The sequence below is a fragment of the Prionailurus bengalensis genome, chromosome A3 (genome assembly GCF_016509475.1).
Source record: "Prionailurus bengalensis isolate Pbe53 chromosome A3, Fcat_Pben_1.1_paternal_pri, whole genome shotgun sequence".
Taxonomy (NCBI): Eukaryota; Metazoa; Chordata; class Mammalia; order Carnivora; family Felidae; genus Prionailurus; species Prionailurus bengalensis.
The window spans coordinates 14,671,467-14,739,996 of NC_057354.1; the positions used below are offsets into that span (position 1 = coordinate 14,671,467).

General features: G+C 54.6%; 2 protein-coding genes across 7 annotated transcripts; both read left to right on the top strand.

Moving 5' to 3' along the window:
• The first annotated feature begins 2,007 nt into the window (after positions 1-2,007).
• On the top strand, positions 2,008-41,258 carry ELMO2 (engulfment and cell motility 2). Of its 4 annotated transcripts, none has more exons than XM_043553804.1 (22): positions 2,008-2,133; positions 13,616-13,743; positions 14,037-14,077; positions 14,475-14,547; positions 14,886-14,936; positions 18,415-18,596; positions 20,075-20,174; positions 21,238-21,389; positions 23,871-23,949; positions 25,116-25,151; positions 27,055-27,105; positions 31,389-31,511; positions 31,868-32,002; positions 32,588-32,692; positions 32,770-32,878; positions 33,316-33,452; positions 34,752-34,915; positions 35,002-35,114; positions 35,277-35,384; positions 36,142-36,224; positions 38,041-38,118; positions 38,894-39,073. In XM_043553804.1, the coding sequence occupies exons 2-22, from the start codon at positions 13,666-13,668 to the stop codon at positions 38,897-38,899; spliced, it is 2,004 nt and encodes a 667-aa protein (XP_043409739.1). In that variant the 5' UTR covers positions 2,008-2,133; positions 13,616-13,665; the 3' UTR covers positions 38,900-39,073. The 4 variants fall into 4 exon arrangements, with proteins under 4 accessions (XP_043409739.1, XP_043409736.1, XP_043409738.1 ...); XM_043553801.1 differs by lacking the exon at positions 38,894-39,073 and adding an exon at positions 39,679-41,258 and having other exon boundaries at positions 2,009-2,133; XM_043553802.1 differs by lacking the exons at positions 2,008-2,133; positions 38,894-39,073 and adding exons at positions 9,336-9,443; positions 39,679-41,258.
• A 1,952-nt stretch (positions 41,259-43,210) lies between these two features.
• SLC35C2 (solute carrier family 35 member C2) lies at positions 43,211-56,342 on the top strand. Of its 3 annotated transcripts, XM_043553806.1 has the most exons (10): positions 43,211-43,332; positions 48,238-48,610; positions 49,191-49,341; positions 50,153-50,216; positions 50,924-50,996; positions 51,486-51,654; positions 51,739-51,822; positions 53,984-54,159; positions 55,274-55,403; positions 55,768-56,342. In XM_043553806.1, the coding sequence occupies exons 2-10, from the start codon at positions 48,491-48,493 to the stop codon at positions 55,899-55,901; spliced, it is 1,101 nt and encodes a 366-aa protein (XP_043409741.1). In that variant the 5' UTR covers positions 43,211-43,332; positions 48,238-48,490; the 3' UTR covers positions 55,902-56,342. The 3 variants fall into 3 exon arrangements, with proteins under 3 accessions (XP_043409741.1, XP_043409742.1, XP_043409740.1); XM_043553807.1 differs by lacking the exon at positions 49,191-49,341; XM_043553805.1 differs by lacking the exon at positions 55,768-56,342 and having other exon boundaries at positions 53,984-55,391.
• Positions 56,343-68,530: the final 12,188 nt, after the last annotated feature.

The following is a 68,530-nucleotide window of genomic DNA, read 5'->3' on the forward strand; positions in this document are numbered from 1 at the left end:
GCTGTCATCCCCCAGCACATCATCATCATGACAAGGTCAAGGCTGGGTCCAGCTGGCGAGAAGGACAAAGTGTGGGGAGGAGGCAGGCCTACTGAGTAAAGGCCTTGCCTGAAGTTTCACCCGCCAATTCCTTAGACAAGAACTTAGTAACCCAGATGTCCTTAACTGCGAGTGGGGCTGAGCAGTGAAGTTTAGCTGGGCAGCCACATGACTGCAGAAGGCAGGGAGAAGGGTTTGGCAGATAGCTGGTCAGCCACGACAGCCACTGCCCACATGGAGACCATGTCTCTTTAGTAATCAAGGGTGCTGAGTGTAAGCCCCCTGGGGGCTGGGGGAGGGAGAGGTATTCAGGGGCTGGAATAAATGGGGAAGGCAGGGAGGAGTAGGAGAATGTTCCTCAGGAGGAGAACTACAGGCGTTACCTTTCCCCAGAGCCCAGGGAAGTAAAGGTAAACACGGCTTGCCACCTTGCCATGGGGCAGGAAGGAGGTCTGCTACCCACCTTGAACCCTCGTGGACTCTCACCATGGACTTGTCATCATCACAAGGTCAAGTAATGGAATCTGACAGTGCAGCGTGGTAGACAGCGGATGGGATTCGGAGTGAGGAAAGCTGGATCCGGCTTCCGGTTCCCGTGTTGACCTTGGGCAAATCCTTAACCATGCCAACCTTATATCCGCCTCTGTAAAATGATGGAGATGACGTCATCAACAACAGTAACAATAAATAATAACAGTAACACTAAGCAGTAACAGTATGAATAATAACAAAGTTGTGGTGAGGGATCCCACAAAGCAATGGTCCATAAAAGACTCTGATACCCAGCAAAGTGACACAGACCAGGGGTGAGCAAACTGTGGCCACAGGTCACCACCTAGAAAAGTTGACTAGTCGTCAGAGACCGTATGGCCCAGCATTTACTATCTGGACCTTTGTGGAAAGTTCCAAGAGGATCTCTGCGGGGACTGTATTGATGTCAGCTCGCACTAAGTTTCCACTTCCCTGAGCACCAGTTTATTCACCAGTAAAATAAAACTAACAAAGTTACCTTCAGTTCCAAGCTGTTTCTGCAATCAAAGGAAACAACTTATGTAAAACTGCTTTGCAGATTGTCAGGTGCCATATAAATGGTAGTCACTAATTTCATGCTTTCTGAGTAGTATCGATTTCATTATTTAGTCTCTGCTGCGCATCTGTGAAACGGACATCAAAATACCTGCTTCTCAGGATTGTTGCAAGGATCTGTGAGGCAAGATGGTTAAACCATAAGCTTTAGGATCAAACCAGCACAGTCTGGCGTCTTGCTTGTCCGGTCACTAGCTGTATGATCTCTGGCCCTCTGGCAACCTCAATTTTCTCATCTGAAAGGAAGGGAGCGGCATAATACCTTACATCAGGGTTGTATAAAGGGAGATAGCCCAGCGAGGTCTTGGCTGGGTGCCCGGCCTTGCTCTGATCCGCAGGTACGGTGACAAATGCCACCTCCCACGGGTCCCCACTGATCCTACAGCAGAGCTGTACCCCTCTGCCTCTGCTCAGCGCCCACGGTCAGCCCCGGGTACCGGTATAATTAGCTCCATCTCGGTGGTGAGCAGCCACGGCTTCTCACAGCCTCTGACACGACTGTCACCTCCCACTCAGTTATCTCCACCGTTGAGTGTGCATTACATGCCCGCTGGGCATGGGGCTGAGTGCCACCAGAGGACAGCTCAGCCCTCACAATCTCCGAGTTGTCACAAGGAACCAAAACCTTTTCCTTCGCTCTCAGGCTGTGCCAAAAGAAAAGTTTGGGGGAGAAAATGCCACCTCTTGGATCTGCTGAGGAATCGCGTTCCTCCTGACCCCACAGCCAGCGGGGTGGGCGATGAGGGTGGGGAGAAAGGAAGCCTGTTTCTTTAAGGGGCCTCTGCTAGTGGGGCGGGGACTTCCCCCGGCAGCTGGGCCCGCCCCCTCTTGAGTGACAGGCAAACAACCCAATTACAGAAAGAGACTTCAGCGTGACGGCGGAGCGGAGCAATAGGAGCCCGGGCTGGCTCTCGGGGGCGGGATCCCGGGAAGGCCGAGCGGGCGGAGGCTGGTGGAGCGGCGGAGGCGAGACCCCGGCGCGGGAGCTGGGCCTAGGTCGGCGCCCTGGTGAGTGCGGGGCGCGCCGGGCGCCGGGGCGCGGCGGGCCGCGGAGACGGGCCTGGCCCGAGGGACGCGGGGCGGAGAGGCTGGGCCGGGAAGGGGGCCGGAGGCTGCGGCCTGCATCTGCCTCGGGGACCGAGGGGCAGAGGGGCTGGAGGGCGGGCCCGGGCTGCAGCGCGCAGGTTCCGCAGGGGGTCGCGGCCCTGCGGGGGCCGCCGGGCCGCAGATTTGCGACCGACAGGGGCGTCGGGTGGGGAAGAAGGAGGGCCGGGCCTTGAGGAGCGTGGGGAGGAGGAGGGTGGGAGGATGGAGCCTGCGGGCGCGGCGAGCAGATGGGGGAGGGACGGGATGGGAGAACGCTCGCTGGGAGCCCGGGGAGTGTGTGGGGCTGGGTGGCCCTCGTCTGCAGTCCTGGAGTCTCTCTTGACATCGCCGCCTCCGAAGCACACGCTGTTCGTCCCCCCCCCCCCCCCCCCCGCCCCGTCGAGCCGGCCGGCTCTGCAGCCACCAGTCCACCTACTTCTCTCCGCCGCTCCCCCTCTGTTCAGGCGTCTGTCGCCTCCTACCTGAACTGTGGCATTGTCCTACCTGAGGTGCCCCCACGCGCTCTGGCTGCTCTGCTGTGGGCCTTGCACCGTGGCCAGTGGGATGTTTGAAGGTGCACATCAGATCAGGACACTGCTGCGGAAAACTGGCCAGTTGCCCACCTCCTGCAGGATCGGCCCCAGATCCTCGTCCAAGCCCCAGAGATCTGGCCCTTCCGACCTCTCCCTCCCGTTCAGTACTCTTCACACGGCCCTTTTCCTATTCCTTCTACATACCAGGCCCTGGAGGGGCGGGGTGGGGGGGGGTGGTCCTTGTCCTTAGTCTTTTTTCTGCCTGGGCTTCTCTTCTCGGCCTGGCTTAGTCCAGTAAACTCTCCTCCGTCCTCTAAACCTGGACTCAAGTATCACTTCCTCGGGTCGCATCCCTGGGCTCTGACTCCTCCTCCAGGCAAATTCCCCACTTTTGTCACCCTGTGCACTTCTTCATGACACTCGAACAGTTGAAGTTTTCCTTTTATTTGTGAAAGTATTAATGTCTGTCCCTCCCATCCAGATAGTAAGGTCCAGAAGGCTGTGTCTGGTTTTGCTCCTTGTGTCTCCCGCATCTTGCACAAGGACCAGGCACCGTAAATATTTATTAAATCAGGGAGTGGAGGACTTGGCTTTGACAGGAGGGAGGGGGCGTGAATCACGGTACCTGCCGGCCTGTCAGGGGGAGAAAGAAGCCAACGTTGGCATACTTCCTGTGTGGCGAGCTCTGTGCTAGAGTCATGTTCGACGTCCAACAGAAATATAAAGCCACCGAGTGGCTCAGTCGGTTAAGCTTCCGACTTCACCTCCGCTCATGATCTCGCGGTTCGTGAGTTTTTGTGAGTTCGAGCCCCGCGTCGGGCTTTGTGCTGACAGCTCAGAGCCTGGAGCCTGCTTCAGATTCTGGGTCTCCCTCTCTCTCTCTCTGCCCCTCCCCCGCTGGCATTCCGTCTCTCTCTCCCTCTCAGAAAGAAAGAAACATTAAGAAAAGAAGAAAAAAATACGATGTAGTGCATGTAATTTAATTTTTTTAGTAGCCACATTAAAAATGAGTAAAAAGAAACAGGCGAAATTAATTTTTAGAACACATTTTACTTAACATATTCCAAAATAATACTATTTTGACACATAACCAATATAAAAACACTATTAATGAAATAGTTCACATTTTTGCGGGTGTGCTAAGTCTTTGAAACCTGGTGTGTGTTTTCTGCCTGTGGCCAGTCCATTTCAGTTTGTGGAAACCACGTTTCCAGGGCTCAGGGTACACAGTACCTGAGCAGTACTGTGGTAGGAACTGCCATATTGGGCTGTGCAGTTCTAGAAGCTTCGCCTACCTGTGGCATTTAATCCCGTTTACTTTCTTCTAAGGTAATTCTTGTCTGCATTTTACTAATAAAAATCGTGCGGCTCCTAAAAGTTACGTTGCCTACTGGTGATCATGCTAGAGTTTGTGAGCGGAGGAGGAAAGATAAGGACCAGTACCCCGTCTGGAGTCTGGAGTCTGGTCTTTCTATACCCTGTGCTGCCTGTAGGAGGTGCCATGCAAATTTGGGGGTGCAGGGAGTGGGGACGAAACTTGAGAACAGTGGCACCTGTGGGTAGATTGCCTATTCTGTCTGGTTTCATGCACAGTAGTGTGCCGGCATGCATCGGTGCCCCCTGTCTGGGTGGCTCAGGGACAAGCATCTTTGATGCAGTTGGAGGAAAAGCGTGCAAGACAAGTCCTTCTTGGACCTAGTCACTGTACCTCAGCACAGTGGACACCAACTCGGCCCGGTCCCCGGAGCTGGGTAGAAAATGTTTGCACCCTGCAGCATTTCAGAGGTGCTGGGAGCACCACGCTCGGGTTAACAGCGTGGCTGTTCCGGTCCACAGTTGCTCACTGAGTGAGGTTTCCCTTCTTGTGAGGCCAGCGCTGTCCTAGGGCAGCAGAAGTCACCGCCTTCGTCTTCAGGATGCTTACTGTGGAAAGACGAGGCCAGATCACAGGGTGATTGATTAGATGATATGCACGACATATCATGATTGCACGATGATAGGCAGTGAAGAGCGAGGGAGAATCAGTGGTTGTGCAGGGCCCGAAAAGTTGCCGCCGAGGCCAAGCTGCGTCACGTGCTTAAAAGTGTTGAATTTGAGTTCCTTTAGGTGGGTGGGTGCTTTGCAGTCTGCCACAGTGCCTGCGTAGACGCTGCGTGGCTTATTTCCTCATCTGCCCGGCTGGTCAAGGCGTTTGAACCTGTCACCCCACTGGGCATCCTGGTTTAACGTGAGTCACCAGGAAAGGTTCGTTGAGCACCTGTTATGTGCCAGGCCTTGCACTGGCCCCTGCTTTGGAAGCGACTAAAAAACTCTCCAAGGTGCTTCTTCTAGAAGAAAGGAGTATGGAACACCTGCAGCAGTGGTGCTTTGCCTTTTGTATTGATTCTCCTCCCCGATTTGCCTTCACCTGTGTTGTCATTTTGTCATCAATGTCCTGCAGCCTGGCAGGTCGGGCTGCTTCGTGCTGGGGAACGCGGTTAACGCATTTTTGTAACTTCTTCAAGTTCACACAGTTGGGATTCTGCTTACTCCTATCGGGTATTATGCTCAAAATGATTCACGTAGATCATCCCACTTAATATTCACACCCACTTTGTAGAGTAGGGTTGATTTTAACCCCCATTTTACAGATACAGAAACTGTTGGAGGGGGATCCAAACCCAAGTCTGTCCCACTCCAGAACATAAGCTCCTAAGCACTACGTGACACCGCGTCACTAGCAGGTCACGGTGGAAAGAGGCCTCAAAAACATCTAGTCTGACCCCCTCACGTAGATCAGGACAAGAGGCCTAGAGAGGCCCGTGCTCGTCGCCAATCTGGGCAGTCAGGTCTCCTGCCCTGCAGGGGGTGGAACCTAACCCAGACATGGGGGGGCCAAGACCTTCTTTTGTCCCCAACTGGTGGTGCGGCCTTGCCAGCTTCTCCGGACCTCAGTTCTCCTATTTATAAAATGAGAGGGCTTGGCCTGATTTTACAAGACGAACAATGCTGTGTTGTTATGGTGGGTATTGAAGGAGTCGGGCCCATAGCCCGGGATTTCAGCCATAACCCAGGACTCTTCACAGCTCACCACACCCCCTCCCTGCACAAGCTCTGCCGCCCTGTTGCAACCACAGTGGTCTGTTGAGGGGAAACAGTTTCTTGAAGTTCGTCCATATTTTCCATCTCAGTGTCTTGTTTCCAAAAACCAAGGTAAGTGGTCTGCAAACGCTGACCCCCTTCTAAATCCGTCGACGATTATAGTTAGGGATTTATAAAGTTCTAGGCAATGAATAGTCCTCTGTCATTAGTGTTTTTATTCTCTTTTTAAAGGCAGTTAGGTGTCGGGGCATCCCGGAGGGTATTTTTAGTGTGGAATTCTGCAGGCCCAGCCGTGTGCTGGGCATTGTGCTGAAAACTTTGGGGAAGAGAAGGCGGGGGAGGGGGGGGTGGTGGACGCGGGCCGGATGAGTCCTGCTCTCGGGTGGCTAACGGTCTAGTTGGCCGTGGCTCCTGACCCTGACCGCCCTTGGGAACACTTGGGTGGGGAGGGGGAGTCGGTGGCGTGGGCTGGGCATTGATGGTGCACAGCCGGGGTTGAGAACCACTGGCCTGGAGTCTGCTTCTCAGACTTGAACGTGCATGCGAACCACCTGGGGGTCTTCTTGTTAGAAGGCAGATTCCGACCGAGTGGGTGACTGTCCGTTACCGCAGGCTCCCAGACGACTGTGCTGCTGCTGCTGGAGTGCAGCTCACACTTGAGTAGCAAGAGAAGAGGCTGCACATAGAGAATTGCAAGTCACTGGGATTGCGGAGGGTTGTGTAAGAGACTGGGAGCGCCGGTGAGGATGCGGTGAATTCTGCCTGAGGTGAGAAGACTAGGAAAGCCACGCAGAGGAGTCGTTGTGTGAGGCGGGCCTTGAAGGGTGAACGGAAGTTTGCCACTTGGACGAGGTGGAGGGAATATTAGCTCGAGTGAGAGCACAGGTTCAGGAGAACATGATGTTTGAGGGAGCAGGATGGTCTGGTGTGATATACTAGCATGGTGACAGGGCGATGACAGTTCTGGCCTGAAGAGCCACGTGGACCCAGAGTGAGCCAAGTGCTCTGCTAAGGAGTTTAAACTCCGCTCTGTAAGCATAGGAACGCTGCACAGTGATTCTCCGCGGGGTTAGAGGAGACCCAGGTGATTCTTAGGGGAGGTGTTAGGAAGAAGAAGCCCAGACAGGTACCCAGTTCCCATACCCTTACTCACTGCACTTTGGCTGCAGGTTAGTGGCTTTTGGGTGAGTCTGGTGTCCCGCAAATTTCTACAAAAAGAAAGGCCAGGGGTGCCTGGGTGGCCCAGTCGGTTTAGCATCCGGCCAGCTCTTGATTTCGGCTCAGGTCGTGATCTCAGGTTCGTGAGATCGAAGCCCCGCATCGGGCTCTGTGCTGACAGCGCTGAGCCTGCTTGGGCTTCTCTCTCTCTCCTTCTCTCTCTGCCCCTCCCCTGCCTGCCCTTCCCCACTTCGAATAAATAAACTTAAAAAAAAAAAAAACACAAAAAGTCAGCTGCTGTCGGCATGACGGTCCTTCTCAGTGTTTCTAGCAGTGAGCAGTGCATGGCAGAACTTGAATCTCTGCCAACCCAATTCCCCCTTCTGCACCTCAGAGCTCATCCTCATTCAGTGGCCCAAACTAAGGGAAGTTGAGTCACTTCTCAGATGAGAAGATTTCAGAAGGAGAAGCCTCTAGTGAGATTGTGGTTTTGATTAGAAAGAGGGTGTGACCTCCCGTTCCCTTCCTGGTGTGGCCGACTCTGTTGCAGGAAACGTAAACCAGACTCACCCATGTCGCCCCCACTGAATCAAAAGCAAAAGAAGAGAACAAAAAAGCACATGTCAGTCCTTATCCTTAAAAGAACTGGGGGCAGCAGGGGGCGGGGGGGGGGGCGTCACTGCCTGGGCCATCATTGACAACGCTCCACGGGGGCCCTTGGTAACAATGTTGATTTTGTAAACACACCTTCCAGAAGCCGCTTAGGGAATGCTCCATTGGAGACACCGAAGCTACGATTTTTCTCCTTTCCCCAGCTTTGCCTTTGAAACCCGGTGCTTTCATTCTCCTGTGTTAAACAGATTTCTCTTCCTCCGATCAGTGTGTGCGTCTCTCATCTCTCCCGTTCTGTGGCATTTTGAGTTTTTCCAAGCCGGCTTTACATCTGTAACACTTCAAAGGGGATGGGAGGTGAGGGCTGGCAGGGTTGTTTCATCCGGAAGAGGTGTTATCACTCCTTTGCCCCCCCCCCGGGCCTGGATGTGAACTGCAGCTCCCTTATCCTGGCTGTTTGGTGTTGAGCTCTGGAGCACTGCTGAGCGGCCGAGCAAGAGGCTATTTATAACCCCGAGAGTTTTGCAATGTTACTGAATCGCTTCGACCTAATTTCCACTTCCTTTCTAAAATGAAAATGAGAAGAGTAGGCAAGCCAGCACTGAGAGAGTTCCCCACAAGGAGACCCTTCGTCCGGGAATGTGCTCCGGACCATTTACTGCCCCTACTCTCCTGTCTCCTGGTGCCTCCAACAGAGAGGGAAGCCAGGGGGGTCATTCGCCCCTGTCTTGTCGGTAGCGTCAGGGGCGCCAAATCTGGTTTTCCGGTGAGACACGTTCTCACGTTAGAGGTGACGGCAAAACTCTCAACACTGAACTACTGTGCAGTTGGAAGGTGGTAGGATGCGGAGGGAATGCCAGACAAGCAGCACAGTTCTGGCCAGTCCCTCTCCGTTCAGAGGCAGGCCTGGTTCGTAGGAGCTGAGGAGGTCAGAGCCGACGGATCTGTGCAGACACTGGTCCTTTCTGAACCGTATCGGTATGCCGGGTGCCGTGCCAGCTTGAAGAGCTACAGGGTGTACCTGCCCTGGGGGAGGAGCTAGTGAGGAAGAGAGACACGTAAATACACAACTGTTGTAATAGTATGAACAAGAACCACAATAAGAATACCTGTAACGGAGCAGGACGAGAGCCTTCGTTGAGGTCTGGAGAGAATGCCGTGAGAACAGAGTGGCCCCCTCCAATCTCATTTTGCTAGGGAAAAGTGGGGAAATGGTAGAGAGGAAGTGACATGTGAGCTGGGCTTTGATGTTCGGATAGGAACTCTTTTGACCGTCCATGGAAGGGGGAGGACATGCAAGGGTACAGAAGAAACGAGGGGCACCTGGGCGGCTCAGTCGGTGGAGCGTCCGACTTCGGCTCGGGTCACGATCTCGCGGTTCGTGAGTTTGAGCCCCGGGTCAGGCTCTGGGCTGACGACTCAGAGCCCGGAGCCTGCTTCGGATTCTGTGTCTCCCTCTCTCTCTGCCCCTCCCCCGTTCATGCTCTGTCTCTCTCTGTCTCAAAAATAAATAAAACATTAAAAAAAAATTTTTTTTTAAAAGAAAACAAATGAAAGAACGTGGCCTGCCTCACAGAAATACCAAGTATGCTGGGAAGATCTGGCTAGATTATGAAGAACCGAATGCCACACGAGGAGGTGTCGATCTCCTTCTCCAGACAGTGGAGAACCGTTACCTGTTGGAATAGTGAGCTCTTGCTATACAAGTCTCTCAGCCTCGGTGTGCTTAGGCTACAGGTACAGCAAAACCAGAATTCTCCAGACACCTGCTGTGGGCCACGTACAACACTGCCTGCTTTTCACATGGCCTTCAAACAGCACCAGACTACCTGGGATCTAATTATTAAGGTTAGCTGTGTCACATTGAGCATGGTGCTTAATTTCACGGTGCCTCTATTGTCTCTTAAATGGGGATAATAATACGCCACACAGGGTGGCTTTGTGGATTAAATGAATTAATACAGGGAAAGCCCTCAGAATACTACCTTTGCACGTGCAGTTGTTAGCTAACGTCATCAGCATCAAAGAAGTACGATGTAGAGGGAAAAGAACTAACTTTGAAGTCCTAAGACTCAGCCGTGAGATCCAATTCTAATACGATTTCTCTCTTTTTGGGGAGGGCAGGGAGGCGTGGGAAGGAGCTGTGTGGAAGACAAGCTTCTCAACCGGTCGGAACTCCACTTGCCTCATCTGGGTAAAGTAGGGATGATTTACAGGGTTCTTTGAGCATCAGCTGTAGAAATGCCATAGGACTGAGTGATCGGCTATAAAGAGGCTGTCTACCTATTAACTGTTACATACAACTGTCACATACATGTCACCGTATCACTGGTCTTTTTTAAACACGCCAGACTTACCTAAGTGGGTTTCACTCTTCATTAATTCAGCCAGTGTTAATTGAGGGCCTGCTCAGTGCCATTATCTGTTTTTGGTTTTGTTTTTTTAAGTTTCTTGACTTATTTTGAGAGAGACAGAGAGTGAGTGGGGGAGGGCCGACAGAGATGGGGAGAAGGAGAACCCCAAGCAGGCTCTGGGCTGTCGGCATAGAGCCCAACGTAGGGCACAAAGTCAGGAACCGTGAGATCACGACCTGAGCCAAAGTCAGATGCTTAACCGACTGAGCCACCCAGGTGCCCCTCAGTGCCGTTATCTTAAGCCTGTCATGCTGCTGTCTGTTTGGGCCTCCATTTAGAGTTCCTTCCAAGCTTGGGGTCTGACTTAGCCTTAGGCTTTTTCATTGCAATGAACAGAAAAGCAGTCCAGTGCCATTGAAAGGAGTTTGTTTGGCAGGATCCAGGGGAATTTCAGGCACCCCGGGTGTAGGAGTTGGAGCCGTGGAATCTGGGAAATCCTCAGGCTTTTTTCATCTCTTTTTGGGACTTTGTGGTTTCTAGTTTGTGGCCTCTGCTTAGCTACTGCACATTTCCGGATTCTTCCTGCAGAACAGCTTCCTCTGAAAGCTCTTGGTTTTTGCTTCGTGGTATCTTTGACTTGCTGGTGGCTTTGGCTTGGCAGGGTACCTGCTGTGAGGCTGACTGCAACATTTCTGATCCAGGGCCCGTTGTGATCCAACTTCCTTAACCCGTGTCTTTAAATTTAAGAGAAAGAACTGGATTGGTGCAGCTGAGGCTGAGTGTTCCCCTCGGTCCCATTAGCTGGGGCACCGGTGGGGAGGGTGTCATTCAATATGAACGGACCGCCTGCACTTGGTGAGAAAGGGCAGGGTTGCTGAGAACTATCTCCAAAGACAGTATCCAGAAAAGAGTTCTAACAGATACTGGTTGTTTCTTAGCAACACATTGAACTAAGGGCGTAGTTTCTTTGGGTGAGGACTTTGAAGTGGGCAGTCTTCATTTGGGTTTGTAAGTTCTACTTTAGAATCATGGAGTTTTACACTCAGGAGGCACTTTACACGTGGTTTGGTTCAACACTCACATCTCACAGTAGAGACTTGGGTGAAAGGGACGCCTACACATCCCCTCCCCCCACAGCACTTAGGGACAGGACTGTGACTAGGTCCTGAGTCCGTTGGATCCAAATCTAGTTCCTTCTTCTGCAGCAAAATCATCCCAGCCCAATGATCTTGCTGCATCTGCACTGCCTCCTTATTTTAAAGAGAAGAACTGAACTAAGTAATAAATGGTCTAAGAAAGCCATACTGTTCAGTTCCATGTATTTACAGTACAAAAACAGGCAGCACTCATGTATGGCAAGAGAAGCCAGAAAGGAGTTGCCTCCTGGAGGGCTGGAAGGTGGGGGATTGATTAGGAGGAGGTAGGAGGGAATTTTCTAGGGTGATGAAAATGTTTCAAGTCTTGTTTTGGGCAGTGGTTATAGAGAGATGTGTGTATTTTTTTTTAACTTTTTAAAACGTTTATTTATTTTTGAGAGAGAGAGACAGAGTGCAAGCAGGGGAGGGGCAGACACACACACACACACACACACACACACACGCAGACTCTGAAGCAGTCTCCAGGTTCTGAGCTGTCCGCACAGAGCCCGACGCGGGGCTCGAACTCACAGACTGCGAGATCATGACTGAGCCAAAGTCATATGCTTAACCGACTGAGCCACCCAGGCGCCCCGAGATGCGTGTGTTTCTATTATATATACTTATATATATATATACATGCATATACATGAGCTCTGCCTTTCACGTATATAAATATACATGATATATAAATTATATTTCAGTTTTAAAAAATGATCTCACAACTGTATAGTCATACCTCCTAATTCTGGCACATTTACCACTAAGGATGGGGATACCTGCCCCAGGCACCCCGAGATTCATGGTACCGCCCCTGCTGTGCTGTGTCACTGGAGCAGAGCTTCTCAGCCAGGAGCTATTCTAATGGGAACAGTTGCCAGAGGCTCATTGTGTATCTAGGCCCATAAACATTGCATGTGGAAAGTTCTGCTTAGAGCTGAGAAGCTTTAGGGGCCATCAGGCCGGCCCCCTGCAACCCCTTTGGGCTTGATTTCGTTCCAGCGAACCGAAATTCGGGCTCGCTTAGCGGGGAGGGGAAGAGCACTGGCCAAAGCCAGCCCCAGGTTCTGTCTCCTTTACTACTTACGGGCTGGTGGAACTGAGGCAGTTTCACCAGCCTCTGAGCGCCAGTTGCGTCCTCTTCAGACAGGAGTAGTGATCTGATTCCGCCTACTTCCCGAGGCTGCTGGGAGGGCTCAGCAAAACCGGTGGAAGCGCTTTGAAAACCATCTCTCTGTTGCCATGTCCTGAAAATGCTGGCATTTTCGACAGTTGACTTCTGGAGCAGCCCGCCCCGATCAGGACATTGGTCGTGGAAGCTTCCCTCTTTCTGAGACTCGTGGCTGTGTAGGGGAAGGAACTGTGACCCCTTTCACCAAAGGAGTGTGTGCTTCCCAGGCTGAGAGAACTGACATCTGTGCCGGGGCCTAGCAGTTGACAGCATAAGTGAATAACAGCTTAGCAGCAGCTAGCATGTTCCGGGAGGGCCGGGCGGTCTTCGTTAGCGAAGCATGAATTGTGGAGAGAGGCTGAGCCCGGTGGATGCAGGAGGAAGGTTTTTTTTCGTTAAGCGAGAGAGAGGCCCGTCCTGAACCTGTAGGTGAGGAATGTAAATATACGTGGAAATAACCCATCAGTCGAGTGACTTCCCTTCATCAGACCTTGGAGAGAAAATGCTTTAACTACTGCTTGGAGCACCACTAAGCTGGCAGTTGCCTAGGATACCGGTCACATGGGCCCATCTTCCAGACCTGTTCAGAATGATTCGTTTTCCTTCATTTTGGAGGCACATGGGGGGGGGGGGGGGGCGGGGGTCAGAGGTACTTCCGGAGCCTCGTCCTCCTAGAGACGGGCCCTTGTGTGAGGCTGTCCTCACCGCCCCACACTTGGGCTCTCAGCAGCCCTTGCCCTTGGCAGTAGGGACTAAAATAGCATTTCCTGTCCCAGTTCTCTTCCCCGTTTTCTGAACTCTGCGTCATCCCACACAGAGGAGGCTCCACACTGTGTCCTTTGAGCAGGGAGGAGTGGCAGCAGAAACTAGAGACGAGGCGAGGGAGTGTGTGGCCGGGCCGTGCCGACACCGGGGGTCTTCCTAGGACGGCTGCAGACAGAAGGGCTGGCTCCGCTCAGCTAACCACTCGACCGAGAACAGGCTCCGTCTATTCTTATCTGTCTCAGAGCCTCAGAGCCTCTCCCTCTCGAGGTCCCAAGGCCGGCATTTTGCAGTAAATTCATCCTCCTACCACACAGTCCTCCTGACCCTTAGACCAAAGTGTCACACCGGCAGATCTTGCTACCGGCTGATCTGCAGTTGACGGATAGGCTTTGTCCCGTTTCTACTTGCTGACTTAATCTAAAGAGACAGAAAGCCCAAGGAGAGGTTACGGTGTGATATAGAAAAATTCCAGCCAAGTAGTTCGGTGTGTCACTTTGGACGCTGTCTGTCTTCTGATTCTCCCGAATATCTAAGGAGTGGAAAACGAAGGCAAGCTCTCTGACTCTTTCCTTCTTTCTGATTCTTTGTCTCCAGGCGGCTGTGTTTGTGTGTGTTTCTTGGAGAAACAGGGCCCATTGGGAACAATGCCACCACCATCAGACATTGTCAAAGTAGCCATTGAGTGGCCAGGTGCTAATGCTCAGCTCCTTGAAATCGACCAGGTAAGCTCCTGAAATGAGAAGCAGAGATGCGGGCAGCAGGATCTGGGAAGTGCATGGCAGAGGGTGTCTTCGGGGGTGGGGGCCGTTGGCATCAGGAGTAAGAACCAGCAACACGAACGTCAAGGCCTGTCCCGCCCTGCCCTGTGGAAGGTTGGTCCCGGCTTGGGAGAGGCTTCCTCTCCGGGAGGCAGTCCACACGAAGGCCCAGGGTGATCCTTCTTAGCAGCCCCTCATCAGAACCTTGGCGTGAATAGCATGTGGTTGCTGGTGAAAGATCTCTCTCTCTCTTTCAGAAACGGCCTCTGGCATCCATCATCAAGGAAGTTTGTGACGGGTGAGTAGGAACACTGCCAGACCTTGAGAGGAGTCTCCAGTTAGCTGCGTCCCCGGATTGGGGCTTTTGTGGATCATTGTGTTACAAAGGAAGTAGCTGAGGAGGATGTCCCTAAGAGCTCCCCTAAATCTTTTTCCCTCCTTTAAGCCCAAGAATGTCCTGCCCGAGGTCCTGGCGGGGTGCGAGGCCCGCCCCGAATTGCGCACACCACCTTTGCGCGGTGCCCATCTTTATGCAAGTTGCTTTTTCAGCATCTCCGCCTGAACCCGTGGGATCCCCCCATCCTCCAAACAGGCCGCCCAAGCCCTTGAGCGGCTGGGCTGGAAATGAACACGTGCAGCCTCTAGCCAGGCCTGGAGGGAGGGCCCAGTGTCTGTACTGTGTGTTTCTTACACAGGTGGTCCTTGCCAAACCCGGAGTATTACACCCTCCGTTATGCAGACGGCCCCCAGCTCTACATCACGGAGCAGGTCAGTGCCGAAGCAGCAAGTCAGGCCTCACTCGGAAGCGAGCCACCCAGGGAGGTGGCACCGTCGGCCTGGCCGACCTGCAGGCAGCTTCTGTTTATTGGGGACGCACCAGCCCTTGCTTCCTCTAGTGGCTGGAAAACCATGGCTTCTACATCCTGAGGGCTCGGGGCACACGGAGGGGGTGTGGGTTCTCGGGCAAGAAGCACGCGGAAGGAGGCCTGACCAAAGAGGCTCAGTTACGACTACTTTAAAATGACAGCAAGTTCTCGTTGATTCAGCTGGCTTGCACAATTTTAATATTTTATCTCAGCTACTCTTTTTTCCTCTTTGCTACCCAGACGCGCAGTGATATTAAGAATGGGACCATCTTACAGCTGGCTATCTCCCCGGTAGGTATTCGGCTCTCCTCGGGGACGTTTATTTAACACGTTAGATGATCACCCACCTTAGGCCAGACTCTTTTCCAGCAACCAAGACTACAGAGCTTAAAAAGTCAACCTTTGAGGGGCGCTTGGCTGGCTCAGTCAGTGGAACAGCCGACTCTTAATCTCAGGGTTGTGAGTTCAAGCCCACTATTGGGTGGATATTACTTTAAAAAAAAAAAAAGTCCATCTTTGCTTTCACAGCCTTGTTGGGAGTAAACAACCAAAGGCCTCTCTTAAACATCTTGACAGAAAGTTGCTTAGGGAGCTGTGGGGGACTCAGAAAGGGACCGCCTGGCTCAGCATAAGGATTCCCAGAAAACCTTCCCAGAGAAGGGGGAGGCTTAGCGCAGATGTTGAAGGATAAGCAAGAATCAGCTGAAGAAAGAAGAAAATGAAAAGTATCCCGAGCAGAGAGATGTGCTTTGGGGAAGGCGGGGCTGCTGGGTGGCAGAGGGCCCGCAGCAGCCAGGGGAGAGCCAGACCTGGAAGGGTCCCGGATGGCAGGGGTCTCAGATGGCCTACTCATGGGTTTGGACTTTATGCAGAAAGGGAACGTGGGGACATTGAAAGACTTTCAGCAGGAAGGTACATTGTGTTTAGATTTATATTTTAGGAAGATCACTTTAGTGACAGTGTGAAAGATGGGCTAAAAAAGGAAGGTTGGTGGTAGGAGGAATCTTTAAGAAGCTAATGAGCCCGTGAAGGCAAGTGACAGTGGAGACGGAAGGACAGGCATGAGAAATATTTAGAGGTGAACCAGGGGCTGTGGTGACATCCCGGATATGGAAGGAAAAGGGAGAATTTGAGGTGACTCCCCGATTCCTGCCAGAGTGGCCCTTAAAGGCAACCAAGGGAGCAACCAGAAGGGCAGAGAGAAAACCAGGAGCAGGAAGTGGCTTAGGAGCTGAGGGCAGGGAGTGTCGGGACAGAGGAAGGTATGGTCTGCAGTGAGCAGAGAGCAAGAAAACCGGGAACAGAAAAGCCGTTTGTTGATCTGGGAAGCCCATTGGTCCCTGGTGGCCTCTGCGAAGACAGTTTTGGTGGGGTGATGGGTGACAGACAGACTGCAGTGGCAGCAGAGTGAGGTCCATGACTTTACCGCGCTGTCAGGAAGCTCGGTCATAAGAGGAAGTAGACACAGAGGGCAAGAACTCGGGGATGTGGAGCCCAAAAGAGAATGCTGTTGAAAAGGGAGTAAGACAGGGGCGCTGGGTGGCTCAGTCGGTTAAGCGTCCGACCTCAGCTCAGGTCATGATCTCACGGTTTGTGGCTTTGAGCCCCGCATCGGGCTCTGTGCTGACAGCTCGGAGCCTGGAACCTGCTTCAGATTCTGTGTCTCCCTCCGTCTCTGCCCCTCCCCCACTCGTGCTCTGTCTCTGTCTTAAAAATAAATGAACATTAAAAAAAAACAAAAACTTCTTAAAGGGGTAAAACATTCATGTGTTTCAAAAATCAAAAAGTTTGACAGAGATGCAGTGAAAGGTCTCCCTCCCTGCCCTGTCCCTCATCTGCCTAGTTCCCCGCCTCCTCCACCCTTTACAGTTGCTAACTGCTGGTGCAATTTTTTTTGTGTCTTCGAGAATAAGCTAAGATGGGAGAGGAAGGTCGATGGTGCAAACGGACCGGGACCTTACTGGGTCAGGACAGGAGGAATCCAAAGCCCAGGTGGAGGGATTTTCGACTGCTCAGTCCCCAAGGAGGACAGTCAGGCATGGGGGTCGCTTAGGTGGAGAAGGGCTGCCAGAAAATTAAGGGCACGATGACACGTGTTTTCTTGGTGAGGGACGAGACTGGTCCATCTGCGCGGAAAAGTGATGCGGAGTAGTAACAGCTAACGGTTCCGGAATGCCGGCATTCTGCTGAACGCTTTACATACGTGCTATCATTTAACCTTGACAGACACCCGATGAGATGGGTACTCCTGGCAGCCCCATTTTGCAGATGGGCAAACTGGGGCTTAGGTTAAACGACTTGCCGCTTGTCACACAGATAAAAATGTGGCGGAGATGCCTCTCAAACCCAGGGCTCTCTGACTCCCTGCCAGTATTCTCACCAGCACGTTCTCCTGCTCCCCCGCCCCCCCCTTCCCGAACTCTTCTCATCTTAAGGACTTCATTTCCCCCCTTAGCTCTGCTAGCTTCACGTGACAGCCCGGGAGTTGCTTTCGCAGACGTGCTGAAGCGTTTTACAGACCTCCTGCGCAGACTAGTTGACTTTCTCGGGAGTACATCTCTCTGGAGCAGGAGGCAGCGGCCCAGAAACGCTGTCTCAGGAGGAACGTTAACATTTGGAGTTGGAAGTTTCTAAGTGTGATGCAGACCAGTGTTCTTCAAATTGTTCTATCCTGTGACCTTTTCTCGTGGCGTCCGCCTTCTCCGCTATGGAGAGTGTGGAGGATTTCTGTGTCCTTGAGAGCCGTGTGCTGCTCTAGGGCCGTCTTTGTAAGAATAAAAGAGGAAAGGCAGAGGGGAGAGAGGTGAACCGGCCTGACTCTTTGCCAGCAGCAGGAGCCGGGCTGCGGTCACTTGCTTAGCACTGTAAAGACCCCAAGAGCATTTTGCTCTCCGGGCTCTTCCATTCCAGCTGAGAATACGAATTAGCACACAAAAAATCAAGAATGATGAATCGGTCACTTGCAAGGCACTGACTATAAAGCTAGTAGTTCGGCAAGAGGAAGGACCAGCGAACACTGGGGAAGGGCTTATGGCCGAAGCTTGTAGAAAGGAGGCAAACAACCTGCTGGGAAAAGTTGGTGGGCTAGGAGAAAGCTTAGTCACCAGCCATCACCTTGAAAAAGCTATTTTGAAAGCTTCCAGCTCCTTGATACTCTTAAAGTTTCCCCAGGACTGTCAGTTTTGAAGAACAATGATACGGACTTACAGAGAAGGTTAAAAAAAAAAAAAAAAAATTGTCAGGCTTACCACATTTTCAGATTGAAAGGGACCTTAAAGGGGATCATCAGATTAAATCCTCCATCAATGCAAGAATCCCTTGTGTGGCATCTTGGCCAGCCGGTTGTCCAGATTCTCCTTGATTGCTTTTGGTGACTGAGAGCTCGTTACATCAAGAGACAACGTCGTCTACTGGCTGACGGCTTAAATTAATAGAAAACTTCCCTCTGTTGAGCCAATATCTGTTTCTCTGTCTGCCAGAGGTGGCGACTGTTGTCTCCTCAGTGTCTCTTGTAGTCCTTCAGTGGGAAGTTTTTGTAATCCATAGACCAGAATGCTACAGAAGGGATACCCGTAACTACAGATCGGTCTTGGCATACTGGTAATTTCCTGATTGATCCAATAAGCGTGTAGTAAGCAACTCCTAGACAGTGTCAACAACAGGGTCTGCCTCGGGCTGGATGGCCACAGAAAGGCCTTCATGAGCTACTCACAGAGCGGTAACCTGCCGCGAGGACCAGATGGCACACATCTTGTCTCTGGTCTCGTAGTCCCGGGCTGCACGCCAGCTGATGGAGAGGACCCAGTCGTCCAACATGGAGGCCCGGCTGGATGCCATGAAGGAGCTGGCCAAGCTCTCTGCCGACGTGACCTTCGCCACCGAGTTCATCAACATGGACGGCATCGTGGTGCTGACGCGGCTTGTGGAGAGTGGAACCAAGCTCTTGTCCCAGTGAGTATTACTGGGCTCTTGCTCGGGATTTCAGAGACTCTACGCTCGGCGGGGCATCCTTCCCTCGTCTCCACCGAGCCTCTTGAACTTACTGGGCACCTTGTGTGTGCAGAGCAGCGTGCCAAGCACTAGGGTCTGCGCAGAGGAATGCAGCGTCACGGTCCTCAGTCTCGTAGTCTACCTGGGCTCTCACAGATGCCGTGAAGGAGCGAGAACAGGGGCTTCAGGAGTCAGGAAGAGAGAAGTCGGTTCCCGACAAACCTGTTAATTTATGGAAAATGATTGGCCTGGGGGAGGCTAGTGAGCAGACTGTCCATTATTGACCAGAACGGGGGTCTGTTCGTAATCACCCCCTGCTTCCTCTCTCCCCTTTCCAGTCACCTCCCCACTTACACACACGGGCACACACACAGGCCTTCCTCTGTGTTCGCCATCTCCCTGCTAGGATGGGAGTGGTGGGGAACCGCGCCGTGAGCAGCAGTGAACGAACAGGTGTTTAGTTAGCCGTCTAGGCCTGTGGTGCCTCAGCTGGCAGAGAGGGAGTCAGAAATCTTTCAGCCGATGGATCAGCTATTGAAATTTTCAGCCAAACCAAGCAGCTAATCATGGGTGTTTGTCTTAAGTCTCCGATTTTGCAGCTGCACTGAAATCCTGAAGCCTTCCGCTGCCATCAGCGCTGGCCCAGGACTTCCGCAGCCTGCCGGGAGTACGGCATTTGGCTGGCCTTGGTTTCCTCCTCTTTAAAACGGAGATGCTGCTTCCACTGCCGTCTTGTCACGAGGAATTAATGGGTCCGAACGTGCCTCGCCGTTGGGAGCAGCGTTCGTTAAATCGAGAGCACCGTGCAGATGTACAAAGGGTTGTGTGTAGAAAGAGGAGGGACACAGGAGAGGAGACATTGTAATCCCCGTCCTCCTCCAGCACTGCGGTAAGGGCTTCGCATACCTTGTCAGCTTGCCCTCGCCACAGCCCTGTGATGTTAACGCTGTGAGACCAATGCAGTTTTACAGAGGAGGAATTTCAAGCTTGGAAACGTAAAACGTGCACAGTTAGTAAATAGTTGACCCGGATTGAACCCATGTCTGAAGTTTGTACTCCCTGTCCTGCACTCTGCCCCCCCTTGGCCCTGGACATGGGCTGTGGGCTCCCTTGGGTACCCCCGCCAAGTGTTGGGGTTGACAAAGGTCTGATAGCTTTCTCGGGTTGGGAAGTGGATGAGTGATTGTGTTTCCCTGAGATGAGGCAGTACGGGGAAGGAGAGCCTGACCCGCGGCGGCCCTTCCCAGAGACGGATGGACACCTGGACAGAACCTGCTGCACGCCTGCCGAGGCACGCATGCAGGCACTCGCAGCCACACCACCTGACCCCTGGTGTGGTGCTGACGCCGGGATCCGTCCCCGTTGCGGCTGCCGTCACACCTGTGTTCCCTGGTTCTGAATCTTTGTATTATTTTGTGTGTGTGTTGTTGATGTCTCAGCTACAGTGAGATGCTGGCATTCACCTTGACCGCCTTCTTAGAGCTCATGGACCATGGCATTGTCTCCTGGGACATGGTTTCCATCACCTTCATCAAGCAGGTGAGGCCTCCGGCTTTCCGTCTTCCCCGCCCCCCTCGGTGGCCGCTGGTCCTCTAGGTTCACGGAGAGATGCCGGCGAGATCGCCGTGCTGCTGGCGGTCGGCTCTCTATCCCCGAGGCCCGTTTTTTTTCATCCTCACGCTCGGGCCTTCCTGGGGCTCCTGAGAGAATTCCTTCATTGCCCTCGAAGATGGAAACGGGCTCCCAGAACTGGAGGTGGCCAAAGCGGGACGGGGTTGTCAGTGAGACCTGGGACGACACCAGCCGGTCAGCCAGTGCGAGCCCGGCGTCTCTGACCTGCTCCCTGCGCGCTCCCTTCTCTTTGGAGACACATGTTCATGTCGTCCGCCTTGTATGTCAGTCTGCCTTCTGCCGGCGGGTCTGCAAGGCAACCTGCTCGGGTTGTCAGATCGACCTGGGTGCCTGGGAGGGCACACTTTGGCTTTCCTTTGTTCTGTAGGGAGGGGCAGCGTCACTTCCAAAAAGTGAACTAAAACCAATGAGTAATGTATCTGCTGACCTAGAATCACACCTGTCACTGGCTTGGGACATTGGGAATTTCCCGATGCCGGAGATAGTTGGGCAAAAGTGAAACGGGCACGTGTCGAGGACATTATAATGGAGGTTGAGAATAACGGGGAGTGATGAGCTTACAAGACCTTGCGGGCTTCCTGCCTCTTGAGCCTCTGCCGGCCTGTGTGTGTGTAGGGGCACGGTGTGTGCGTCAGGAGAAGGGCCCATGGCGATAAAAGGAGTTCCCGATTTCAGTAAGATCCTGTGCTTTCTCCACTCAGCTTTCCCATGCCTGAACCCTCATTTTGAAAACAAAGGATCGAGCCCTTAGATTTTGAGGAAACACAATTGACTGGAAGCTGTTGTTTGAATTTGAATTGTCCATGCCTAGGGACCATAAACCAGACACCGCTGTCCACATGGGGACAGTGGCCCGGTATGGATGGCATACCAGGAAGGAGAGCCTTCGTGGGCTAACCTCAGAGACTCGAGTCGCCCGGCACGCTTGGGCCCCGGGCTCCCTGACTGATCTGGCCCTCGCTGGCTGTAGATTGCAGGGTACGTGAGCCAGCCCATGGTGGACGTGTCAATCCTTCAGAGGTCCCTGGCCATCCTGGAGAGCATGGTCTTGAACAGCCAGAGCCTGTACCAGAAGATAGCAGAGGAAATCACCGTGGGACAGCTCATCTCTCACCTCCAGGTGTGAGTAAGAGACCCCGCCCCGGCCCCCTTCTCGCCTCTTGTTCTCCGTAGGTCTCCCAGCCCTACCCCTTTGCCTGTGTTCCAAACCACCGGCCTGCTTGTTCACTCATCCGTCAGCACTTTCACACTCTGGGAACGCTCCCGGGATCGGGCCCCGATCGTGTCACGCTCCTGCCGCAATCCTCCGCGGCGCCCCCTGTCCCTCAGGCTGAAGGGAAGTTTTCCCGGCCTCCCTGTACCGCCGCGTCCCAGACAGAATTAGATGCTCTCTCCTCTTTGGGCCAAATAGTCTCTGTTTGCACCTATGAGAATTATATAGAAAATCCCCTGTTTTTGTTATCTGCCTCCCATTTTAAACTTTGAGCTCTCTGGGAAGAGGGACCAGTCATTTTGGGATCCCTTGCTTTGGTTTAAGGAGAAGTCAGTTAATATTTGAGAATGAACACTTAGCAAACTAGCAGTATGCTGTGTGTGTGGGGCCGGGGGGAGGGTAGCAAAAACTGTTGTATAGGACACGAGTTCGGGCTTTCCATTCAGATCCCGGCTCCACTGTGTCCTAACTAGGTCCCTGCCTTCCACATGTCACCTTGTCCCATCTGGTCTCCGTTTCCTCAGGTCCAGGCTGGGGTTCACCCTCTCCATTACTCAGACTTGTGAGGCTCAAAGGGGTTAGAAGGTCTAGCGTAGTGGCCAGCGTAGGATGGGTATATAATTCAGGAGTTTTTTGTTCTTGTTTGTTTTTGAAGCAGCTTATCCCATTCCAGGCCATTTTGTCAAATGGTAAAACCAGAAGACAGATGAGCCCTTTGGAGCCCTGTTCCTCTCCTCCCCATTCTTTGTACTTCACTTTAACCCTATTTAAGGGGGCTGGACTCCCCAAAACAAGGTGGTGATACTGTTGACTCCTTTGTTCCCTTTTAGCCTCTTGGCCGACAGAACGACCTGTCAGGCCCGGGGAAGCCAGAGCTCCCAGCTTTGCTTATTCATAGCAGCCTTGTCTTCATTCAGCTGTGCTCGCAACCTGTACCCACCCCACCCTCCCGCCAACAGCCCCGATTTCTCCTTGTCACTTCTAAGGAATTCTTCAGTCTCTGTTTTCATACCCCAAAGCCAAAAGGTTGTTTGAGGTGAAGGGAACATTATAAACTCCAGATGGAGAGTTCTGATTTTCCTGACGTCAGACTTACCTGTTTCTTTGTTTCTGAATCAGGAATGACCCAGTTGTGTACCCAAGGATGATAGAGGACAATGGCATTTCTTAGGGGTCAGTCCGTGAATATTTTCAGCCCGTAGCTACTACCAGAAATTATGTCCTCTGCTGTTGGGGCTGAGAGATACTTAGTGCCCTCCGTGAGACCTCCAGGATGCCCCCACCCACCCACCCCACCTGAGCAGGAAGTCTGTTAGCCCGTCGAAGAAGAGAGCCACGGAATGCATCCCCAGTGCGGCCCTTGGAGACATTTTGCCAAGCGCTTGGATTATAAGATTCCAGAGAACGGTTGTCTTTAATTCATTCGTATTAAAATGAAATAAGTTTAGGGGCGCCTGGGCGGCTCAGCTGGTTGAGCATCCGACTTGGTTTTGGCTCAGATCATGATCCCAGGGTCATGGGATTGGGCCGTGCGTTGGGCTCTGTGCGAACGTGGAGCCTGCTTAAGAGTCTCTCTCTCCCTCTGCCCCTCCCCGGCTCGTGCGCGCCCTCTCTCTCTCTCCCCCCAAAATAAAAAATAGACAAAATGAAATAAATTTGTAGTTGAAGACTTTGAAAATGGGGAGGAGCACAAAGAGTCAATCCTTTTCCCATTTTCCCACCTGCAGACATAACTACTGTTCACGTTAAATTAACTGCCCTGCTCGTCTTTTTTTCTGTGTATGTTTTTGTTAACAAAACTGGGAGCTTACTACACATACCGTGTGTACCTGGACGTTCTTATGAAATAATATCTCTTGAACGTTTCCCCATGTTAAAGAGTCTTGGTGGTTCTAAATCTTTTTTGCATGCCATATGCCTTTGAAAGTTCAGTAACAGTTATAGACTCTCACCTCCTTGGAGAAAATAACACATAGTCAACCAACCGCATGGAATAATTTCTGCACCATTTCTAGGGTTTACAGACACTCCAGACTCATCCCTGAGTCCCAGGTGAAGAACCTTCCCGACGTGATTTTTATTGATGACTTACGGCTTGAATGTGTATAAACAGAGTTGTGACTGTGAACATTTGGATTATTTACCATTCTTTCTTTTTTTTAACAGTACTTGAATGAAACACTTTGCCCAACTCTCTGATTCCTGTCTTTGGATAAATTGCTATTAGTGATGTGGCCGGGTCACAGAGTATGCCCACTTTCGAGGCTTTTGAGGCGTCACCCCAGACGATTATTTGATGACCATCTACAAGCGACTGCTGTAAACGCCCCACGGGGCTCTCGCTGGTCCGTCTTCTAATGTCCCTCTGCCTTCTTTCTCCACCGGCACAGCTCCAACCAGGAGATTCAGACCTACGCCATTGCACTGATTAACGCGCTTTTCCTGAAGGCTCCTGAGGACAAGCGACAGGTCTGTGGCTGTCTTTTCAAGCTTTTCAGCTGGGCTCTTCCAGGAGAGGAGTTGTCACCCACCTACCCTTTGCTGCACGGAGAGCAGAAATGCAGCCATTTCCCCCAAGAGTCCCTTGCTCCTGTCCCTGTGTGTCAGGCCCCCTAGTCCAGGGAAGAACTAGAAGGGGACCCCGCGGGTCTCGCGTCAGAGCAGGGGCCTGCAAACTTTCTCCTCTAAAGGGCCCGAGAGTAAATATTTCTTGCTCTGTGGGCCGATGGATGGTCTGTGTGGCAGCTGTCCCACTTTGTCATCATAGCCAAAGTAGCCTCAGACAATAGGAAAGCAAATGGGTGTGGTGTCTTCCAGAAAGACCTTAGATACACAACTAGGGGACAAGCCCAGTTTGGTCTTAGTTGCTGACCCTGGCTTAGAGGGTCAAGAAGAAGGGGGAGGAGACCTTCCAGGCATCACTGTCAAGTCCACGGAGACCCTTACTTAAGGAAGCAAGGCGGGGGGGCGGGAGCGGGGGGACTTCGCACAAAGTTTCATGTATGAAGGCCTCTGGCCCAGATTCTAAGCTGCTTTCTTCCCCTGCTCGTTAGCGGTGTGACATGATGCAAATCACTCTGCTTCTCTGAACCCCAGTTTCCTCATCTGTAACCTGGGAGCGGCAACATCTGCCCCGTTGACTTCACGGGGATGTGAGGAGAAGAAACAAGACCCCTGTCTTACAAGTGAGGAAACCAGGAATCAGCTGGGCGGGGAACGAGCACTGACCTGAGTCCAGGGCCCTGAGGCTGGGTGCTCTTCTGGGCCAGGCAGGTGCTTTAACCTCTGGGTCTCCGTTGCTCTTTCTGTAAACGAAAGGGCCAGATTAAGTGATCGCTAAGGGCCCTTCTGACACTGGCACTCTAGATACAGCTGGTAAAAGCCCAAGTGGTGTATACAAGACTTTAAAATTCTCCGTCAACACCATGGGCTCTGTAAAGTTGAAATCCACGTGGGTTCAGGCACTGAGCTCCTGGTGGGTTCCAGTGGGAGGAGCCGGAGCGTCCATGGTTCCGTCTGTCCTCGTCTTTCTCGGATGGCTTTGCTCTGTTAATCTCTTCCTTCCTAGTCCAGTTTTGAATGTGAGCTCATTCTCCCATCTGCTTCTCTCTGTGCTTTTTGCTTTCTGCCGGCAGGACAAGCACCTTAACCCTCTAGACCTACCTGTCACTGTAAGTAGTGCTGCTTCGTGGAAGGGGCCCCAGCCCTCTTCCAGGTGGGGAGGTCAGAGCTGGGCAAGAACCTCACGTTCTGGTACAGGTGCTCAGGAAACCGTGAGACCCAGAGTTCTGGGTGCTGTAGATCCCGTTCGTCAGAACACTCCGGGAAGTGCTGGAGATTAGCGTCACGTGCAGGAGTGAGGGGATGTCCGCCCTAGGGAATGCTGCCCAGTCTTCCCTTTGTAACCTGCCTTTCTGTGAGTTTGTGGGTCAGCCCGGGGAGATCAGATTCGGAAATGGCCTGAGACTTTCGCCGAGATGATCCCATGGACGTGTCGCCTTCCAGCTTGGTACAGCAGAGAGTGGAGATAAATCCACGTCGCCCTGGATGCGTCCTAGACCATAGGAATCTGACAGGGCTTAAGACAGTTGACAGAAGGGAACTTGCCGGCTCGCTTCTTGGCTAGAGGGAGCTTTAGAGGTCGGCTGTACGAGGCTGAGAATGAGCGCTTTGCCCCAGCACCGCAGAGGAGCTTTGGGTGTGAGGCCGTTAGATTCTGGGAGCAGACCACTGCCACTTACCCACTTTGTGAGTTGTCCACAGCAAGGCCGAATCTCAAGCCGACCTCCTCTAGCCACCAGAGAAGCTTCTAGGCCACCTTCTCCTCTGCCAGCCAGCGTGTGTGCTCAGGGGAAGCAAAGTACAGCTTAATGTCCCTGGCAGCGTCGGCCATTTGGAATATGGCTAGAAATGGAGAAGCGAGAGCAAAAGGCCTTTCAGCTCCGAGAAAAATGAGACCCTCACGGACACCGCTCCGTGGGAGAGGCGTGACAGCTCCCTCAGGCCCAGTGATTCAGAATTATCCATAAAATTAAATTAAGGCAGCAGTTTAGAAAGTGAAGTCATACTAATTAACGTGCTAAGAAGTGATGGCCGAGATTGGAAGGAGGAGACAGAAGAATTATGAAGAGCTGTCAGAAAGATTAAAAGCACAGTAAGCTGGGACCATTTTTGTTTAGGGGGAAAGAGCGGCACATTCAAGAGCTGCTTGGGCTATTACGGAGTCACAACACGCTGTTCTTTTTGTTGAGCCCAGTCCTTGGCAGTGATTAAATTATAATCGCTGCAGTCCCTTCAAAAATAAAGAAACGTATATATTTTCAGAGGATTTGCTTAAGAACGGTCCCAGTAAGGTCCTGAAAGGACCCTTAAGGCTTCGCTCCCCGGAAGACTCATTTATGGAGGGTACTTTATTTCCCAAGCGTGCCAAATAAATAAAGTGTTACTGTCAGAATCTGAACCAAATATAATAAAAAAGGTGACCCTATTATGAGAAATTACCCAAAAGCACCAGCACGCTCTTCTCCAAAGCAGTCAGAAGTGAGTCACAGACTACTCACTGTTCCAGAGCATCCGCTCCCCGGCTCCACCAGCTGGTGCGGCGCTGGGGGGCCCGAGGGGGGCGCTGGGACCGAAGCCCTTTCCTCAGCTTGGAGGAGCCCCATCCGGCCGGTGGTGGGTGTCTGCCTGGAACGGTGCATGGGAACCATCACGCTGCTCTGTGCTCCGTACGCATTGTCCATTGCCCGGCATCCTCGTAACACAAGTGTCTTGTCCTGAAACAGTCTTTGTTCCTCTTTGAAGACGATGTGGTTGATTGTGCCATTGGGGAGGGACACCCTGTGTGGCTCCGTTTGCATTCCCAGAGGGAAAAAAAAACACAAGGGAATTTTTTCAGAGTATAAAAGATGTTGGGTGGGTCCATGGATTCTTTCCATTTGCCCACTTTTTATTCAAAAGGAAAAAAAAAATTAAGAGAAAAAGCCGCAGAGCTCCGATGCCACTTTCCTCTCGATAGTTGTCACAGCTGGGCGCGTGCCATCGTGCCTTACATTTGCTTGTTTTTCTCAATAGGATATGGCCAACGCATTTGCACAGAAGCACCTTCGCTCCATAATCCTGAATGTAAGTTCCCACAACAAGCTGTGTTTTGTTACTAGTGATAGCAAGTATTACTGTTACTGTGATGGTGTCATTAGTGAAATTACTATCGAGTGGGATGGCACTCGGGGAACCAACGGGTAGGTGCGAATAAGCCCATGTTAAGCTGGGAAGCTTTTTCTTATAATCCTCTGCAAGCGGAGTTGTCTCTAGGAGGCTGTCCCGCCAGGAATTACAGAGCCTCTAAGGAGGTCCTAAGGCCAGCCAGCTACACGGTTTGTTGCCCTGCAATTCCAAATTTTTTTCCAGAAGGAATGTATCAAAATAGGCCCCAAAGAGGAAAGGGATTCTTTCAGCTAACATCCATCAGACCTGAGTTGTGTGGGGCACCGCTAGGGATGAACGAGACAGTGTGGTGTGTTTGCTCCCAGAGATCTTCCGGTCCAGTAGGGATGGTGCTCTAGCAGTGTGTGGCCAGTGGTTCCTTGGAGCTCCATGGTCTGGGGATTTCAGGAGGAGGAGCACCGCCTGCCTTGCAGGAGGTGTCAGGAAGCCTCTGGAGGAATGACGTCCTGAGGCTGAGGCTCCATCATTCGTCCAGGAAGGAAAGGAAATCCAGCCAGGAGTGGCTGGAATTGGCTGGAACCTAGAAGGACTGTGCCATGGGGTAGAGGGTGGGGCAAAGAGCAGACACGTGGAGAGCGAGCAAAGACCGGATCGAGTAGGGCCTTAGTCTTTTTCCCAAGCCGAGTTGAAGGGTTTAATTGGGATGGTGACATAACCAGGCTGGCATTTAGAAACCTCACACTAGCAGGTGTGTATGTTTCGTGGGGGTATATGAGGGAGGAGAGTAGAGGGGGAGGTGGTGAGGAGGGAGGCATCTGGAAAGAGGGCTGACTCCCTGTTCCCACGCAGGGATGTGGGTGAGAGAGAGCTGGCTGGTGGGGGTGGGAACTGGGGAAGTGAGCCGAGGATCTGGGTGCAAGGGAGGCCATTTTATCAGTTGTCAAAACCAAGGGAAAACCAGACCACAGTGAAGGGAATAAAATGAGAAATCAGAAGTCAGGTGTGAAAGGCTTGATAATTCTGAGCGTGAACTTCAGAGTCCCCAGCCCCCACTCTACCATTAAGCAATCTGTGATCTTGAGCACTTCACTTAACTTCGATTTACTTTGATTTGCTCATCTGGATGTGAGGCCTGAACGAGCTCATATATATATACAGCTCTTAGCAGGGTGCCTGGCACTTGGTAAGCACCCCGCTCACAGCGGGTTCTCTTACCCGTGAACAGGATCCAAAGGTGAGAGAATTCAAGAAGTGAGCTCTGAGCACTTGCAAAGTTGAGCGATCGGCTGCTCTGAACAGCCCGCCAGACTTCACCTTGCAGAACCAGCTCCTGCCTGCTGGCCGTTTCCCTGGTCGTGGCCCCACCGCCACGGAGGGACTTGGGCAGGAGGGACGACGCTCCGGCCCGCTGCCTGCGAGGGATGCGGCGTGCACGGGTCCCACGCATGCTTGTCCACATTTCCTGAGCAGCTGTGTTGGACGCCATCCTCTGCATGCGTGGGAGCGAGGGTCGCCTTCTGACGGAAATTTAATGAATCTCGAGGCTTGTTAATTACCAGAGTAGGATTAGTTCAGCTCATTTCTGGACAAACCTTGGGACAAGCGAAGATTCCACTATAGAAGACAATTCAGGGTCAAGACTCAGGACTTCAGTGGTTCTCTACAAAACAGTTAATGCGTGCTCACTGAAGTCCAAGGAGCTCACTGGGTCAGGCCAGAGAGCGTAAGCCTCAATTTACTCAGCAGTCAAATAAGACTCCAGGTAAAAGCTCTGAAACTGACTCCTCAGACTGGGGCTGTACTTGCGTAAGCCCGTTGCTGGCTGGAGCGATTACCTTCCCGCTGTGATGTCTCTAAGTTTGAGAAAGGGGGATTAAAGTGAATGAGAACCGTATCACATTATCTTTAGCCTCTTCTCAAAGTGGTTTTATGAATTATGGAGAGAGGAGAGGGGGAAGGAAGACGGAGAGCCGGGTAGGGTAGGGAGGAATTGGAGCGGCAGAGGGAGGGGGCACAGAGAAGGGAAGAGGCTCGGAGAGGGGCAAAACAAGACGTGAGGAGGGGACCAAGGGGACCCTGCACGATGAGACACTGGCGGGGGTGGGCGGGTAGCTAAGGTTGGAGAAGGAGGAGCGGCAGTCAGTTTGGGATGGAGGTGAGCACTGAGCCTGAGCCGAGAGCCCGGGAGCTGGAGACAGCCGCAGACAGCCCCTGCTCGGAGGAGGTGGGGGCCTCGGCACTCGCTCCAGTGAGAGGTCAGGAGCAGCGCCGTCCGCAGAACCTTGCGCAGCATGAACGTGCCGTCCGGAATGGTGGCCACTAGCCGCGTGTGGCTACTGAGCCCCGGCAACGTGTCTAGTTGTGACTGGGGAGCCAAATTTGTCATTTTCTAAAATTTCAGTTAAAACACCCACACGTGGCTTGTGGTGCTGCGTTGAGCTGGGCAGATCTAGAGGAATGAAGAGCACCCGGGAGTCACATGCCGGGGAGAGGAAGTCTAGAGCAGTGCCGTCACGTAGAAATGACAGAGCCACTGATTTCGTTTTAAATGCTGTAGTCGCAGCATTAAAAAAGGAATACGGGAAGTCAATTTCAACGGTAGATTCGGTTTAACCCAATATATCCAAAATACTATGCGTTCAACGTGTAATCGATAGAAAACGACTAATGAAATATTTTTTTCTTTTTTCATGCTAAGGCGCTGAGATCTAGCGTACATTTTACATTCACAGCACATCTCAGTTTGGACCAGCCGTGTTTCCAGTGTTCAATGGACATCACAGGCCTAAGACATTGATCTCGAGCCAGAGTAGGCTCTCGAGTTAGGGAACTCTAGAGCAGTGCTGTCTGCTAGGACTTTCTGTGCTAATGGCACTGTTTTATATCTACTCTTCTCATTGGGTGGTAGCCACTAGCCACATATACCTGTCGAGCTTAAAATGGGGCTGGTGTGACCAAAGACCGGAATTTTTACCTCAAATTAATTTTAACTGATGGAAACACACGTGATGGAAACACATGTCCAATATGTACCATATTGGACAGCAGAGCTCCAGAGACATAGAGCTAGACTGAGTGAGAGAACATAGAGGACACAGAGGTAGCGTGTGGGGGGAACTGGGCAAGAGTCTCATTTGGGTGAGGAGAGACCAAGAACAACTGGATTCAAGATGGCGGGTAAGACAGAGAAGGAGCGAGAAATACAGGGAGCGAGTGAGAAAGGGCAGCCATTGGGAGAGTGAGAGCCGGACCGTAGGAGACAAGAACGTCGAGAGGCATTGGTCAACCCAAGGGACACAGGGAGAGGTACCATGCAAGAAAAAGGTGGGGCATGAGGAAAGGAGAAGTGGGGTGGGTGTCAGATGGACGAAGGGAGGTAGTGATGGACTGAGAGGGCATGGTGGAGGTCATGGGAAGAGAGGGGACAGGACAGAACACAGGGGATATAGGGAGGAGGGTATATAGAGAATGACAGGAGAGAAGGTGGTGGGAGTGTTGGGCGTAGACAAGGAGCATTGGGTGCCCTCCTTGTGGAGCTGTCTCTGTACCATTTGAAGAAAACGACCTTTCCTAAAGCCTGTACTTGGTGGAGGCCATCCACACCATTGTGTTTTTCTAAAGAAAGACAGAGTGGAGTCCTCTACACGCTGTCCCTCATCTTGGATTGAGTGCCCAGCTGGGGGAAAGTCCCACTGCTGAGCCCTCCTTCATAATCTTTTTTTAAATAAGGTTTAACGTACTTATTTTGAGAGAGGGAGAGAGCATGTCTGTGTGAGTGGGGGAGGGGCAGAGAGAGAATCCCATGCAGGCTCCGCACTGTCAGCGCGGAGCCCTGCAAAGGGCTTGAACTCACAAACTGTGAGATCATGCCCTGAGCTGAAACCGGGAGTCAGAAGCTTAACCGACTGAGCCACCCAGGCGCCCCGACCTGCATCGTAATCTTAGCCGGGTAGCCTCCCTCATCTTTGGCGTGGCTGGGTACAGCCTCCACCCTTGGTTCCACTTTCCCAGCCCAGGGGAATGCAGAGAAAGAGACTGTGCCCTTTGGGCCTGCAGTGAATCATCTCACCCTGAATCAAGCCCTTTCATGCTCCATCCCTTCCAGAACACGAAGTCTCAAAGTTCTGAGTGTAAGAGGGAAACCCTGTTCCCTGCCCAGCATACTTTCTATTTCAGCAGCATGACTCTCCTGCAGAAGAAAATCAGTTCAGCCCTCTGCCCCCTGCCTTTACTTTTTACAGCATGTGATCCGAGGGAACCGCCCAATCAAAACTGAGATGGCCCATCAGCTGTATGTCCTGCAAGTCCTGACCTTTAACCTTCTGGAAGAAAGGATGATGACCAAGATGGACCCCAATGACCAGGTAAGTGCTCAGTGGGACAGAGCTCTCCTGGCTTAAATCACGTATTGTTTGATGTGGTACATTCCACCATTAGGCCATGCATTGAGCACCTACTGTGTGCCAGGGACGGTGTTTGATTGTGTCTGCAGAAATGGCTTGTGTTGCCCTGGGAAACCTGGCTCTGCCTCCCTGCGATCGCTTCCCTCTGGGTGACTCTCTGGGCCAAGCCCACCTCTGTCCTGCCAAGGTAGAGGTGATGCCTTCTCGGGGATTGATCGGGGCCAGAGTTCCGTGCAGAAAAGTCCAACCTGCTCTTTCTTTTCCTTGCTTCCCTGGGTTAGCTGATTCACCTGCTGACTGTCTGTTTGACTTCTCAGGCTCAAAGAGACATTATATTTGAACTGAGGAGGATCGCATTTGATGCTGAGTCTGACCCTAGCAACGTCCCCGGGAGTGGGACTGAAAAACGCAAAGCCATGTACACCAAGGACTACAAAATGCTGGGGTTTACAGTAAGTTTCCCAAAGCACGGGTCTTGGTAGGCCTTCTCCCCTGATAGGAGGTCAGAGGGCCCACCGTCACAGAGCCCTGAGAAGCCCCCCTTCATAATGGAGGTCCTGGAACAGATGACATGGAGAGGCTGGTGGGGGCGGGGGGCTAATACTTGGTTTGCCTTGGTGACGGCAGATTACACATTTCTGTGCAGCATCTGGCCCCGTGGAATGAATCTCTCTGTTGGAGGGCCCAGGAGGTCAGTCACGTAGACAAAGAGAGGACCTCTCACCGCAGCAGCTAGGTTCTTTGAAATGCAAGAGTGGCTATTTTGTGATTGGACACAAAGCCTGAGGATGAAGTTCATTCAATTAAATACTCACTGTGCACCTGCCTCCTCGGGGCATGGCGTGCTGGGCTCTAGGGAGACGGGATGAGTCTGCACAGTCAGGGTCAGGAGTTCCCAGTCTCGTAGAGATGGCGGGAAGGAAGGAGGTGAGCACAAGAGCTAGCGTCATCGAGGGGAGGGCAGTAGGGCTTCCCCGCCAGTGGCTCTGCACACGTGAGGCTACCGAGTCTCAAATTGGGTTTCTTTATTTCCCCAGAACCACATCAACCCAGCGATGGACTTTACCCAGACTCCTCCTGGAATGCTGGCCTTGGACAACATGCTGTACTTGGCTAAAGTCCATCAGGACACCTACATCCGGGTAAAGGCTGGGGGCCAGCTGGCTCAGCCCTGCTACATCTCTTGCCTCCCTAATCCCCCCTCCCTCTGCCCTCATAGATCGTCTTGGAGAACAGCAGCCGAGAGGACAAACACGAGTGCCCCTTCGGCCGCAGCGCCATTGAGCTCACCAAGATGCTCTGTGAGATCCTGCAGGTTGGGGAACTGCGTAAGTCCCTGCCGCTTCACTCGTCTATCAGACGTTCCAAACTCAGGAGCCTTGGGGGACACGAGGTTACAAGGTCAGGGGTCGACGGGACTGGACAATTACTGTGCGTAGTTCTGGTAATCGGTGTGTGAGCTGTGATCTGTCCTATCCTCGTCTAAGGGAATCATGGCTGCTGCCTTGTTTGAGCGGGTAATTTGAAGGTGTTCGGAGCTACACCAGCATCCGTTTGCCCCTGTGCGTGAGGCTGGCTGAGCCTCTGAGAGGGCAGCGCCAGACCAAGAAAGCGTCCTGGCGAAGGAAGTCGAGAAAGGCCCGTCTCACACTCTTCATTCGCCCTGGCCTTGCTCTGTTTTGTTCCTTGGGGCCTCGGTGCACGCGATCCAACATTTCTGAGTGCGAGGACCCAGCTCCACCCTCCTGTTTCTCATCCTCTGTAGCAAACGAGGGCCGCAACGACTACCACCCGATGTTCTTTACCCATGACCGGGCGTTTGAGGAGCTGTTTGGGATCTGCATCCAGCTGTTGAACAAGACCTGGAAGGAGATGAGGGCGACAGCCGAGGACTTTAACAAGGTCAGTGTCCCAGAGCTCTGATGCCCACGGGCTGAGGTGGGCGCGTGACGGTCTGTGACCCCCTGAGCTGGGAAACCGGCTTGGTCGGCGGCACCGGGTCCCGAGACGGAGCACAAGAGCACCTCGGGTCCCTCCGCTTGTGCTTCTGCGATAGCCTGGAGCCGGGACCTGCCCCTCAGTGCCCTGGGCCCCTCATTGACCCAGTGGAGCCAGGCCGTGCCCCGCCCATCTTCCATGGAGGACAGCAAGCCAAGCCTGACAGTAATCGCCGTGGTCTGCCAAACACCCACTATGGGCAGGCACTGGTGTGGCTCTGTAGGTGGGAAACATTGGCGAGAGTGGGGGCGGACCTCCGTGGTGAGCGTGGTCTGGCTACCCGCTCGGTACCGACTCCCGGGGCACACCACGTACCCGCTCTCTGTCGCGCACCGCTGGGCCCTCCGAAGTTAGAATAATCTAGAAACTTCTCATCTCATTGTAAAAAACTGTCAAAGTATAAAGAGGAGAACATTCTCTGTAATCGCACCACCCAGCGACGACCATTCCCCTGTTTCTCTCTCGTCTTCTTTTCTCCTATAGACTCAGCCCTGCTAAGTGCAGAGCTGCTGGTTGTGCGGTGTGATGGCCCTTTTTTTCTTTACCTGTTGTTTTAGGGAAATACCCCATCTTTTGAACCCACCTCAGTGTGCCGGCGCTGTGTGTCCATATAGCATCCATATGGCGCCTCCGGGAAGCATATACCCAAAAATGTGTCTTCCTTTCTCATGTTTTAAAGATGAGTTGGGGGGCGCCTGGGTGGCTCAGTCGGTTAAGCGTCCAACTTCGGCTCAGGTCATGATCTCGCGGTCCGTGAGTTCGAGCCCCGCATCGGGCTCTGTGCTGACAGCTCAGAGCCTGGAGCCTGCTTCGGCTTCTGTGTCTCCCTCTCTCTCTGACCCTCCCCTGTTCATGCTCTGTCTCTCTCTGTCTCAAAAATAAATAAACGTTAAAAAAAATAAAAGATGAGTGGGGGTGGGGGCCCGCGGACCGTAAGCAACTTGCTCCAGGAACAGATTAAGAGATGGGGTCAGGATCTCAGCCCATTTCTCTCCAACTTCAAAACCTGTGCATTTGTCACCATGAGGCACTTGTCCTAAGGGGCCATCTAAGAAGGTGTGCCTTAGAGAGCCAGTACTCCTGTTCACCCAGCGGGTGTCTGTAGGGCCTCCGGGGCGGGGGCAGAGCCGTGGGGCCCAGAACCGGCCTGGCCCCTCACCGGAGGGGCCCAGGCAGACGCCATCCTCCTTTCTTCCCTTCCAGGTCATGCAGGTGGTTCGAGAGCAGATCACTCGAGCTTTGCCCTCCAAACCCAGCTCCTTGGATCAGTTCAAGAGTAAACTGCGTAGCCTGAGCTACTCTGAGATCCTGCGGCTGCGCCAGTCCGAGCGGATGAGTCAGGACGACTTCCAGTCCCCGCCGATCGTGTAAGTGCTGCCGGCTGGGCTGGGGGGAGGCACCACCAGCCGTGCCGTCCCGTGACCTCCCCTCGCTCCGATGCGTGTCCACCCAGGGAGCTGAGGGAGAAGATCCAGCCCGAGATCCTTGAGCTGATCAAGCAGCAGCGCCTGAACCGTCTCTGTGAGGGCAGCAGCTTCCGGAAGATTGGGAACCGCCGAAGGCAAGGTGAGGGGGCCTGGGCCCCTGGGCCGGTCCTTACCGCTCAGAGTCAGTGCCCTGGGGAGAGAGCCTGCCGGACAGGGGACAGGTCGTCGTTTTGCCCTCCGTGTGCCCAGGTCCTTCCCGGACCTGTCTTTGGTCACTCGTTTGTCTTCCCGTGTGTTGCAGAACGTTTCTGGTACTGCCGCTTGGCCCTGAACCACAAGGTCCTGCACTATGGTGACTTGGACGACAACCCTCAAGGGGAGGTGACATTTGAGTCCCTGCAGGAGAAAAGTAGGTTCGCTTCTCTGTTGACGTGTCATAGTAGCTGGACTCCATGTCAGGAGACCTGCATTTTAGTCCCGGCCGTTTCAGGCCGATTATCTGGTGTTGGGCCGCTTGTCTCTCTGGCCTCCTCTGTCAGAGGTCATCTCTACCTGGCCTACCTCACAGGGCTGTTTGGAGAATTCCGTGAGATTCTGATGTGAATGGGCTTTGTAGACTGTCAAGGGTGATACAGGACTGTGTTGAAAGGCGGTGTTAACGAGCCGAAGCTCAGAAGCCAGATTGCTGCATTCAAATCCTAGCTTTGCCGTTAATTCTCATTAACTGCAAGTTAATTCTCACCTCTGCCTTGGTTTCTTGTGCAAAATGGGAATAATAGGCACATTTCCTTTGTAAGGGGATTGAGTGAGTCATGTAAGTAAATCGCTTACAACATTGGCTGTCACGTAGTAAGTGAGCACAGCTATTTGCTCGTGGCATTGTTCTCTTAACCGCTATGCTATGCTGTGGAGGGGGCGTGAGCCTCTGAGGCCCCAGACCTTCGGGGAGACCATCCCAAAGCCCTGAACCGACCCCCAGTCAGATCTGACACAGCCCAGCCAGCCATGGCCCACGGGAAGGGACCACGGAGGAGGAAACAACACAAGGCTTTTCTCTCTGAGCTGATCAAGCTCTGTGGTCCGGGGGCTGGGGCTTCCCCTCCAGCACTGACGCAGAGACCCATTTACAGCATAAATCTTCCGGACTAACTCTCTTCATTTACCAGTTCCTGTTGCAGACATTAAGGCCATTGTCACCGGGAAAGATTGCCCACACATGAAAGAGAAGAGCGCTCTGAAGCAGAACAAGGTGAGTGGAACGGGTGCCCTGGCAGAGTCACCGTCACTGTGACGCCTGGAGAGTGCAGTCGGCGGTGGCCGCTGTCCGAGCGCACGCTCTTCCGTCCGCTCTCTCCCGCTAAGTTGTTCCTTCAGGTCTTGTTAGGAACAGAACAAGAATAGGCAGAACCCCCGCGTACGCATCACCCGGCCTCAACAACCTTGGCAGGTCCCAGCTATCCACTTACTATGCTACTTTGAAGAAAATCTCAAGTTATGCTGTCGTTTCGTTTTCAATGTGTAGAATGGATCTGTAAATTATAAGGGCTCTTACCATAGTCACCATACCATGATCACACCTAAAAAGAAAGAAAAAGTTGTTATTTAATATCAGATACCCCACAGATGTTTGCGCCGTCTTGTGAATAGCGTAATTTCTCTGTATAAAAACACACAAACGGTGTGTGCACACATATGCACACTCACACCGTTCTGTTCGCTAAATCAGAATCCAAACAGGGTCTGCACATTGTGATTATTCTTTTAAGTTCCTTGATTACCAAGTTCCCCCCTAGCTTTTCCATGTTCGTTTCACTCTTGGCAGTTTATCAGTGGAAGAAACCGGGTTGCTTGTTTGGTAGCTTCTCCGAGTCTGAAATTTGCTGATTGTCTCCCCATGGTATAGTTTAACTTGTCCCTCCGTCCCAGATCTGGACGTTGGTGGAGAGACCTCGGGGGAGGCTTGATCCAGTTCAGGTTTGACCCTTTTTTTTTTGGCAAGACTGCTTCCTAGGTGGCATTATGTTCTATCAAGAGACACACAATGCGCGATGGTCTCTCTTTTTGTGATGTTAGCAGACTGTTAATGCCGAGTGCCTCAATCCACTGGCCAATTAATATTTGCAAACTAACAGTGTTCCAATGCAGTTGTTCCTTTTCATTTATGAGCTGAACTACTTCTCTAAAGAGAAACTTACCATCATCTACTCTTGGTTTCCCAGTGGTCCACTTTATATAAGAAAGGATAAGCACCTGATTCTTTCCTTTTATAAAAGTACCCACTTTTAAAACAATGAGTTGGTTCTCTGGTATCATCCAACGGTGACCAACTTTGCATATGTGTTTTGTGGATGTGTTCCTGTGAACTCTTAGACTTAAGCAGATGATATTTGTTCCACTCCATTACAGTTATGTTGTCGATGCTTCAATTCCCCCATCTTTGGCCACAATTTGTTACCATTATGGTGGTTTTAAACCGTTAAGACTTGGGGTGCCTGGGGGGCCCAGTCGGTTAAGCGTCCGACTCCGGCTCAGGTCGTGATCTCGTGGTTCATGAGTTTGAGCCTCACGTCAGACTCTGTGCTGACAGCTCAGAGCCTAGAGCCTGCTTCAGAGTCTGTGTCTTCCTCTCTCTGCCCCTCCCCTGCTCACGGTCTCTCTCTCTCTCTCTCTCCCTCTCTCCCTCCCTCTTAAAAATAAAAAACATTGAAAAAAAACGTAAAAAAATCAAGATTAAAAAAAACTGTAAAGACTTTCAGTTTTTAAAACTGAAAGTTTAAAAACACGTGTAACTGAAGGTGATCTCCAGTCATGGACTCTGACATTCAGGGGTTCTGAGTGTTGGGAAATGACTTTTCTCCATTGTTAGAAGCATCCACATCTTAGGTGTGACTCAGGCGGGGAGTCTTCAGCCACACTTGGGCACGTGCCCTGGGGCCTGACGATACCACATCTGGATCAGCACGTTCAGTGATGGGGCCAAGTGACTAGGACTTTGGCCACGATCTTGGCATGCTAAGCCCAGGCCATCCCATTGCTCCACGTAACTGAAACCCTTTCTCCTTCAGGAGGTGTTGGAGTTGGCCTTCTCCATCCTGTATGACCCCGATGAGACCTTAAACTTCATCGCGCCTAACAAGTATGAGGTAAGCAGTGTGCAGCCGCTTTGGACAGCCGAGCCCTCTCTGTCTCTTCAGTTGCAGGAGAGGAGTGGGCAGAACAGGGACATCCCCCTAAAGGCAGGGGACCCCAGCATGTCATGAAGGCTTTTTGGCACCGAGATCTGCCAGGCTGGGGTCCATCCATCTGTGCTGGGCTCCCCAGGTTGCTCTTTAGCGACAGTCGTGAGTTGTCATTAGAAAGACAGGGTAACCGGGGGCTAACTTAACCTGTCTGGACTAGGAAAATTCTCCCCGTTTTCAATCTCTGCGTGGCCACCTTCCCAAGCGAACCTGACAGATTCTCCCTCGTCAGGGCTGCTGGGCACATGCCATAGTGGGTCTGGCCTGGGCTCTGAGGTGGGATGGCCCCGGTCCTGCTGACGCGGGGCTCGCGGCTCTGCCCACGGCCCCAGAAGATACTGCATGCGCAGCGAGTGACTGGGGTTGAGCCCTGCGTGTCTACTGAGCTCCGGGGGCATCAGAGGGAACTGGAGGTGGGGCTTCTGGAAGAGGAGATGCTTAGGCAGGCCCTGAGCTGCCAGTGGAGTTCTGCTGGGAAGAAAGGAAGAAGTAGCAGGTGGGGAGACAAGTGAGCTAAGGCATGGAAAAAGACCTGACAAGTGGAGTTAGAGAGGGACGGGCCGAGAATTCTCTATTATTCCTGCTTATGCTGAGACCCTCAAGTTCAGTTTCTCTAGCCTTATTTTAACATTTGTTGACTGGACTTTTTTTTTTTTTTAATTTACTTTTTTTGAAACAGAATTGAGATCCTACAGTGATTCCTTCTGTATCCTGCTTTTTTCACCTAATATGTATTGCCCCCGCCATTGCTAATTTCATGGTAGTTTCAGGTAGCTGACGCCCCAGTACTCAGGTCTCATTTTGCTGTATCCATTCATTGCGTTTGTAGAAATCATATTTCGGGGCACCTGGCTGGCTCAGTCAGAGGAGCATACGACTCTTGATCTTGGGGTCATGGGTTTGAGCCCCACATGGGGTATAGAGATTACTTACATAAGTAAAACTTTTTTTTAAAAAATCATGTTTCAAGGGCACCAGAGTGGCTCAGTCGGTTAAGTGCCTGACTCTTGGTGTGGGCTCAGGTCATGACCTCACGGTTCGTGAGTTTTAGCCCCACATCAGGCTCAGCACTGACAGTGCAGAGCCTGCTTGGGATTCTTTCTCTCTCTCTCTCTCTCTCTCTCTCTCTGCCCCTCCCACACTCTTTCTCTCTCTCAAAGTAAATAAATAAATTTTTAAAACTTCTAAAACAATTCTATTTCAAAAAATAAAATAAAAACAAATCATATTTCAGATTATCTCAGGAAGCTTAAGCGTAAACCCCTCATAAAAGCCAAAAGGTGTCCTTGGGAAAGTGAACGATTACCTCCCGATTTGTCTTTGCTATTATCCCGAATCGGTTTTGCCGACACACTAAGTCGTGCCAGAAGAGACCATTATGAGTCCTCTCAGCAAAGGGACCTTGGCAGGACCTCCTGCTGACCAGGGGCCACCATGTGACATTTTGCAACTTGCCCCCCACAGTACTGCATCTGGATCGATGGCCTCAGTGCCCTTCTGGGGAAGGACATGTCCAGTGAGCTGACCAAGAGTGACCTGGACACCTTGCTGAGCATGGAAATGAAGCTACGGCTCCTGGACCTGGAGAACATCCAGATTCCCGAAGCCCCACCACCAGTGCCCAAGGAGCCCAGCAGCTATGACTTTGTCTATCACTACGGCTGAGCCTGGAGCCAGACTCCGTGTACCCAGGAAGGGATTTTGGGCCCAGGAGAAACACCTACAGTCTGGTGCCTTGTCTTTTGCTTGTACAGAATCTGTAGTGACCATGGTGGCCAGTAAACGCCAGCCATTCCTCAAACTCACCTCGGACCATCCAGAGCTTCCTCTGGGTCCCTGCCCACTCTAAGTCACGAGGGCGGGGGTGCTCTGCCCCCCCGTCACCATGGAGCCTGGGATCAGAGCGTGAGGCATGAACAGCAGACGCTCTTGCCTTCCCAGCCAGGGACTGCTTGCGCTGGAGTTAACAAGAGTCACTCACTCACCTTTTCTTCCTGAGCCTGCTCTCCAGTTGGCTGGATCCCCTTGTGGGCAAGAGCTGGCCGGGGAAAGGCTGCCCCACAGAAGACAGAAGTTCTGGGCGTGTTGAGAGCCTCAGAGAGACTGCCTTTGGGTGACCCGTGCCTGTGTCTCAGATCCAAGTGGAGGCCTTGTCCTTTGCTTGGTAGATGCCTTGCCCTTGCTCTCGTCGCCTTCGTGAGGGCTCACTCCGGCCTCATTCAGTGCCAACGAGCTGCTGCTACTGAGGCTCGGCTCTAACATCTCTGGTCTCCGGAGCCACCAGATCTCTCTTGCCCACACAGTTGTCTGGGCAGAGGGAAAGTTCTCCCTACAAGCTCTCGGTCTCTCATCCTGGCAAGTCAAAGACGTGCGAGCTAAGTCCTGTCCTCTAGTCTCAAAGAACTCTGCAGGGAGAGCCCAGATGAGGCCTGGGCTGAGGCTGGTGAGGCCACTAGAGTCCACTCCTGCCACCCCCACCCCCCGCCCCCCAATTTTCATTTTTTCCTTCCTCGGAGAGAGATCTCCCACCTAACCTGAATTGCGGCCCTCCACTTGGCTTTCCTTTGGCCTCCCCGACCTCAGGAAGTTTGGCCTTCCCTTCCCCCTGCTCCCAGTGTTGTGGTTTCTGCCATTGGCCATGATTTCAGGGAGCCAGCTGAGGCCACAGCTGTGCCAATGGGGCTTCCCTGGTGCTGCGGCACCTATAAACCACATGCCCAGCCTCTCCCCTTGGACACGTGAACACGGTGGCATTCAGTATTGGTAGCCTGGCATGATAGGTACTGCCCCATGAAGAGTGTACTATATATTTTCTTTACTATAGGCCATACTTATACAGACGTGTATATATATTTATATAAGATCTCCCTATCCTAGGATGCAATGTTGGAGGGAAAATAAAATTGGAGGCTCCCCCTAAAAAAAAAAAAAAAAAAAAAAAAAAAAAAACCACTTCCCATTGTGAGCCAAGAGAGTGACCCGAGAGCAGCCAGGAGCTTCCTGTCGGTAACCATGTTTTCAATAAATACTCTTTCATGTACAAACTGCGGTACCTATTAACAGCCGTGTCTCTGTACTTGCCGTCCGCCCAAGGGAGCTCTCACCTTCACAAGCCTTCATTTCATTGTGTCTGGGAGACTTGGAGAGCTCCAGCTGGAGCCCCCAGCCAGCTTCCAAGGCCCCCCCCCCTTCAACCACTCCGCCCTCCCCGTGCGTGTGCATGCGCGCATGCACGCACGCACACACACACACACGCTTCCACAGTTAAGGATGCTCACAGATTGTTGCACCAGGACAAAGTGTTTTCTGCCCAGGCTTGCTGGGCACAGCAGGGAAAGGCATACTGTATACCCCCGTGAACATATCCTCCCTCTTCTCCCTGCCAGGGACACAGCCAGGGAACAGCTCAAATTCTTGTGATTTACAAAGAAGACACGTTCTTCACCCTGTGTGTTGCCGGTGCTTAGTGCCCAGCCCTCCAGCTGGTGTTGGAGGCTGTTGCTCCAAAACTCAGCCTTGGTAGCTGGGAGGCCTGAATGAGGGTGGTGATGAAAATAGATCCTCTCTCTCCCCTCGAGAAGGAGGCGAGGATGAGCTCTTTCCAAAGGCATAGAAAGTGCATGCGGTGCAGGCCTTTAGAACTAACTACAGCCAAGACCTTGGGCAGTGATGGGTGCCACTGTGGGTGCTTGGAACCAGTGCCTGCGTGATGCCAGCTGGCGGTGGCTGGGAGTGGCAGCGGTTTGCAGAACGCGCTGCTCGCACCCAGGTCTTGAGCCTTCTTTTCAGAGGGGCCAGGGAAGTCACACACCGGGATCCGCGTTTGCAGCCAGTGTTAAAAGAGAGCCGAGGAAGCACTGGGAAGGGAGGACAAAAAGTCCTAAACTGGGCCTCAGTCTGCAACCCTAGCCTGCCCTGACCTCCTAAGGGTTCTTGCCTCTGCCTCTTCTCATCCATCCTGCAAGATGAGTGAGATCTGAACTCCTTAGCTGGCGTTTTTGAGACCACTGCAACCTGCCCCTTAGCTACTTTTCCAACCATAGCTTTGGTTAAGTCTCCTTATAAGCAACTGGGCTACAGCCAGGCTCCAGTCTTCCCCTCTCCTCCTATTTCCTGTGCCCAGGACATTCCCCACCCCTCCTACTCAACCTGTGGAAATTGAGGTAATTCTTAGAAAGTTTCAGGCAGGGGAGATGCCTGGGTGGCTCAGTCGGCTGAGCTCTCGATTTCAGCTCCGGTCACGATCTCATGGTTTGTGGGTTCGAACTCCACCTCAGGAGGCACCTGACAGCACTGAGGCTGCTTGGGATTTCCCCTCTCTCTCTCAAAATAAATAAACATTAAAAAAAAGTTTCAGGGGTGCCTGGGAGGCTCAATCCGTTAAGCATCTGACTGGATTTGGGCTAAGGTCATGATCTCGCAGTTCGTGGGTTGGAGCCCTGCATCCCGTCCGCACTGGCAGTGTGGAGCCTGCTTGGGATTCGTTCTCTGTGCCTCTCTCTGCCCCTCTGCAGGTTGCTCTCTCTCTAAGTAAACTTAAAAAACATTTTTTTAAGTTTCAGGCACACAAAATGTTTCATAAATGTTTATTATTTATCATCTCCCATGGATCTTCTAAGTCCTAAATTTTAATGCCCCTGAGTTATCACTCCCCAGCTGACGAGTTCTCAGAAGAAAAAGCCCATGAGAGATTTATCTTCGTGGTTCCATGGCTGCCTGGCACAGCACCGGGCTGGAATAAGGTAAATTAATCTGTTCAATAGACGTAAACAGGACGCTATTTTCTGGCTGCCCCCGGTGCGCATGGCTCCCCAGCAGGCACTGACTGGTGTCCAGAGCGAGGCCGATTATTGGGCGGCGGAGACGCAAGCGACCACACCACGAAGGGCTGCTCGGAGCCGGGATCGAGGGCAAGCGCGGCTGACAATGCTGGAGGCCCCACCCCCGGAGCCCCGCCCCGCCCCGCCCCGCCCCGCCCCGCCCCGCCCCGCCGGCGGCCGGCAGCCGGCGGTCGGTCCCGCCCCTCGGCGGCTTCTGGCGGAAGTTCACACCCTTCGCGGCGGCGCTCGGCCTCGCACTTCCGGCGGGGGGATCCGGACCGTAGCTCCCGGGACCGAGGTAAGTGGGCGCGCGGCGGGGCCCGCGCGCGCTCCCGAGGGCGGGGCCGGCCGGCCCGGGCCGGGGAGTGGGGTCTCGGCCGGGCTCTGCGCGGCGCAGCGCGCTCCGGCTTCTGTCCCTTCCGGGTCGCAGTGTCGGCGCCGTGGAGGGGGCGAGGCCTCCACGCGCCCTGCCCGGCCGCCCGCCGCGCGTTTCCCGGCGCTGCCTGCGCCCCGCGCGACGTCCCGGGGCCGGAGCCAGGCGGGAACTGCGCGGACGCGGCCCGGGCCGCCGAGAGGCCTCTGCCCGCGGCGGGGTGGGAGTGCGGGGCGCGCAGTAAACACGTGGGCAAACAGGGCAACGTCAGGTGGTGGGAGGTGCCGGGAGCCCGAGTCGCGGACCCTTGAGGAGGGTTCGGCCGAGCAAAGGTCTAGGGAGGAGGGAACGGCGAGTGCAAAGAACGACACGGGCGGGATGGGTTTGGCGAGCGGCCAGGGGCCAGCGTGGCGGCGGCCGCGGCACCGGGACAGACACCGGCAGAGGCCAGATGGTGGGAGGCCTTCCCCCGCGGGCCCGCTCGGGGGTTGGGATTCGCCCTGGGAGGGCGTGGCGTGCTTTCTGTGTTTTAAGCCTTCGCCCCTGCTGCCCTGCCTCGTGGACTCCAGGCTGTCAGGAGGAGGAAGCGAGGACACTAGTTAGGGGACTGCTGCAGCCGCTAGGTGAGAAATCAGCGTGGCTGAGGCTGCCGGCCCCCACCGAGGCGAAGGCAGCTGGGCCACAGGGATATGAGAGCAGGAACGGACAGGATAAGGTTTGAGGAAGGAGGGAAAGAGTGGGCAAGGATGAGCTCATCGTTGATTTGGGGGCTTGCACGTAAGTAACCAGGTTATGCATTCGCTGATGGTATAGGTTGGGGGCACCTTCAGTTTGAGGTATCTTGAGTGGAACTACCAAGGAGCTGGCAGAAGAGGGTAGGGCAAATGAAAAGGATTTAGAAATCACTGGAATGTCCATCGGATGGGATGAGATGACCCAAGAATGAAGAGAAGAGAAGCCAGGGTCCAGTGCTCAGGCGGCCAACTTTTACAGGTTGGTTGATGAGAAGGAGCCAGCGAAGAAGGCAGGGAGTTCGGAAAAGGAGTCCAAGAAAGGAAGAAAATACAGGACAGTGTGGTGTGGCAGCCAAGAGGTTTTCCGCGGAGGAGGAGGTGGTCAGTTGTGTAAGGTGCTGAGGGAAGCAGAGACTTGATCCTCGGAGGGGCAGCCAGGAGGAGGGGGTGGTGACTCGGACTGGGAAGGAGTAGGGATGGCAGGACACGGGGCCCTGGGGGAGTTTGTTGTAAAGGAGCCAGGAGGGGGTGCAAGCGGCTGCTGCCACAAACCAGCATCCAGTTTTGGACTCGATGCTCTTGACTCCTCTCCCAAGAGGCAGATGAGTTTATCCTCTGTCGTGGATACACTGTTGTGGAAACTGAGGTCCAGCGTTCAGGTAATTCAGAGGCCACCAGGTAGTAAAGGAGCCAAGACTGGATCCCAGGTCTTTCTCACTCCAAGCCCACACTTGCAAGCGCTAAACTGCACTGCCCAGGTTACAGCCACACAGAGTGAGGGGGGCCAGGTGCTACGGTGCCCTCCCCTGAGCGGGCTGCCGCTCCCAGCCAGGCTGCCCCCTGGGGAAAAGTAAGGCCGACATAGAATTCCTTTCTTGGCAAATGTGATTTGAAAAAGAGCATTTGCCCCTTTCAGGCTGGTTTCCCTTATCCTAAAAGAAAGGCAGGGATCTTACCAGTTACCTATCTCTGTCTCCAGGGCTGGGTATACAGTGGCACTTGATAAATGCACATTGAGTAAGTGGCCAGATGAGTTCCAAGAGCCCTTCCGGCTGCAGTCTGATCTTGTGTTTGGGGTTAGGTGGCTCATGATAAGAGAATGAGTGTTATTAACTTGGAGACCGGGCTGGGGTAGTCATGGGGACTTTTTGGAGGTGGAGGACCTGGACTGGTGAAGGCAGGGTAGGCCGTGAACAGGGCGGGGAGGCGGGGTGCACAGATCGCAGCGTTGGAATGGGAACTGCACCAAAAGCAGAAGATGCAAGAAGTTGACTCACGGAAATGTGTCGACTGCCCTGGCTTGGGAGCCGTGGGTGGGGAACCCTGGGGAGCGAGTGCTAGAGGATATAACGCCGTGTGGTTGCCTGTGCGGTGTAAGCAGGCATGTTCTCAGCAGGGAGCGGTTTTGCTCCCCATGGCCTCTGGCCCCGTCTGGAGACATTTTTGGTTGTCACAGCTGAGGATGAGGGGCCGTTATGGGCACCTAGTAGATGGAGACCAGGAACGTTCCTAGACATCCCACAGGGCACAGAGCATGATCTGGCCCCACCTGTCCGTAATGCCAAGATTGAGAAACCTAGGTATAGGGAAAGCGTGTGGGCCTTAAGACCCGTTAGGTGTAGGTTTGGTGCCCGTGTGCTCCACTCCCCAGCTGGGCAGGCAGGAGCCTGACCTGCAGGAGATGTGGGGAGAAGTGGAGGAGACTGCGCATCGTGTGGTGGGGGGAGAGGATGGCGGCCCGGAGGGCAGTGGCGGAGGACAGGAGATGTGACCAGATCGGGGATGTTTTTGAAGCCTGAGGTGACAGTACTTGCCGATGGCACGTGGGCCGAAGGAGAGAGGAATCAGGCTGGGGGCGAGATTTGTGGCCTGAGCCCCTAGGTGGACGGAGGTGTCACTGGCTGCGGTGGGAGGAGGGGCAGGTTTGGACGCCTGCTGGGAAACAGGAGTCCGTGCTGGGCAGGCTAGGGGTGGGTGCCGGACACTAGGCATCCAGGTGCGGACAGACAGTCGGCCACTGGCTATTCCTCTGGAGTTGACGACGAGGTCAGAGGGAGGGCTACACGCTGGGGAGATGTCAGCTTATTGCTAATAAAAGGTAATCGGCAATAAAATGTGTTTCGATGTGTAAGTTCCCGAGTCCGAGGATGCTAGAAGCCGCGAGGAAGCAGTCCATGCTTTCACCACCCCACAGAACCCCCGGGAACGCGGTAGCTCCTGTGCTCAGTGCCCCAGCCACGTTTGAGCGTGACAGCTCAAACACCACGTGTGCCATTGCTGTGGATGTCGTGGTTTCTCCAAACCGTTTATCAAAAGCAGTGCCGTCTCCTCGGTGTACGTGGCAAACGAATTTCAGTGCATTGTGGAACCACGGAAAGACTGCTCTGTGTCACATGTAAGACAGTTGGGGTCTGGGGACACCTGGCTGGCTCAGTCAGTACAGCGTGCAACCCTGGATCTTGGGGTCATGAGTTGGAGCCCCACGTTGGGGGTAGAATTTATTTAAAAGCGTGCATGCGCACGCACACACACACACACACACACACACACACACACAGAGTTGGGTTCTAGATTCAGGTAATTTTAAGTAAGTCTTCTACCCTACAAAGGATCCAGAGTGAGTCTTAGTTATGTGGACTGTCTTCCCCCTCCTCCACCCCCCACTAAAAGCTAGGAGGGTTCTGGGGCGCCTGACTGGCTCTTGGTTTCGGCTCAGGTCATGATCTCACGGTTCATGAGTTGGAGCCCCACGTCAGACTCTGTGCTGACAATGGATCCTGCTTGGGATTCTCTCTCTCTCCCTCTCTCTCTCTCTCTGCTCCTCCCCTGCTCACATGCCCTCTCTATCAATATAAATAAATAAACTTGAAAAAAAAAAAAGCTAGGAGAATTCCCCCAAAATACCACCGGCAGGTTCCAAAGCTCCCCTGGAGAGAACAGCAGCCCGGGGGGGGGGGGGGTATCCTCTGGGCAAAACCTTGTGCTGGCTCCCACCTCGCCTTGGGGGAGGGGAAACGATAACCCGGCTTCCCTGTCCAGAATTGAATGCACTTCCTCCTTTCGGAAAGGGCTGGGGGTGGGGAAAGTAGATGTCTGAGCAGATGGTTCTAGGAAGGCTTGAAGAAGGTGGCGGCACTGGAGCAGGTTGGGAACCTCTCTGAGGAGGAGATGGGGACCGGAGGGACGCACAGATGAAGCAACGGGCGGGATAGCTCGGGACCTGGGTCCGCCCGGTGTCCGCAGAGCCCACATGCTCTGGACACTCACTAGAGTCGCCTGCATCGATAGGCTGGGAGCGGTGAGGTTTGGCAAGAGCCTCAGGCGGGCACGGCGACTAGGGGAGTGCTTGTTAGAGGCTGGGGGCAGGGAGGTGTTGGTTTCCTGATCCATTTTTAACGCCTCAAAGACCAGATCAGCCCCCAGAGAACCAAGTGCCCGGTGTCTTGCGCTGAGTCATCGAACCGTATGGACAACTCACGATGTGCCCAGTGGGCATAAGACTAAGGGGCACGGTGGTCCCTGTCTTCACAGAACTCACAGCCTCCCAGGGGACAGAGACGTCACTCAGATGACCACGCCCCGCACAAGGGCACTGAAGGAAAAGTAGGGGGCCGTGAGAGCAGCCCCATCACGGGGTAGCCCCCAAGGAAGTGACATTTGAGCTGAAGTTGACTAGGACCAGGTGAGACAGGAATGGAGAAGGGTGGCAGGTCCATTCCTTCAGGTGGTAGGAAAGAGCCTGTGTGTTTGGGGAGCTGAGGTGGCCGGTGGGATGGGGACAGAGCCCAGCAGGGACAGATCAGGCCGTCTTAGCGGACAGAAAGGCTTTTGGTCTTTATCATAAGAGCACTGGGAGCCACTGAAGGGCCGACGTCTGATCTGACATGATCAGATTTACGTTCTTAAAAGGTCACTTTGGTGGCAATTCACGGAGAACGGCTCGAGGCGACAGAGCTGACGTGATTGGAGCTCCCGTGAGCGCCTGTGCTGGGCTTGGGCCCCTTCCTGCTCCTGCTGAGTCCACTCTGGCCTGCCCCCTGCGGGCAGGGGTGGGGTGGACCGGTCAGACAGCCCCCTTTCCTTTCCATTCTTCTAGTCTCCGCCCTGGGGACGTGTGAGCCCTGCGTCCACTTAATCATGGAGAGGGTTGGCCTGGGCCACCAGCCCCTTAGGTGAGGACTCTGCCTGGGGCTCCGTGGACGATTCTGAATCATGGAGGCAAAGAGGACTCTTCCGGCCAGGAGACCTTCCTGTTGAAAGTTGTGGCCCAGCTTGGCCGGCCCTTCCTGCCGGCTGTCTTCGGGAGAGGCTCCCACCGACCCAGAGCTAGGGGGTTGTGGCTTCCCCGGATGGGGAGGTGGGCCTTCGACGTGGCCTTTGTGTGGAAGGCGGTGTTGACTCTGGGGCTGGTCCTCCTCTATTACTGCTTCTCCATCGGCATCACCTTCTACAACAAATGGCTCACCAAGGTAATGGGGTCCTTGCCGGGCAGGGGGCTGGGTGGCAGGTGACTGTGGCCGTGGCTACAGCGACCCCTAATGTTTAGCAACAGGACAGCACAGGCTTCAGCCAGTCAGACTGGAAGCCAGTCACGCTGGTGATGGGACCGGGCCCTAGAGCCCCACCGTGCCAAGGCTTCCCCTCAAACGGGCGGAGGGAGGGGAAACCGGGAAAGGGGGAGGACTGAGGATGCTTGGGGGCACTAGGGAGGTTTAAGGAGGCAGCTGCTCACCGGCCAGTGGAGAAGCGTTTCGGGGTTTTCACGACCGGTGCAGCTGAGCCGGCCGCACAGGCCCTTCCTGGGGAGGGGCCTCAGCAGGAGGCCGAGGGCGGTGGGGACGGCGCCGTGCCCGCCACCTGCTGTCTGTGTGACTTCTGAAATTGGAACCACACGTCTCTTGTCTCCAGTGATTATAACGTGGGTGAAAGCCCCTGGGCAGCTGCAGACCCTCGGGAGCCACCCGGTTGGCGTCGCTGCCACCGGACGGGGGGACGGGCTGCGGGCAGGCTGTAACCCGTGCTGGGCGGTCTGTGCTTTGGGCTCCGTAGAGCTTCCACTTCCCCCTCTTCATGACGATGCTGCACCTGGCCGTGATCTTCCTGTTCTCTGCCCTGTCCAGGGCGCTGGTTCAGTGCTCCAGCCACAGGGCCCGCGTGGTGCTGAGCTGGACGGACTACCTCAGGAGAGTAGCTCCCACAGGTACAGGCCTGCCTGGGGCCGGGGCAGAGGAGGGCACTTGGAAAGCCACAGGCCAAGAACACAGGGCTTGGTGTCTCGGAGCTTAGGCCCTCCCGCTCCTCTCTTCCTGCCTCCCCCCCCAGCCCAGCCCTCTTCTGCCTCTTATGCACTCCGCAGCCCCCCGCCTCCCACATACGCACAGTGCTCGCACTCTCGTGCACATGGAGGCAGCAATGGCCTTGTCGTTGTCTGGCCCTTCGATGTGTACGCTGAGCCGACACCTGCCCTGGAGGCGGCAGTGAGCAGAGTCCCGTCCCTGTCCTGGCGGTAGTGGGATGATGAGGGGTGCCTGGGAGCCCAGAGGCACCAGCCCAGGCCCAGCGGGAGGCTTCCCAGAGCTTGGGCTACAGAGGCCGAGGCTTCAGTGCGTGTGCGGGTCTGAAAGGGAACCGAAAGCGTCCCTGGACGCCGAGACTCAGCGCTGGTGAGAGGAAGTGGGAGAAATGAGGGGGTGGCAGGGACAGACCCTGGAGGACCCGGGCCTCCAGGACGAGTGTGCCTCTATCCTGAGGGAGGGGACATTCACACATTCGCCGTGTTTAGCCACTGGGAACTCCCCAGTCCTAAAGCTGGAGCGGAACCCCCTGCGTTTTGTGGCCAGGAGTTGACCCTTCAGCTGCTGTGAGAGGAAGGCCCGAGGGCCCCAGAGAAAGCCGGGGTGTTCAGGGCAAAGCAGGGAGCGCTCGGGGGCCTCTCGGAGGTGTCTGAACAGCCGGCGCTCGCGTGCCGGCCTGCCCTGGCTGCATGTCCGGGGGCGCCCCTGTCTCCACAGCACTGGCAACAGCGCTTGACGTGGGCTTGTCCAACTGGAGCTTCCTCTACATCACCGTCTCGCTGTGAGTACCGGCCACACCCCGCCACCTCCGTCCAGCCTTTCGCGCGCACCCTGCCGGCGGGCCAGCGCCGTACCCCTCTCTGGGACCGGCCCTTGATCTCCGCTCCTTCCTGACACCCAGCGGCTCTCTGGGAAGCTGACAGCCCCTGCGGTAAACTTGGCTCGCAGGGGTGCTGTGCCTGCCTGCCCGGCGGCCCCGGGGGGAGCCAGGGACTCAGAGTGGTGACCGTATGCAGGGGAGAGAGGGCACTGACCGGTGTGTGGTGCCTGTGGCTGCGCAGAAGGGCAGGTGTGACCGTCCTCTCTCATCTCTGACTCTGCACTTCAGGGAGCACAGCCTTTGCCTTCTTTTTCTCCTCTCCTCCTTCCTTCCTTATCCCGGTCTCCACGGAGGAGCAGGTATAATAGGACTCAGTGAGCTCAGCGTCCAACCCGCGGCCTTTTCTCTCTGGCGGTAGCAAGAGTCCTCTTAGGCCGAGATTTCTTCTGATTAAAGGTCACGTCATCAGTCCAGATGACTCAGGCTGCCTTCCCGTGGTCTTCTGTACCCAGATTGCCCGGCTGCCCTGAGCAGAGCCAGCTGCCCTCAGGGAAATCAGAGGTCCCCCGGCCTCCCGCCTTTTCCAGCAGTGTCCGTGGGCTCCTCTCCTGGTGGCGGGTCTGAGCCCTGAGCCCTGGCGGTGCATCGTGGGTACTTTGTCCTTGCAGGTACACGATGACCAAGTCCTCCGCTGTCCTCTTCATCCTGATCTTCTCGCTGATCTTCAAGCTGGAGGAGCTGGTGAGGCCTCAGCTCCCCTGGTCCCTCCTACCCCCACGGATGCTAAGAATAAAAGGGAGGACTGGGCAGTAGCTAATCACTGTATGTGACAGAGGAAACGAGCCCAGGTGGCAGTAACTCCTGTCACTGAGGAAGGACCTAGGACAGGCCACTGCTGATAATACTTAGCAACTGGCGTGGCAGGTGGAATGACCAAAAGAATGACCAAAGGAGAAAGGGTTCAAGGTCAGGGACCAGGCACAGCTGGCCCTTTGCTATAACCAAAGGAAAGCGCTAAAGAAGTTTAGATCAAGGAGGGATGCAGGGTACATGTCTACTGAACGTCAGCCGTGCCTACATTGATGGGAAGTTGCTGGCCGGGACCCCCAAGGTCGAGGGGGAGAAGGGTTTCCTGCCTCGGGGTCAGCCAACATGGCTACCGAGCCTAAGCTCCAGGTTTGAGGAACTCAAGAGCCCACAGTTAGTTGCCACTGCTCCTCATCCTAATAGCGCGCAGCGCTGGTCCTGGTGGTCCTCCTCATCGCCGGGGGCCTCTTCATGTTCACCTACAAGTCCACACAGTTCAACGTGGAGGGCTTTGCCTTGGTGCTGGGGGCCTCGTTCATCGGCGGCATCCGCTGGACCCTAACCCAGATGCTCCTGCAGAAGGCCGAACTTGGTGAGAGAGGGGCCTGGGGGCACCGGGCAGGGTGGGGGCAGGCCAGGCCAGGCCTGGCAGCTCACCCGTGTCCCCATTCTGCAGGGCTCCAGAACCCCATTGACACCATGTTCCACCTGCAGCCACTCATGTTTCTGGGGCTCTTCCCTCTCTTTGCCATATTTGAAGGTAGGTTCGGTCATCCATCTTGGCGGCCCCTCGGTACAACAGATCCCCGGTCCCTGCTCTGAGCCCAGCCCTGTGGTAGCTGCAGAGTTTACAGACATCAGAGGTGTAGTCCGTCCCTTGGTAGTGCCTGGTTCAAGGGCCAGACAGACATTAAACCGGATGGCTGGAATCCAGCATGATAAATGCTTACACAGAAAGTGTGTATGAAAGACAGCAGATGATGATGACAATGGATGCGGACAGGTGTGCCAGGCTCTTCTGATCATTTTAAACATACTAACTCATACGCCCCAAAACCCCACATGGCCGTACTATCATTATGCCCATCGCGCAAGTTAAAGAAACAAGTGGGGAGAAGATAACCTTGCCCAAGGTCCTGTGGTTCATAAACAAGCCAGCATTTGGTTCCAGCAGCTGGCTTCCAAGTCCTTCGTGTTAACCATGATGTGTTCTGTCTCTTAGAAGGAACGGAAGGCCATGAATTATTTCAGGATGCTAGGGTGGAAAGCCAAGTCAGAAAGGCTTACCAGGCAACGTATTTTGGAGGCTGGATGGGACTTTGACAGGCCGTTGGTGGCGGAACAGTAGGTTGGGACAGGGGGAGTGTGCCGGACTTTGTGCGGCCAGCCCTTGTACGGGAGTCTGGGCCGGTGAGCAGTCCCGCCCACCATTGCCTCCCGGAGAGGGGAGAGGCGAGGCGAGGCAGGGAGAATGGTCTAGGCTGGCAGTGCACTCCATGTCCTTCCTTCCTCCCATGTTTTGAGATTAGTCTTTGTCGCCTGTCTGTTTCTCCTTCCTCCCAGAGTCCTTTCTGTCCTCAGGGTCATTTCAGAGCATTCTGTCCCACATCCATTTCAGTTTCAAGCAGTGAAGCGTCTCAAACCTCTCTGAGAAAATTATTCTGCAGCCCCGTTGTCCAGGAAACTTCTGCAGCCTCGTTTTTCTCCTTTTTAATGTCTCCCCTCCCCCCCCCCCATTCCTTATGCCCCCCATGCCCACAGCCGCCGCCTCCTGTCCTGGCTGTTTACACTGCTCCCCGTCTCCGCAGACCCTCATCCGAAAGCCCTGATAGTCGTCACTTAGCAAAGCTGCGTGGATTTAGCTCCTTTAATCTTTTCTGGTAAATTAATCCCCCAAGCGCCTTCATTACTTATGTTGCTCTTTCCCGAATTCCCTTCAATTTGCCGACGCCTTTGCGGTACTGCTGAGCCCAGCACCAGACAAGATGTCCTACATCGTGAGGCTGTTTGCCTGGGAGGGACCGTCACTCTGCATTTCTTTGGTGCTTCCCTCCAAAAATCTCCCAAGTGCCTGGCCACCCTCCATCCCCGCCACCCCCCCCCCCCCGCCCCCAAGTGTCTCTGCTGTGCCTAGCTCGGGCCGTTCTTGTGCAGACAGACCTGCAAAATCACTCTCTCAGAGGGTTGGTGTTGGAGGGCCGGGAATCCTCTGGAAGTCGAGCAAACTTTGGTGTGTGGGTGCCCATGCGGGTGTCTTTAGAATGCTTTGTCCTATATTTGCGTGTATGTGTATACTTTCTGAGAACTGTTTGTCACATTCTACTTTCTGAGAAACGCTGGGCTTGTCGAAATGCTCTCATTTTATCACCGGGGAAACTGGTCCTGGAAAGAGGACACATCTCAACCTAGTGCCACAGCTGGGTGATAGCAAGACCGGGATTAAAGCGGGGAAGGTTTGTGAGGATAAGACTCGTCCCTGTTGGTAGGTGGCCCAGGGCATTGACAGTCCTCACGGGGTGGGCTGCCCGCCTCCTCTCTTAACCACAGCAGCAAGGGCCACATGAAGTCACCCTCCTTCCCAAAGACAGGTACATACCGTGGGAAGGACAGGTGTTTCCGGCCGATGTTCTGTGAAGTGCCGTGCTCTCTACCCGAGCCCAGTGGCTCGGAAGCCCTCCACGTGGCTCCCTGTGAGACTCTCTGGGAACCATCACTGCTTCCCCGGCCCCCCAAGTGTCAGGCCATCTGCCGCAGGGTTCTCTTCCCTGCCTGTCCTGTCCTCTGGGCCTCGGCCAGTCTGCAGGTGCTCAGGGGGCGTGGCTGCAACAGTGCTGGCTCTTCTGCTCGCCGGGCAGGGTGAGGCCACCCAGGCAGGCTCACCCAGGACGCGGCCTCCCGCTGTCTCCCCCCTCTGCTTTCAGGTCTCCATTTGTCCACGTCTGAGAAAATCTTCCGTTTCCAGGACACAGGGCTGCTCCTGCGGGTACTAGGGAGCCTCTTCCTTGGCGGGATTCTCGCCTTCGGTTTGGGCTTCTCCGAGTTCCTCCTGGTCTCCAGAACCTCCAGCCTCACTCTCTCCATTGCTGGCATTTTTAAGGTACAGACTTGGGGATGGCCCCGGTCCTGTCTTAGAGTGCAGCCTCGGTCCCAGCTCCCGTGCCCCAGGGCCCTGCAGAGGAGACGGAAGTGCCTCGTTAGGGTGCCGTGTGCCGTGCTCCTGTCTGTAACTCCCATCGTGGCCGCAGCTCTGGGGGGTAAGGGCGGTCATCCCCGTTCCACAGGTGGGCTGATCTACCCACAGATGCCCAGCCAGTGTGTGGCCGAGCTGGGATTCGGACCACCAGGCCTGGGACACATTCTCATTTTACCGTGAATGCCGACTCTGGCTGCCTGGCCGTGGCCTGCAGTTGGGTTGAGAAGCCCCATCCAGACTCATGGGGAGAGAGTTCGGTGATTGATTGGTGATGCCTGCCGTGGTCAGAGTAAGGGACAGTGCTAGGCATGAGTGCCCTGTGTTTGCCTGTCTTGCCTTTACTGCTGCCTGGCCACACGCATGCCTCTGCTCTCAGCTTCCCCCTCCCCTGCCGCCTCTCACCCCACCCTGCTCAGGGCCGTGGGGCGGTGCAGTTTCACCTTGACTAAGCAGACACAGGTGCTGGACTAGTGCTGCCCAAACCCAGAACCGTAAGTCTCCCCAAGGGGCTTAGACGAGGCGTGAGCTGTGGTTCTCAGAATGAGCCGTCCCACCAGCCCCATTTGCAGCCACTATGTATGACAGCCACCACGTGAAGAGCCCTGTGGCCAGCGTGTGTCCCGCGGAGCCCTGTGACACTGCATTCTCCTGTGGCGTTGTTGGTCTGTCCATCCGCAGGTGTGGCCGCCCTTTATTCCTGCGGACAGGGCTGTGGGCCAGGCGCTCTGCTCCCAGCCCTGAGTTTGGTTTGCCCCCCTCGTAGCCCTGACGCGACAACTATGCAAACATCTGCTTTGTCGAATCTTAGCGGCGCGAAGGGAGGAAAGCCCTGCGGGCAGGCCTGATCTTCTGGGCGCAGGGAAGCCTCTTTTTTGCCCAGCTGGCCAGCCCGCCCAGGCCCCGGGAGTTCGGGCAGGTCAGGCTCTCCCCTGTGGTGGTGGCCTTGCCGTCCACCTTCCTGGCAAAGGGGCCACCTCCTCCTCCTGATCACTTGCCCTTCCCGCCTGTCTGCCCTCAGGAGGTCTGCACTCTGCTGCTGGCAGCTCACCTGCTGGGGGACCAGATCAGCCTCCTGAACTGGCTGGGCTTCGCCCTCTGCCTCTCGGGCATATCCCTGCACGTTGCTCTCAAAGCCCTGCACTCCAGAGGTAAACCGGAGCCCCTTCCCGAGGCCTCTTTTCTGAAGGTGTTCTCCTCGTGACTCAGTCCCTCTGCTCTCCCCTCGACCCGGCCCTGGGTCCCCAGCCACCCAGCCAGGAAGAGGCAGGTGGCCCTCGGCATGCCCACAGGCGGTTCCAGCCCGGTGGCGGTCCGCACGCTCAGCCGCCTCTGCGTCAGCCGCCCCTCCGCCAGGGAGTAAGCCCGGCGATCCTGCCACCGTCACTCCGAGAAGACAGGCAGTGTCCTGGGAGCGGGCGGGGAGTGGGTGGGGGCCTAGGCGACTCAACACCCCCATCGGGGCACGCCGAGGAAAGCACGAGTGGTCTGCAGCTGGCTTCTCTCTGTCTCCAGGTGATGGGGGCCCTAAGCCCTCGAAGGGGCTGGGCTCCCACCCCGACCTGGAGCTGCTGCTCCGGAGCGGGCAGCCAGAGGAGGACGACAATGAGGAGGAAGAGGCGTACTTCGTGGCCCAGGGGCAGCAGTGACCAGCCGGGAGACCAGCTTGGAGGCAGGCCTCTCCCCACCCTCACACCTCACAGCAGCTCGGGGACCCAGGGGGCCCTTCGCGGCAGCTGGGGAGCAGCGGGCCAGGCCTCTCCCAGGCCGGGCCTTGGGGAGCGCGCGACCGCCTGGCGGGGCTCGCTCGGGGAGCTGAGGAGACTGCGGGGTGCGCGTTGGGCCAGAGCAGGGCCGAGGCCGTGCTGGAGGCCCAGCGGGACGAGGGAATGGGCGGTCCTCGGCCACTTGCCAGGCTCTGGCGGCCAAGGTGGTGCTTTCCGGGGCACAGCGGGTTTCTTGGGGCACTGGGTTTAGACTGCGGAGCGCTTGGGAAGGGGAGAAGGAGAGGCTGGAGCCTCATCACCTGGACAGTGTCTTTTCTCAGAGAGCAGATCTATTTATAGTTTGGAAATAAAGGATTTACGGTCCGCCGGCCACTTCGTGTTGCCTGGAGGCACAGGGGCAGGAGGGGGTGGCGGGGGCCTCACTCTCGTTCCTGGCTGGGGCTTCTGCAGATGACTGGGCAGACTCCAGGCTTCCCTGCATCTCTTGGGTTCCTCTGGGCCCCTGGGCCCTCTCTTGGGGCCCCAGCACACCTGCAGGCAGGAAAAAAATGTATAGAGTGGTGTTCTGGGGCGTGTAGTGCTTTCATAGCCTGGATTTGAATCCTGACTGTCGCTAGCTCTGTGACCTTCAGCGAATTACTTAAACTCTCTGTACCACAGTGTTTTAACCCGTGCAATGGGAAGAATTATTTCAGAGTTATTCAGAAGATTGAGTCCGAATTGGTAACAGATGTTACGTGTTTGTTTTGAGAATGCTTTCAACAGCCGTGGAACCGAGACCCCAAATGAGTGATGGAACGAGGATTCACCGCCAGGTCTGTATGCCAAGTCTGTGCCCGCGGAACGTAGCTGGAGTGGCCTCCGAGCCTCCGGGACCTGAGCTTCCTGCTCCCCCTACCTTGGACCAGTCAGGCCAGGTCGCCCCTCTACGCCGCCGCGGCCTTCATAAAATGGGGAGGACGGTGCGGGAGCCGGCTCCTCCCCCACCGCCCCCACCCCCACCCCCCAGCCCCTCCTGGGGACAAGTACTTCCAGGCAGAAGTGTTTTCAGGCACTCACAGCAGGTGGCGCCATTGCACCACGCGGCGCCTCGGCACCACCCCGCCTGCCTCCGCTCTCCAAATCCAGGCTGGGGTCCTTGGAAGAGGACTGTGGTGTCTGTGGGTGGGGACCAGGATAGGGCTTGTTAATGAGTTGTTCTCATCACATCGAAGTGACAGAAGCTTCCTCGGTTAAGCCTAGGGAAACATCGATACTTTAGAAACAGGTCCGCGAACTTTCTGTAAAGGGCCTCATAGTCCCTATCACAGCTACTCAGGTCTGCCATTGTAGCCGGAAAGCAGACAGGGACACCAGACAGGGACACCGGAGCAAGAGGGTGTGGCTGCGTTCCAGCAAAACCCTACAAAAACGGGATTCAGCTTGTGGCCTCTGGCTTGCCAACCCCTGCTGTAGAAAAACCCTTAAGAATGATTGAGACCCACCTTCTGGTTGTACAGCAAAGGAAACTGAGGCTTAGGAGGGGCAGTGACTAGCCTGAGGTCCTCAGAACCTCCAGGCTCCAGAGGAACTAGAACAAGATTTTTTTAAATGTTTTATTTTTGAGAGACCAAGCGCAAACGGGGGTGGGGAGAGGAGAGGCAGGGAGAGGGAGAGGGAGACCCAGAATCTGAAGCAGGCTCCGGGCTCTGAGCTGTCAGCACACGCGGGGCTTGAACTCTTGAACTGCAAGATCGTGACCTGACCCGAAGTCAGACCTCAACCAACCGAGCCACCCAGGCGTGCCAGAACTACAACGACAGCTGCCTCCAGCAGGGCAGCACGATGCAGACACGCTTCCTCTGGAAACGAGGGGGACAACACCAAGAGCTCCCCTGAGGTGGTGCCTTATCTGTGTCTGCACCTCTGCCCCCCTCGGATTCTACAAGCTCAGAGGCCAGGATTAAAGGCGACAGTGTTCCACACCGGATGACGGATGACTGGGGAGAGCCAGCAGAGAGGAGGGGCTGGGGGCCTCCCGCCGCTGCTGGAGAGAGCCTGCCACGGCCCCGCCGGCTCAGGTGGATGAGAGCTTCCTGTCTGCTCCCCCTCCGTCCCCCTCTCCCCACGCAGGGAGTAAGCACCCGCTGTCTGGTGCGGTAATTACAGGGTGCCTGCATATTGGGTTCAATGACAGCCCCTCACTTAGCAGCAATTACCAGCTGAGCCTAGAGGAGGGCTCTCCCCCCCCCCCCCCCCCCCGGCCCTGGCCCACGAGGCCAGACCTCGTCCACTCTGCTTTGAGCCCTAGAAGCACCCATGCTAGCTGCAGCCAATGCATCTCAGGGCTGCAGCGTCGCCATGGCAACTCGGTGCTCGAACAGGTTGAGGGAAGCTGAGGATGTGACTTGTCTCTCCAAGGCTGTGGCGTCTGTCCCCATGCAGCCTCCGACTCCTGAGCTTCTGCGGAGGAGGGAGGGAGGAAGGAGGGCTGACCCGCAGGTTCAAGTTTTAAGTGCTTACATGCCCACCGTCTCTCCCCAGAGCCTGCGGTGGAAGGAAGGTTAATGCCCCCGATACGTGAAGATGTCTGCAGTTGGGGTTCATGGTGGGGATGAGAGCCAGCTGGGTTTGCCTGTGGGAGACACCTGCCCTGCCTGGGCTCGGGGGCCGCCTTCGTTTCTTTCGGCCTCTTTCCGCTGAGAGAAGCCTGAAAATCCCAGTGGCCTGAGAGTGGAGTCCTCTGGGCACCAAGAGAATTGTCTTTGTGGTGGTGGCCACAGCTTTCTGCCTCACTGAGTAATGTTGGACCGAGAGGGGTCCCCAGCTTGCAATCCAAAGGACACGGTTGGGACTCACAGATCATCCATGTGGGTCAGCCACACTCGGCGAGCGCTGGCCGCGTGCCGGGTGCTGTGCCGGACTTGGACTAGGGATGTGTGTCCTTGGAGAGAGAGCAAATGGGGCCACCCTTCCTCCCGGTCCCGGGGGAGCTTTGAGACAGGGGACGAGGGAACTGGGGAGGAGAACAGAATGCACCTACACTGGGCACCCTCCGGGCCTCTCGTATAGGCCCTTTGTCCCCAACAGCCCAGTGCAATAGGGACCGATTGTACCTATTTCATAGCTGTGGGAAGGAAGCTGGTGGAGGTTTTAGCACCACGGTGACTAAAAGCAGCCTCGCCCCCCCCCCCACCCCCGACTTGGATTTTTATCTCCTCGCAGCCCTGTGATGAGGCGTGTGTCTCAGGCACGTTGCTGATCCCCTCTGAGCCGGTCTCCTCGTCTGTTAAGAATAATAATCCATATCTCTTAATGAAGCTCTTACACAGATGAAACAGAGTCCATAAGTAAGGCAGTTAGCATGGTGCTGGGCACATCCTAGTGACCACTTAGCACCCGTCGGCGTCGAGGGTGTACCATACTTGCCGGGTGACGAAACAAGGGAGAGGAGTCAGTATGGAAGCCCCTGGCCCCTCGAGGTCTCCATCCTTCCTACAACGCCTGGCGCAGTGGAGGTACTTAATAGATATTTGTTCTGTGAAGGAATTTCCAATAGTGGAAACCGAAGGGGATTTTCCAGGTTCTGGAGACCTCGGTGTAGCTTCTAAATGATTCCCCTGCAAGAACACGCTGCCCTCCCCCAACCGGCACCACGCATCCCTGCTGTCCTCCAGCCTCCCAGCCGTTCCCGGGGGCCTTCACCCCAACCACAGAGCCTGACATCCTCCAGGCCCCTTTGCCCCCGCTTTGTAGCAACCAATTAGCCTGACTTCTGTTCCCATGGTTATTTACGGCTTCGTTGGCAACTAGTACATTTCCCAGAAACAGGCCCACAGCTCTGGTCCCACTGGCATCCTGCTGGCAGGGCCGTCTGTCCCTTTCTCCTGGGTGTCCTGAGAACTCTCTCTCTGGGACAACAGGAAGACAGAGCAGAGAACCAGGAGAAAATGCACTAAGATGTATCCTGTACATGTTTCTGGAGCATCCACGGTGCACCCCGGCCGGTGAGAGCTGCGGGAGACGCAGAAGTCACGAAGACACTGACACTGTCCTCAGACAACTTCCCCAGCGCTTTTTAATCCACTGGGTTCCCTGGGAAGTAGACTCGGAGCTGGAGATTGGTGTGTAGGATGTTGTTTAGAAAGTGCTCTTGGGAAAAACACCTGCAGAAGGGAGGAGCAGGACGAAGGTCTGGGCAGAAGCAGCCCAGCTTTGAAGCAGTCTGGACAGAGAGTTCTGGGGAGGGAATAACCCTGCGGACTTAGCTCACGTGGGCGTGAGAGGTTCGGGCCTTTGCAGGTCCACATTGATCTGTCACTGGAACAGTGACACAGTGGGCCTACCCCTGGTAAAAGGCATGACTTCGGGTGAGGCAGTTTTCTTCCAATCAGCACGGTCTCCAAAGAGGGCTGGCTATCTTCCAGCCACGACCCCAGCCCCAGCAGCTGGGGAATCAGTCTTTCAATCCCAAAGAGGGATCTGAGCAGCACTGCACAGCACCTGCCACATCGGGGTCCACAGCCCAACTTCAGTGACGACCAGAAATCTTTGAAGAGGGAGGCTACAAGGCATATATGTGCATATGTGCGTTTTTCTGGGGGAGTGACCCTGACCCCCAAAAGACAAGAGCCACTCGTCTCAGGAGAGCCAGGTTTATCCATAACTTCAAAACAACATAATCAGAGATGCAAACTATAGCTACTCAATAAATATGAATGAGTGGATGGGTGAATGGATGGGTGGATGGATGGGTGGGTGGATGGATGGGTGGGCAGGTGGGTGGATGGATGCCTGGGTGGATGCCTGGATGGGTGGGTGGGTGGATGGATGGATGCCTGGATGGGTGGGTGGGTGGATGGATGGATGGGTGGATGGATGGGTGGATGGATGCATGGGTGGGTGGATGAGTGGATGGGTGGGTGTGTATGTGGGTGGATGGATGGATTCCATAATAGAATGTATGGGAAGGACAAAGGGGAGCAACCAATTCTGCCTGGGGCAGGAGGAGAGTAAAGATTCTCGGGGGAAGCTGACCCTTTTGAAGACTAAAGCCTTGAAGATTAAATAGGAATTGCCCCACAGACAAGGAGTAAAGCATACCAGGCAGGGAGGAGAGCTGATTCAAAGACACAAGAAAAATGTGAGTGACTTCCTTCACACCTGCAGTCCACCCCTGGGAGGTCAGTGTCATCGACCACCCCGTTTTCCAGATGACAAACAGGCTCAGAGAGCCCAAGTGACTTGCCCAAGGTCACTTGCTAGCTCCCCATCACAGCAAGGAGCCGTCTCCACTGGGATTCATACCTCCCAAGTCCCGCTCTGGAGGGGATGCTGGCATCCCCTGGTGAGGGGCGTCCAGGATGGCAGAGAGACTGGCTCGGGGGTCAGGCTCCCGCTGGCAATATTTTGCTCTGGGAGGAATCCCCCACTGAGCCAAAGCCTCCCGTCCTGTTCCAGGGCTGCCCCATGAATTAAACATGCCCCCGTGGTTAACTCGGTAATGCTTTTATTAATAGTTAATTACTCAACGCGCACTGGGGAAATGAGAGTCGCTCAGGCCTCGTAAATTAAGGCAGTGATCTTGTGAAGGAAGCCAATAGGAGTTCATTACCCGGCCCCTCCCGCCGCCGCCCCTCCGGGCTTGCCACTTAGCGGTGCTAAACGAGCCATGCGGGCTGGGCGGGGACCGGGCTTTCTTGGGGAGGAGGTGGGAAGCGGAGGGGGACCTCCCTTCTGCCGCTGTCCTGTCCGCGGGGGAACGGCCGCGGGGGCGGAGGTGTCAGCCCGGATGTGGCGCCCTGCCTTGTCACTGCTGGGACTCCCGGGGCCAGGCCAGGCAAGGCCACCTGACCCAGGTGGGGGCTCCTTCGCTCAGCCCGGTCGGCCGCCCCGCAGCCGCCCTCCCCCACTGCGGCCTGGTTCATTTCACGAGTGTCCAGACTTCTAGGTTTTTGTCGTGGCTGAAGCCAATTTCCCGACCTGCTTCTGCGGCTGAGCTGGATACGGGGCTTGTTCTAACCCGGTCTGGCTCTTCTAAATTTAACTTTGTCCCACAGTTTTGTTTCCCAGGCGACGGAACCCCTCTGTTTCTCTTCCTGGGAGACTGGAGCCCGCACCTGCCCTGCACCTACTAAGTGCCAGGACCTGGCCCTGTGGTTTATCTTCAGGAGCTCTCACGTGTAACCGTGACTTTGGGCCAGAGGCTCCGCCTCCCCGGGTCTCCAGCTCTTCATCTGAAAATGGAGAGAATACCTGTGTCAGGAGTCACTGGATGATTAAATGAGGGAATATGTGTGAGCAGGCTGCCTCCCGCAGGGAAGCCTCTCCCTGATTGGCAGCTACTATCTTTTCCCCACTGCACTGCATCTTACAGATAAGCCAGGGGTGGGGGGCTAAATACGCTCTCTGGCTTGCCTTAGGACCTCGAATCCAGAACTCCTCGACGCCGAAGCTCACCACTTTCCTTCCAGAAGGAAAGCAGGGAGCCAGTCGCCCCTCCAGAAGAGCCCATTGGCCATGTCCCAGGAGCCAGAGGAAGATCTGCCCATCTGTCTCCCCAGATCACAGAGCCTCACCAAGGCCGTCTGGGGTGGGACAGAGGAGCGCAGGCTCTGAACTTGAGCCCGCCCAAGTCCAAATCCTGCCATATCCGCCAGCTGTCATGTCAGCCCCTGGAGCCTCAGTTCCCACTTCCGATAAAGTGGGTTCATGGTAACATCCACCTCCTTGCACGGCCCTACGGAGCTGTGTTTTTTAAGTGTGTAGCCCCCAGTAGCCTTCTTTCAGGACTCCCTGCCACCTGGATTTCTGTGTAACCTGGGGAGGCCAAAAACCTCCCCCGCTGGGTTGTTGGAGGCCCCACAGAGATAATGGGCCTCAGTCCCACGCCACCAGCAGGAAAATGTAAAGTAGGTGAGCTGCTGGTGTTAATGGTCAAAGTTCCACAAAGGCAGGGATTTTAGGAGAGCCTCTGGAGGCTAAACACTGCCCTGCGTGGACACAGTGACCTCTGGCCTGACGAGGACTCTCCTGGGTGAGGTGATGCAGAGGGTTGGGGACAGATCGCCTCCCAACACCCACGCTGCCGCCCGCCGCTTTGCAGGCGGCAATCAGCCTCTGCAGTGACCCCCAAACTGTCAGAGCCACATGCAGGCAAAGAGTCTGGGGCGGGAGATTGAAGCCTCCCCCGGTTAGGGAGCACAAGCCACTGAGGAGTGCGGCTCCAGGTTCATATATAATATGTAGCGTCAGATTTAAATGTCACTGCTGCAGGCGGCTGACCCGGGTTCCCACACAATGGGCCGCCAGGGGCGCCTACGCTGCCTCTTCATCTTCCTGGCGGTAGCTGACCAAAGGGAGGGGGATTTGGTTTCTTAAAAAACTAAACAGTTGTTGAGCACTCTGGCGTTGCCTGGGCAACAGCCGAGGGGGAGAGAGAGAAGCATCTTATTGTTTAAAGTTATTCTTGCTCGATTTCAAAGGGCTGCTCAGAAAAAGACCGCATTCTCCAAGCAGCCTGGCTGGTCCTCTCTCCCCCCTGCTCGGCTCCTGCCCCTCCTCAGCCCCAGCCCTCGCTTCCCAGCCAGAGGTCACAGCCGTGCTGGACATCAGGGCCCCAGAGACAAGTTCCCTCCTGTACTCGGGGCCTTCACGCCCAGGCCCAGAGGTGCGAGGTGAAGAATAAGCACACCGACAACACACGGGCAATGAAGGTGGGTGTTTCCCCAGCCATGGGCCACTTTTCCGGCCATCCCTGACCTGGGCATAAGGACATAAGTGTGGCTCAGTGACTTTAGGGGTCAGCTCACAGAAGTGCCTGAACTTGGGGGCACCTGGGTGGCTCAGTCGGTTGGGCAACCAACTTCGGCTCAGGTCATGATCTCGCGGTTGGTGGGTTTGAGCCCCGCGTCGGACTCTGTGCTGACAGCTCCGAGCCTGGAGCCTGCTTCGGAATCTGTGTCTGTCTCTCTCTCTCCCCTTCACCTGCTCATGCTCTGTGTCTCTCTGTCTCTCAATAATAAATGTTAAAGAAAGAAGAAGAGGGGGAGGAGGAAGAAGAAGGAGAAGAAGGGCCTGAACTTGGAAGGGAGGGGGTCTCGGCCATCCATCTAAGTTCCGCAGGTAGGCATCTTCGTTTTCAAGCCCGGACAGCGACAAGATAAAGGTGCCTGTGCCAGGTCATTGCCTGGGGGGCCATGGCTGAGTGCCCCCCCCAGGACCATTCAAGACCCTGCCAAGTAGCATCCTGCAGCCCGCTGCCCCTTGTGGGACACGATATTGGAATTGTCTGCTCCTCTCTCTTCCCCACGAGACTGTCAACCCCCCGTCAGCAGGGTAGCATCTGTTCATCTCTGTGTATTCTCGTAAGTGCCTCAAATCCTTTCAGGAGCAAAGCAAATTCCGAAAATCCAGATGAGATGTGCGTATATTTTTTAATTTTAGAATGTTTAGATAGCACAAACGCAGGATGCGAAATTCAGAGGGTTCAAAAGGAATACATATCCCTGTCTCCTGGTGCCCAGTCCCCCTCTGTGGGGACAGACATGGTTTCCAGCCTCTGGTGCATCCTCCCACAGATATTCTGCTCGTGTAGGAGCAACCAGGCATCAAATAAAATATGTTATTCGCATCTCTATCTCCTGGGTCTAGCACAGGGCCTGGTACACGGTAGATGCTTGATAAAAGTTTGTCAGGGCCGCCTGGGTGGCTCAGTGGGTGGAGCGTCCGACTTCGGCTCCGGTTATGATCTCGCGGCTCGTGAGTTCGAGCCCCGCGTCAGGCTCTGTGCTGACAGCTCGGAGCCTGGAGCCTGCTGCGGATTCTGTGTCTCCCTCTCTCTCTCTCCCCCGCCCCTGCTCATACTTGGTCTCTCTCTCAAAAGTAAATAAACATTTAAAAAAAAAAAAAAGCAGTTTGTCAGATACACGGATGCACAGACAAACAGAAGGGTGGATGGACGGATGGATGAATGGATGGATAGGTTGATATAAAAGTGGATGGATAAATAGAAAGGTGGGAGGTGGGTGAACAGATGCAGCTCTTGTACGGTTAGTTCTCTTTTCTCCCAGATGTCTGGACTCCCCAGTCAGAAGTTCCTTGAGAGAAAGCTGGCAGACCCAGCATCAGACATGCTAAGCCCGAGGGGCTTGTGTTATTCAGACGGACACATCCAATGGGCAGTTGGGTTGGGGTCATATCAGGTGGGAATTTTATCCTACTGCTAGTAACAGAGATGCAACGACAGTGGCTTGAATCCACAAAGGTTTGATCTTTCTCAAGATGAGTTTTGATAGAGGTCCAGCCCCCAAGGACATCGGAGTTGAGGTTATTGTCATGTCCTTGACATTTCCCTCACGGTCTCTAAAAAGCTGTTGGGGGAAGGGGCTCTGGCCATCATGTCCCTGTTCCTGGGAGGAAGAAAGAGGAAGAAGAGGGGCCAAAGGCTGAGTGCACCTCCTATGAAAGCCTGTCCCTGGAGGCCACACCCCGTGACTTCCTATCACCTGTTGTGGCACCTCCCAGCTGGAAGGAGGCGGAGACCTGTGGTGGGCACATCGCTCTCCCAGATCATGCTGGGGATCTGTTAGTAGGAAAGGAGGGGGAACTGGGTAAGAGTAGATTGCTAGCCGGCTCTGCCACATGGTGGAGAATCAGAAGGTTCTGGGGTAGAGGTTTGAAGCCACAGGAAGGCACGGCCCAGGGGGCGGGGGGTGAGCAGACGCTGAAGCACAGAGGTGTGAAAGCTCCGGGCTCTCTCAGTCTAAGTCCTGTCGGCTCTTGCCTCAAAATATCTCCCGGATGGGACCGCCTCTCCCATCCCTGCCCTGGTCCAAGCGGCCACCCTCGGTCCCTGGAAGACTGCAGGGGCCTCGCACTTAGTCTCCTGCTCCCCTCTGGCTCACTGCTCAGTGCTCCCTTCTCTGCTCAACCTCCAAAGTGGCCCCCTGCTCCATCAATTGGAATGCGGTCCTCTGCTCAGCACCCTGCAGTGGCTTCCCCGCTAAGAACGAAGCCTCAAGGCTTACCAAGGCCTCATCAAGCCCTCGCTTGATGTGGCCCCTTCCCTCCCCATCCTCTACCCTGGTGGTCACTTTGCTCCAGCCACGCCGGCCTCCTGGCCCCTCCCCACTCAAAGCCCCTAGACTTGCTGTTCCCTCGGCCCAGAATGAATTTCGCTCAGAACTTTTGTGTGGCAGTGTCTCTGCCTCCTTCAGGTCACCGCCCGAATATCACCTCCCCCGAGAGGCCCTCCTGACCCTTCCACCCCCGGCTCCGCTCCTCTGCATTCTTCTTTCCCCCGGGAGCCCCCCCCATCTGGGACCCTGAAGCCTTTGGCATCCGGTGAAGCCTAGACGCCCCCTTCCCAGAATAACGTTTTTCGATGTATAACTAACTTGCCTACTGTCCGTTTCTCCCAGGAGGGCAAAGGCTTTATCTATTCCGGTCTCTGCCGCGTCTTCAGTACCTAGAACACTGCCGAGGCACCCAAGTGATCAATAAGCGTTTTTAAAAATAAATGAGCAAGCAAAGGATGAGGCTGGAGAGACAGGGAGGCCGGAGTCCAGATACAAGGAGCCTTGAACGCCACGCTCGGGAACGCGGCTTTGACTGGCGGTGACGGCGTCACCCTGGCAGGGGAGCTGGGCCCCGGGGAGAGGAACAGGCTGGCTGAGCCTGCCTTCCGGAGGCCGCCTTCTGAGGGAGGCTCAGGTGTAAACAGCTCCGCATCAATCCGGAATGTCAGTCCTCACTCCCTCGTCTCCTCTTCTGGCCTCCCTGTATATTAAACAGAGACCTTGGAGACGCTGGGCCAAAGCCCTGCCATCATTCTTCACTGTTTGCAACCATGATGGTGTGCCAAGTGACAAGGACAGGGCCCACGGGGAGGCAGGCACAGGGATGGGTGGGGAAGGAGAGGCCCAGAGGCTCACAGCTTGCCTGGTGGGGGGGACCCCACTGGTAGCTGCTGCAGGGGACCTGATGTGACAGACACTGGGGCAAGGAGGAGACGGGACACTCCTCCCAGACCGGGGTCCCCTATTCAAGGCTATGGATTGCACCACAGCCCGAAAATAGGGGGAAACAGCAAAGTTCTGCAATCAGACCAGCGTTGGCCATCTGTTCCCCAGTCGCATGTGCTTGAACAGATCACAGAAACACTCCAGGCCTCAGTCTCCACACCTCTAAAATGGGGGTGAGGGAGGACTCCGTGGGAAGAATCAGGGATCCAAAGCAGCAGCTCAGCACCAGGCACATGTAGACGCCCAACAAACAGTGGCCCTTGTCGCTGCCAACATGTAGCCAATGACGGGACAGTGGGACCAACAGTCCATCTACCACTAACATTTCTTCATAACCCATTTCATCTCCCTGCCCAAAAAAGAGAGAGGGAAGGTTAAGGTGGTGACATAGGAGCCAATAAGTCGGGAGTGGAGAGAAAAAAAACAGGGCTGGAGTCAGACAGAGACAGGTTCAAATCCAGCTGGGGACCTTGGGTAAGCCGCGTCACCTCTCCGATCGTCAGTTTTCTCACTCATCAAACATGGATAAGACCGTCTTCTCGAAGTGCTGTGAGGAGCCCTGGACAAGAAGGATGTGTGACAGGCTCCAGGGACAGGGCCTGACTCAACGAGGGCCCTCAGTCAACAGAGCCCTTGAGTGTTTGTCACATCCCAGCCCCGGGCCAGGAGACAGACTGCGGCCACCGTCCCTGCTTTCGTCACACAGGTCGTACTTTGGAAATCGCCCCCGCACACCCGGCTTGACCCAGCACCTCAGGATGAACAGGACTGAGGGGTCGATCCACATTTGACGACAGGGAGATCAGACGGCCAGGGACACCCAAAAACAATCTGCTCAAAGGTCACACAGCCAGTTGGGTTAAGGGGGTGGGGGGAAGCCAGGTGTCTCAGCGCCCATGTCTCAGACCAGCTGCTCGGATATCTACTCACTCAACAGTATCCCCCGAGCTAGGCCTCAGACGCGACTTCTGCCCCCAAGGAACGTGGAGCCTGATGGACTCAGGGCTCAGAGTCAGGACTCAGTCCATGCTACACCGATGAGAAGGAAAACCCACACCTGCTCATGGGTGACAAGTCAGAGCGTGCCCTGAGTCCGGTCACGGCTCCATGTGTCCACCCTGGGCAGTGGGACAGAAGAATGGCATTGAAGGGAAGAGTTCTCTGTCCCTCGGAATGACTCATCCATAAGCCCAGAGACAGAAACTAGGATCCCTGCATGAAAAAGAACACTAAAATAAAGAATTCCATGGTCAAATGCATTCAGTAAAAGCCATACCTTCTCCTGGCCCCTCTGAGAGCCACGCTGCTTTTAGAGCGTACTGCAGCCTCTCTGGAAAGTTCTGCAGAAAAGAAACCTTATTTCACCCAATGCTTCCCAAATGTGCTTGACCATGAGAACTTTTTTCTTTTCTCTTTTTTTAGTTGTTTTTTCACGTTTGTTTATTATTGAGAGACGGAGAGAGACAGAGCATGAGCAGGGGAGGGACAGAGAGAGAGAGCGAGGGACAGAGAGAGAGGGAGGGACAGAGAGAGAGGGAGGCACAGAAT

Coding starts and splice junctions, on each gene's coding strand:
- ELMO2 (XM_043553801.1), top strand. CDS start 13,666: ATGCCACCACCATCAGACATTGTCAAAGTAGCCATTGAGTGGCCAGGT. Junction 31,512..31,867: donor AGATGGACCCCAATGACCAG/GTAAGTGCTCAG, acceptor TTGACTTCTCAG/GCTCAAAGAGACATTATATT. Junction 32,693..32,769: donor ATCAGGACACCTACATCCGG/GTAAAGGCTGGG, acceptor CTGCCCTCATAG/ATCGTCTTGGAGAACAGCAG.
- SLC35C2 (XM_043553805.1), top strand. CDS start 48,491: ATGGGGAGGTGGGCCTTCGACGTGGCCTTTGTGTGGAAGGCGGTGTTG. Junction 50,997..51,485: donor TCTTCAAGCTGGAGGAGCTG/GTGAGGCCTCAG, acceptor TCATCCTAATAG/CGCGCAGCGCTGGTCCTGGT. Junction 51,823..53,983: donor TCTCTTTGCCATATTTGAAG/GTAGGTTCGGTC, acceptor CTCTGCTTTCAG/GTCTCCATTTGTCCACGTCT.